At 40.3% G+C, this 60,948-nt stretch overlaps 1 protein-coding gene and 4 long non-coding RNA genes across 5 annotated transcripts; 4 read left to right on the top strand and 1 right to left on the bottom strand.

Moving 5' to 3' along the window:
- Positions 1–9,786: 9,786 nt before the first annotated feature.
- Positions 9,787–14,572, top strand: LOC124270102. The gene is made up of 3 exons (XM_046705121.1): positions 9,787–10,943; positions 12,255–12,339; positions 13,481–14,572. The coding sequence occupies exons 1-3, from the start codon at positions 10,719–10,721 to the stop codon at positions 14,296–14,298; spliced, it is 1,128 nt and encodes a 375-aa protein (XP_046561077.1). The 5' UTR covers positions 9,787–10,718; the 3' UTR covers positions 14,299–14,572.
- Positions 14,573–21,521: 6,949 nt separating this feature from the next.
- On the top strand, positions 21,522–27,798 carry LOC124270175. The gene is made up of 4 exons (XR_006896699.1): positions 21,522–21,610; positions 22,095–22,142; positions 23,877–24,015; positions 27,685–27,798. It is a non-coding gene; the product is annotated as an uncharacterized LOC124270175 (long non-coding RNA).
- A 2,672-nt stretch (positions 27,799–30,470) lies between these two features.
- LOC124270174 lies at positions 30,471–31,784 on the top strand. The gene is made up of 2 exons (XR_006896698.1): positions 30,471–31,031; positions 31,370–31,784. It is a non-coding gene; the product is annotated as an uncharacterized LOC124270174 (long non-coding RNA).
- A 1,861-nt stretch (positions 31,785–33,645) lies between these two features.
- LOC124270173 lies at positions 33,646–55,329 on the top strand. The gene is made up of 3 exons (XR_006896697.1): positions 33,646–33,751; positions 52,403–52,410; positions 55,319–55,329. It is a non-coding gene; the product is annotated as an uncharacterized LOC124270173 (long non-coding RNA).
- On the bottom strand, positions 36,500–48,089 carry LOC124270172. The gene is made up of 2 exons (XR_006896696.1): positions 47,883–48,089; positions 36,500–38,947 (listed from the first exon to the last, which is right to left on the bottom strand). It is a non-coding gene; the product is annotated as an uncharacterized LOC124270172 (long non-coding RNA).
- Positions 55,330–60,948: the final 5,619 nt, after the last annotated feature.

Below are 60,948 nucleotides of genomic sequence, written 5' to 3'. Positions count from 1 at the left end.
AAGACAGCGAGAACTTTCTCAGCCGAGATCGTTCCAGCAGCAGAATTGGGTCTCTCACGATGATCAGCCGATAATCATCCCCGACTTCGCGGCAGAAGAAGCTGACCGGGTGTCAGCGACTATGACTTCTGCAGAGATCACCATGCAGCCTGATGCCTCTACACCGACGTCAGGCGTTATTGATGTGAACCCCATCCAGCAGAGAAGACACCCGACAACTTCGTCACAGATCATCCCAGAAGACATGATGCGCAGATTATGAACATCATGGAGGACCACTACAAACTGCAGAAGCAGGGTCCGGAGCTTCGCTGAGGCTCCAAGCGTGACACCCCAGAGGCACCACCCGTCAAGCGTAGCAGCCAAGGCGATGTCACCTTCGCGAAGGAAGTCCCGGACCACCTTGGCGAAGGACCTAGATGTACAGCCTTTCGCGAAGGCCCAGCCAGCGGCGCGGGGATAGATCATCACCATCTTGATTTCATCTCTAGATATGGACTCGGACCATCAGACATCACGGGAGGCCTTGGCGTCATATCATCGATCCCCGGACGGACGCCAAATGAAGCTTCGAAGGCATTCGCGAAGGACATATGATTCAGATCCTCATCATCTAGAAGAACATCGAGGGACTATAGAAGAGCTTCGCGAAACTATCAGCGTTCACCTCCGCACAAGTCTCCGAGAAGATCATCCCATAGGGCGATCTCCACTTTCGCTTCATCACCAGATTCGATCACCCGTCAGATCTCCACATAGAAGCGGCACAAGTCAACTAGATCGCCACAAACCTCATCAGATATACAGACAGCTACATGCAGTCCCAAGAGCATCAACAATTTGTTAATGATGATGGTATTGGAGGATGATGGAGGAATCATATTTTCTGATGCAGAGATACGGTATTGGATGGTCAATAACCTAGATCTCACATCACCATCTAAAAGTGGCAATACAGCGCCAGGCGTATTTGATGAAGGAAGGCGATCCAGATGCAATCACTCTACCCCCGATCGACCGATTATGCGGCAGTGCCACAGAATCTAGATGCAGCTTTCCAGAAAGCTACGAAAGTTCAGACACCACATCTGCCCAACTTTCATGCCAAGAAGTTCTCCACGCATAACATGGACTCCTTCTACAAAGCCCAGGACATCGATAAGAACTATAAGATCATCAGCGATGTAAAGAACAAGATTTACAAGATGGATGATGTAGGAAGTTGGCTCATATAGAAACCATGACGAGGCGATATGTTCTTTGGGTTAAATAGATCTAGGACGATCAATGAGACTTATTACTAGATTCCGGGATTCCGCGACGGAAGATGATAGAATGATTTATTCTGCCTTACTTATGCAAAAGAAAGATCAGCAGTTTTAACGGATCATCTTACATCTGTTTCAGCAGCACTGACCTTAGCTCGTCGTCAAAGGCCTCCTCCTCGCTTCCTGTACTTGGGGAGAACTTTACAGCCCCACTTTATACAGCCCGTGCAATTGAGCCAACATCCATCTTTGGCGGAGAAATCGACAAAGTCGCCAAAGGAAGTCTCTAAGGATTCCAGGAAGTCCTTATGATTAAATCGATGGCCACACTAGCCAGCGTCATTCGTCAGACTTCACAAAGATACTCAGGCAGATCTAAGTTCACGGGCCTACAAAGAGCAAGAGACAGGAAGATAGCCAGCTCTAGAGGTAAAGATTCTTTTAAGTCGCCCATATGGCAACTATAGAGGAGGATCAGGAAGAGGCAGGACACCCAGAGGTTCCCGCAACTATAGACGCTGAAACACAGGTTCGAACGACTGGAGGTTTCCACCCCAGCCGTTCCAGTACAGCTTCAACAAGTGGGTGGACGCCTCCAACTACACTGGGAAAACTGGGGAATATTGCAAGACCCTTTTTACGTCTCAACATTCTTCAACCGCAGTTTAGTATCCCACTACAGGCCAAGCCTCCGCTGACAATCAAACCCCCCAAGTTCGATTTACAAAGCGCAACAACTACCAAAGATAAGAGGCTGTTTCATCACTCCTTTCCAAACAGGCCATAGAAGTAATAGATCAAGCAAACATCGAACCAGGTTTCTACTCCCCAGTTTTCCTAGTTCCCAAGAAAAACTCCACGGAGAAATACAGACTCATCTACAACATGAGCTTTTTCAACAAGAATTATCTACGCAAACCACCGAAGTTTCGCATGATACATTTACCTCAGTTACGCCAGATGATTCGTCCTATGGACTACATGGGCAGCATAGATCTACAGGATGCCTACCTGCACATCCCCATTCATCCCGATTCCAGGAAATACCTACGATTTACTCTAGAAGGGCTACATTACCAGTGGAAAGTACTCCCATTCGGAATATCATCAGCCCCTGGCTATTCACGAGGATAACGAAACCGATTATCATATTTCTACATCGTCAAGGGGCTACGCGAGTGCGTTTTACCTCGACGACGGGATACAAGTAGATCAAGATCCACAGCGTCTCAAACTACAGTTAAATTACATCATAAAGCTACTAACACAACTAGGTTGGTTAGTAAACTTACGCAAGTCGGACCTAGTACCATCGCAAGACCTGCAGTTCCTAGGTATTCGATTCATCACAAATCGCAACCGTATTATGGTACCAGAAGACCGTTGGCTCAAGATACAACAGACCATTCCACCAGCTCTACTCTCCGTTACCACTTCGACAATGGCAGAGCCTACTAGGTCTTCTCACATCAGCCCAAGACATGACTGTCACAGGCAGATTACAGTTACGTCCCCTACAGGTCCTCATCAACGCACATCTCAACGATGTACAACCATTCAGTCTACCGAAACATCTCAGACCTCATCTACTATGGTGGACCAAGAAATCGAATGTCTGCGAAGGGATTTGTTTAGCAGAGCAGGAATACAAAACCCATCTGTATGTAGGCCGCGTCACTCCAAGGTTGGGGAGCTCATCTCACCAACCACCGCGATATCAGGATTATGGAATCAGCAAGAATGCAAACTCCATATAAACAGTCTAGAAATGAAAGCTGTAATCAACGCCATTCTACATTGGAGCACATTTCTACAAAATGCGCATCTAATGATCCATACAGACAATTCGACAGTGGCGTTCTACATAAACAAGCAAGGCTCAACGAGATCGATGAACCTTTTGAACCTAAGCTTTCAACTGTTCGATTTAATACAAGATCTAAATCTACATGTCAGAGCAGTTCACATTCCCGGGCCAGAAATATACTAGCAGACTAGCTCTCTCTCGGCCTCATCTACCATCACGGACAGAGTGGATGATCAACAGGGAAATATTTGCACAGATAATCAAGCAATTAGGAGCACCGCTAATAGACCTATTCGCCACGCTGATTCTACAATCAGCTACCGACATTCGTGTCACCAGTCCCAGACCCCAAGCTTGGGAAGGCCTCAATCATGGGAAGGCCTCAATGCGTACGCGTTTCCGCCGCCAGCAATAATACCTCAAGTATTACAGAAAATCAGACAAACACAAGAGCCTACAAACTCACTTTGGTCAGCCCTACTGACCCGGCCAGAGCGTGGTTTCCACACACTAATTCAAGAAATCGGTCAACCAGCACTGGAGCTACCCAAGCCAGCGCAAAACCTGTTAATTCATCCTCACACCAAACAAGTGCACGGAAACCCAGCAATGTTCCAACTACACGTATGGACTGTATACAAATGTGTTTAAACAAGAGAGGATATTCTGCCAGGGCGGCAAAGCAGTCAAACACTTACGTTACTCAACTCGTAACTTGTACGACGACAAGTGGCACAGTTTCGAAAAATTATGCAGCAAAGAAGGTTTTACAGCAAGAGAGGCTTCACAACCTCAAGTGGCAGACTATTTGTGTTACCTGCGCCAAAACAAACATTTAAAAGGTTCAGCGATATCAACATATCTTGCAGCTTAGTTCTGTAATCACCATGAGAGCGGGTGTCAAATTAACAAGATCTCCAGAGTTACTGGCCTTACTACGAGCATTCGATTGGAGGACCAAAGCGGAAGTTCCACGCTTCCAGCTTGGGATCTGAATGTAGTGTTACAACACCTCACGGTGAGGTCTATGAACCGTTGGAATCAACAACCTTTGAATTTCTCTCACAGAAAACACTGTTTCTGCTATCTCTAGCCACGGCAGCAAGAATGTCTGAAATTCAGCTCTGGATTACGAGAGGATACAGTTTGATGACAATCATAACACAGCACCTCGGATTAAGATGGGATTTCATCGCAAAAAATCAACTGCCAGGTCAACCAGACAGATTATTCCACATCCCGGCGCTATCCTCTATTCTCGGATCACAAGATACACAAGACCTATCACTGTGTCCAGTAAGAGCGCTCAAAGTTTATTTACGACGATCCAAAACAAGGAGAAGATTTCTCAAACGTTTATTCATCCCCTTATCGCCTCTGAATCAAACAGAAGTGTCACGGACCACAATATCTATTTGGATAAGGACTGTCATTCTCCGTGCCTACAAGGCAGCAGGCTTGGACCCACCAACAGCATCAAATCCACATGAGATCAGGGCACTGGCCTCCACCCTCGCCCTACACGGTAACTGTTCCTTGAACACGATTATGGAAGGATGCTATTGGAAATCTAACATGGTATTTGCTAATCACTACCTGAGAGACATCACTACAGAAGATGTCTCTGGCATTCACCATTTCGGACCACTGGTCCTCGCTCAGCAACTGACAGTCCCTCGTAGGCGTTAAATATTATCCTCACAAGATTAATATGTATTTTATACATACTTATCTAGCTTATAACTCTACGGAGTTTTAGGGCTATGTATATATGTTCAGCTTAAGTTATTCAACCTTAAGCATATACTTTGATATATTCAATTTCAGTGCCTCTATCAGAGTCACATATATATATATATATATTATATGTATTGTTCAATATATTCATAATGTAATTCCCCTTTAATGGCTTTATATAACCTATGGTTTTTTATACAGGAAACATCCTAAATCTAAGCCTTCATGAAGTTCCCGTAGGGGATATTACAGTATATCTATACAAAATCACTAATTATAAATCCAAAGTATTCTGTTACTCCCACCTCCGTTCCGTAGGATGCTACAAGCAAAAGAGCATGAGTCAGGATAAGGAAAAATATGTAATTTTTGGAGTAAAATTGATATTTTATACTTATCCTGACTCATGAGGTTAGCCCTCCCATCCTCCCCACATAACACTTTGGATTTCCCTGTAAGTCCAAGTGTTGGGCTCGCAAAATCAGGAGAGAGTGAAGCACATGGGCAGAGGGTGGCGACACCTTTTCCCGCCAGGGGAGACAAAGGGAGGCAACTCGTGGTGAGTACCAATTAGTGATTTTATTTTGAAGGGAGCTTCAAATAAGGAGATACAAGTGTTCCACTATGTTCGCAAGAAGAAGAAGACAAGCAAAAGAGCATGAGTCAGGATAAGTATAAAATATCAATTTTACTCCAAAAATTACATATTTCAAAACAAAAGAGTTAATAACAAATGTTGAATATAATGCCTAACAGCCTTACACCAGATGTATTCCCACCAACACTATATATGCAGCCTGTTAAACTGACATAATGGTAACATAAACATGGGAAAGTTTGTTTTGGTTTTAATTGTTTAATGCCATAGCTGGCGGCAGTCTGTAAATAATCAAGTTTGGACCAGACAATCCAGTGATCAACAGTATGAGCATTGATCTACGCATTTGGGATACGATGACATGTGTCAACCAAGTCAGTAAACCTGACCACCTGCCTCTTATGACAAGCATGGGTTACTGAAGACCAATTCTAACACGGATCTTCACGGGTTTGGAACAAGTGTGTTGCATTTATTAATGACACTAGAAGTCCACGATCTCCCCCACAGGACCCTTCTAGTGGCACCACATTGGCTCCATGCACAACATCTTAAGTCAAGATCAATATCATTGACACCAAAACTATACTATATCTGGAAAAGAAGATTGTTTTCTTGATCTGAGGGAGTATTTGGGGACATCGTCTGTCTGGGAACCAGTGTCCAATGTGGTGTCACTTATGGTCCACTGTTTATCCCCCAGAACCACATCCATCTGCGCCACACAGTCCATCAGCTCCATACTGTCTCCCTGCTCCATGGTCATCTCAAAATCATTCAACATCACTAACTCATGTTCAATGTCGTACTGCGTACCTGCTTCACATTTACCTGATGTTGGGAATATTACAGGAGACATTGCAAAATCACATGTTATTGTACAATCAGTTTGAGTACAACTGTCACAGGTTTCCTTGTCATTAGTTCTAGGAAACATCTCTGACAAATCTGATGAGTGAGGTATCTGAATCAAACCAAGGTCTTAAGAATGACAAGCAAATGCTTTAACCAAGAGGCTACCCCACCACCTCAGTCAAAACAACACTGTATTTACACTAATGATCAAATTTGACAATTAAAGCTCACAAGGTTAAGAAATGATAGCAGCAAACTACAAGAATCTCAGAAATTGCCATAAATACGTGTGTGTATGTCAAAGACTTCACAATAATTGTTGAAAGAAATGGATTTACACTCAGCTGTGGATGTTACACGCCCAAATTACACACTTCACATTAAGTTGAGTTACTTTACAGGTTAACTAAAGTTATTCTAGATATTAAATGAAATTATTATTAATTGAAAAGGTGCAGCAGGTCATTTCAAGTTGTTTTACACTAAGAATTAATCTCTCTTCTGCAAACAGGCAGATACTAGACTCTTAGAATGTCTTTGTTCCTTAGCTCAAGGGGCAAGTGATGAAATTGGTTTCAAACCCTCCCTATTTGGAAATCTGAACTTAAGATGAACTTAATGTTGTTTTACCAACTAACTTTTGAAACTCTGACAAAATCTTCATCAAACGGATCCAAACTCTTTTTGTTGCTGTATGAAATCTTGTGTTGAGATGACATGTGGGAAAAAAGGTCTGTCATTTCCTTGCCATCTGACAGATGAGAGATGAGATCGCCCAGAAGAAGAGGAACTGCTGTCAACTTCTGAACCTGATGTGATCCTTGGACAGAAGGAACTTGCTTTGGAAGAGGAAGATGGTAATCTGTGAAGGCAAACATGCATATCTATGGAGAAATTTTCTGAGCATTTCAATATAACTGTTAGCAATATTCCACTACTATCAGGGCACACCATACATGGGCTTCACATATTGCATCCATGTGGGGAATCAAACCAAGGTCTTAAGAATGACAAGCACATGCTTTAACCAAGAAGCTACACCACAAATTCAATTAAAATAACATTGCAGGAATGTTGATGAAAACACCATATTACCTCAATCTTTCCTTCACTCACTCACTCCTGCAAACCCTCATGCACTTACTCACTCACTCTTAGTGCAGTAAAATGCTTCCAACTGACACTTTCCACACTTTCGAGGCAGTGGGTTAAGGGTGGTTGTTAAAGTGTTTGCTCATTGCATCAAGACCTCCAGTTCAAATCCCCACTTGGGGTACTATGTGTCAAGCCAGTGTTTGGTGTCCACTGATATGATATTGGTGGAATGTTGATGAAAACAGCATATTACCGCCCTCCCACCCTCACTGACTCTTAGAGCAGTCAAATACTTCAAACGTAGCTCAATGTATTCAGTACATAGTGTTTTTTGTTGTTGTTTGAATCACTGTTTGGACAGTATTTTACATGTAATGAGTGTAGCCATGGAATTTTCTAAAATGTTTATTCTTCACCGATTTCTTTCAAAATTGAAATATAAGTTAATCATAACATATATAAACAATATATGATTGCAAAAGTGTCGATTTTTATTTTTGAAAATTATTGTCCAAACAGTAATTTGGACCATTCTGTGAGAATTTGTGTTCTTGGAAGGCCAAACAATATGGGTTTTTTTGTCAGTTAAATGCCTCTGAGTACATACTAGTTCAATATTGTTTCAAGCTTTTTCCAGAGGTCATTCACACAGTGACAGTCAACATATACCTGGAAAATATCCTCATCTTCTGCCTGGCAGAAACTACAAGTCTTATTATCCACAAGGGTCATTCAAAGCAGCTCATGCTTTGTGTAAATAATTCTGTGAATAAATCTATACTGGAAATGCGCAAGCTTTGTTACATTTGTACATTTTCTAAAGTTAGTAAAACCATTTTCTAGTCACTCACTCACTCTGGAGCATTTTCCACACACTCTGGAGCATTTTCCACTCACTTACTCACTCTGGAGCATTCTCCAGTCAATATCAGAAGGTAATGTGCTCTGCCATTTTAAACACAGTAGCAAAGTTTTGTTCTGTAGTAATCAGCTTGTCATAGTAAACTCTAGAACCTTTTATATCCACTAGTAAGATTGACAGCTGTGAATTTATAGTAATTTCACCTCCAACTGACACTTTCCTTACTTCAGGGGCAGTTTGGTTAGCCCAGTGGTTCAAGTGTTTGCTGAGAGCACCAAAACCCGCAGTTTGAATCTCCATATGGGTACCATGTATGGGCCAGTTTCTGGTGTCAACTGCCATAATATGCAGGAATGTTGTTGAAAGTGGTATAAAACCACACTCACTCACTCACTCACTCACTCACTCTCAGAGTAGTAAAATACTTCACAAGTAGCTGTATGTATTCAGTACATAGTTTGTTTGTTTTTTAATCCTTTTATTGCTGCCTTATCATATACATTGATTATGAATATAGTACATATGAATATATTGGTAATAGTTGTACACATTCAAATAGCAATAATACTAAGGTGTGTCAAGTATGTGCACTATAGCAGAAAACTTGTTAAGAGTCTAGCATTTACAAGTACAGAGAGTGATTGTGGTATTTTCTCATTACATGACCACCCCCAATTCGAATCCCATATGGGTACTATATGTGGTACCAGTTTCTGGTGACAACTGCCCTAATATCCAGGAATGTTGATGAAAACGGCTTATTGCCTCCCTCCCTCCCTCACTCACTCACTCTTAGAGCAGTCAAATAATTGCAACTGGCACTCTCTACTTTCTTCACTTCATGGGGTAGGTAATACATTCGTACATCGATAAATTATTCAGTTAATGTGTGTGCGAAAGATGAACTTAAATTATGTATGAATCATCGAGTTTTATCACATGACAGGTTTGCAAATCAAGACATTTTGTTCAATCTGTTACATATTTATAATGGCACTCTTATAAACGAATGACAGTTTACATTAACGATCCATTTATATACTAAAATACATCTGGTAAATTTACGATCTATCTAAAATATTGAAAGTACCATTAAATGATCTACCTTGATCCATGTTTCCAGGACGCAAACAGGCAAGAATTTCACATGGTTTAAACATTTCATTATTTCCAAAGAAATCTGGATCGGTAAAAAAGCAAAACTTGCTTATGTAAATACCTCTCCAGGTAATGTGTTGAAACGGCTGGTTAATGCATACATATGTAGAGTGCTAAATATAATGTACAATTGCTGAAATGAAATATATATAGTCAGTAGTTTGAAGTCTGTGGAAAATGATAATTTTGCAGTTATCTTTTCTACATAAGTTTAAAATTGCACAAATCTTTTGCTTTTGGCGATAAAGTCATGAACTGATTGAAGGATGTCCATGTTTGAGGAACTGCTGACTGAACTATGGTAATGTATGTACAAGCATAGTCTTTCTGATAGTGTGGTATTTGTGTCAGGTGAAGAACAACTGAGTTGTATCCTGAAATTGATACCCACGTGTACCGCAGTCTGGGGCTTCTGATACATGGCGCCTAAACCTATCAGCGACAGTGGACAATTTGGAAGAATCTAGAACCATAATTCAAGTCCAGGTTATTAATAATTCTCTCAGAGCGCTTGATTAATGATTTAAATTCTTTTAATGAGCATGCATTAGTTACTTCGTCAGGTAGATCATTCCACAAGTTGATCGCGTCGGGAAGAAATGATTTGGACAAGAATTTCACATGTCATGATGTTGCTGATTGCTCGCTTGTTCGCGTCTCTCTGTCCCTGAATCACTGCCGTCACACAGTGACACGCCCACTCATCAGAAGTAGATTTACCTGAACATTAAAAAATAAATATAAAACAGAAATTAATAATAATTAATTAGTTATTAGACAGATGTTGGGATATACTGAGCCCTAAGCAGAATTGTTTCTGATTCAAATCAAAGGTCAAATCTGAAAGTACATATCTGTGACAGCCTCGGGAATTCTGAGCTGTAAAGACGTTTGGGAATATGAAAAGTGTGATTTCATACTTGATAACATTTGAATTGCTATTAATTAGACAATAAGTCGTTTCCTGATGACAAATGATAGGAGCTTGAAATGTTTCTGTCAAAGCGGATGTAAATGTCTACTGTCAATAGCCACTTAAACAAAGCCACGGACAGTCTAGAGTAGCATGGTTTTAGTTAATTCTTGTACTTATCAGTACATCAACCTTTCCATAACCCATCATATATTTAAATAATTGGTAAAAAAATGTCAATTTCAGATAGCAATATCCATTTTTTTTTTCCAAATAATTGACGAGTATTGTATTGACAGAAATTATTTGGGGTCATTTTCTCTGTGAACGCAGCCAAGCACTGGGCGTCTTTAGAAAACGTTGGCATTCGTGTTCATTTTGTGTTTAGTTAGTATCTCAACACAATTCTTTTTACAAGTTTCCAAATGGATCTGTGTGTTGTTTTAGCTCTAACATTAGTCACACAGTCGTACAGCCTCCCAGCACACGACCGACAGCCTCTTGGTCCAGAGATGTGTAGACACCTGTGTAGAACAATTGTTGGTTGTACAGCCCCATCCTTCCACCCTACCAGTCTTCTGTGTCGCGTAACCTACGTCATTACGATGTCGTCTACAAACAGCAGGATGTCACGGACGGAGCGTCAGAAGGTAAGCTGAACAGTGCCATACATGGACATCGCATTGGTTGGTTGGTTGTAGTTGTTAAACGCCACACTCAGCAGTATTCCGGCTATATGGCTGTCTGTACACCAAGTCAGCGAGCCTGACCACCCGATCCCGTTAGTCACCTCTTACGACAATATGGTTTCCAGTGTCTTGAGGGAAGGGTTTGTTTACAAACATGCGAAGCTGCATCCCTCCGTTGACTACACGGCATTGGCAGGATATGGCCCCTCAAAGTTTTGTTCTCTGACAGACAATAATATATATATATGAGTCCAGATATTTCTTCTTGCCAAATCTCCTTTATATCTGCACAAGATCTTTCGCCGTTCAACGGCTCTTCAGGAGTACAATGAAAGCTGAGTGTCGTCATATGACCATATGTGGTCATCATGCATGTTAGTGACAATAATGAACAGCCGTTGAACGGCGAAAGATCTTGTGCAGATATAAAGGAGATTTGGCAAGAAGAAATATCTGGACTCATATTTGATATATTATTGCTTATACACCTGCAGAAGTCACTTGTTTATATATACAGTAATATATATATAACTGTCTGTCAGATAACAAAACTTTATATATATATGACATGTGCCTGGTGTACAATAATTCAATAATTGCCGACAGTAGGTTGTTTCCAGTGATAACTTGATGTCGTAATCTCATACAGTGACTCAGATGACCAACTATAGGAGTCGCCTGTAGAAATTGGATTGTTATAAATTGGTCAGGTTCGCCATTGGTCGGGTAGCCCAGTGGTTAAAGCGTTCGTTCGTCATGCCTAAGACCCGGGTTTGATTCCCCACATGGGTAAAATGTGTAAAGCCCAATCATGGTGTCTCCCGCTGTGATATTTCTGGAATATTTCTAAAAGCGACGTAAAACCCAACTCACTCTCTCACTAATACGAGGAGATGATTCACTGAGATATGAAGTTGTAACAATTCTAGACAGGCTACAACACGAGCTGCAGTGTTCACCAGTCTGTCATGAGGATGATGTCTTTCGATAGTCAGTTGGTTTGTTTGTTTGTTTGTTGTTTTACGCCGCACTCAGCACTATTCCAGCTATAAGGCGGCGGTGTGTAAATAATCGAGTCTGGACCAGACAATCCAGTGATCGACAGCATTACAATCGATCTACGCCACTGGGATTCAATGACCTCTGTCAACCAAGCCAGCGAGCCTAACCACCCCGTACTGTTAGTCGCCTCTAAAGACAAGCATGGGTTGCTGGAGACCAATTCTAACCCGGATCTTCAGATATGAAGCAGGTCACATTGTTTCCCTACAGGGGGAAGAGCGAGACGTACCTGACGCTGCCCAGTGTTCAAGAGGCTCTAAGATGTTCTACAGCCGGGCGGGGGCATTGCATTGTGGTAAGACAACACATGGTCTACTCTCGGTTACAAAATCACATTTGTGAAAATATAGTTTAGTTCAACGTACAATTGTTATTTAGAACTTTAATGAATGTTAAAGCAGGCAGGATAGAAGTCCTTTAGTAAGTAGTTTTGGAAATCGATGCGCATGTTCATACAATTTTATGATTTTCAGGAATTTCTACTAGTTCTTTCATTGTGCATTTTGATTTACCTTGATAAGTTCATCACTATGAAATTTTGATACATATTTTATACTGATTACTATCTGTCGGTGTTTCGATACTGATTAATATCTGTCAGTTTTTCGATACTGATTAATATCTGTCGGTGTTTCGATACTGGTTAATATCTGTCGGTGTTTCGATACTGGGTTATATGTGTCACTTTTTCGATACTGATTAATATCTGTCGGTGTTTCGATACTGATTAATATCTGTCAGTTTTTCGATACTGATTAATATCTGTCGGTGTTTCGATACTGGTTAATATCTGTCACTTTTTCGATACTGATTAATATCTGTCGGTGTTTCGATACTGGTTAATATCTGTCGGTGTTTCGATACTGGGTAATATCTGTCGGTATTCGATACTGAGTAATATCTGTCGGTATTCGACACTATTTAATATATCGTTATTCGATACTAGTTAATATCTGTAGGTATTCGATACTGATTACTATCTGTCAGTGTTTTGATACTGATTAATATCTGTCAGTGTTTCGATACTGATTAATATCTGCCTGTGTTTCGATACTGATCAATATATGTCGGTATTCGATACTGGGTAATATATGTCGGTATTCGATACTGGTTAATATCTGTCAGTATTTCGATACTGATCAATATCTGCCAGTGTTTTGATGCTGATTAATATATGTCAGTCTTCGATACAGATCAATATCTGTCAGTGTTTTGATGCTGATTAATATATGTCAGTGTTTCGATACTGATCAATATCTGTCAGTGTTTGGGTACTGATTAATCTCTGCCGGTGTTTCGAATTGTAGTCACCGTTAACAAAGCTCAGATAAACAGTTTTGCAAAACTGCAATAAAAATGGCAGTTTGCATGTACACGCAGGTACCATTTGTCAATTCCCATGTTGATAATGTCTTCCTCTGTAATTTCCTCCACAGAAACACATCCCAGCTCTACAGTCTCAACCGTCTCCACAGTGCCCACAGTCGCGCATCCACAGGACAAACGCAGAGTGCTACTTGTGCCATTTATGGCGGATTATTGGAAGAGTCAGTTTTATCAAACCGCCTTTCCATCGTGGACCGTGATGACGTACCCTGTAGACATGGAAAATGTGACGGCCATTGGTTACATACCGTCATCATATGGTCTCCTTTTGTCAGTAAGTCACGGTGGAAAGCTACTAAGTTTCAAACTGGAAAGACAGAGCTCACAGACTATTTGGGAAAACCTTCTGGTTCGAGACATCGCCGTGGATGACGACAGACATGAAGCATACGTCGTTACAGCTGAAGCATCAAAACGAGTTATGAGGATTACAGTAGATGGTACGCCAATAAACGCATTCCAATCCATGGAGGATCTTCAGCTGATTACAGTTGACTCCAAGAGACGTGTGATGTATGTAAGCACCTCAAGAAAACTACTTCGGTGTAGCTATTCAGGAAAAGGATTTACGACATTAATCCAGTCAATACAAACAACGTCTTTGAGCTTTGATCGCTCTCAAGAAGTGATATATTTCAATAACGACCGTGATGTCATCAAATTGTATCCGTTAAGTGGAAAATACAATGTCTTGACGTCATTGAACACTACCCCGTCAAGCATGATTTCCGTTCAGAATACTTTAGTTTTAAGCACAAAAGATGGGGTATTTGTGTTACCCCCAAACAGTCCTAAAGCTAGTGATTTGTATGCAGTAAGTTGCCGTTTCGTGCTTTGTGCTGTCCCATGTATTAGATATTTGTGTTAGACCGCCCTCGCTATACCTTACTGTCTTAGGACCGGGTGGTCAGGCTCGCTGACTTGGTTGTAGGGCTGGGACGGGTAACCCAGATACCCGGGACGGGCGGGTGAAGAGTTGGACCCGGGTATCCATCACATTACCCGGACCCGCTTTGATCACGTGACTAATGAATGAAGACTTAATTGAATGTGTTTATAATTATTATATTTACAACGAGATTGTTGTCTTCTGTTTGAGATTGTGGACTAAACTAGCACTGAAAACTCACAATATATCAACTGTCGACAACCAAGAATGCCACGTGTACCATAGGTTGCAAGTAGGCCAAGTAGTTAATTGTTTACATGTAAAAGACTCAGGAACGCAGACGTCCGTCTCAATGTGACAGCTACACATATGAGTCTATGAACATGAAGTACGACTCAGCAGAAGTAAAGGAAGCCTCAAACGTATTGTTACCGATTAGGTAACTCGGTTCCAAAACTTTTACCAAACTGTACAATGCATTAGTTAGTTTGGCTAGCTATAACTTACGGCATTTCAATCTATTCATCAATCAAGTCAATGCAAAACCGTGCTATGAGATTTTACTTAGGTCTAGGCTAGTGAAGTCGAGGCTAACGAAGCAGTTATTGGTGACATAGGATGGAACCCGCAAGGGACAACTAAGTGTACGACAAGATATATATTTGATTCGTTACTGGAAGAGAGTGATGAATATGGACCAAGAACGTATGTTTTTAATTGGGAAAATAATCAAACACGGATCAGACACAAGCCTTGGCACTCAGGTTTTTATCGGCGAATGAACACATTGGTAATCACCAAAGAAGCGCCTTTAAACAACATAATCACTGTAAGAGACTACAATCAAGAACTATCGTTACACGCTTTTATAAGAACAAGGGGAAATTCCTTACAATTGGAGAAGGCAAAACGGGGATCGGGGAAAAACAGGCACTACAGAACACAGGCCCTCGTGTTTTTGCAAGGATTAAAAATTTAAACAATATTGTTTTTGAGATGACCCCCGACTCGAAATCCTTCACTGTACAATACATGTATTCTACCGCAGGGGTCCGAATCACTGTTTGGACAATAGTTTTTAAAAATAAAAATCTAGACTTTTGCAATCGTATATTGTTTTTATACGTTATGATATAACCTATATTTCAAATTTGAACGAGAGCGGTGAAGAAATGAATTTTTAAGAAACTTCCACCGCTACACTCATTACATAAAATGCACAAGGGATGACACTCGCGATGCTCAAACAGCCCGAATATTTTAACGAGCGGTTTAATCAAAAGATACGTTTTTCACAAAACGTTGTGTTGAGCTTGTATTCTTTTAACTTTCTGCTCGTCGTATTCAATTTGTCTAATTGCTTTTAATATTTGAACAATGACCCTCGCCTTAGCACTACCCTCATTTTTTGAACAAACGTCTGGCCTCTCTTCGATAAACATCGACCCGTGGATTTTTAGTGACGTGGAAACTTCAGAGGGTCTGCTGTGCTAACGCTCCGACACCGAAAAAGCCATTTATTATTTAATTCTTTTCTAATGTATAATGAGGAGAAAATTGATAAAGTTCAAACCACTGTTTTTTAACTGTGGAAGTGCTTGTAAATTTGTCGGCTCTCAATAAAATAATACAGAAAAATATATTCCTTTTCTCACTTTAGTACATATCAATTGTAAAAAAAATATTAAACAGATCCATCCATGTACATACTTGTTTTCACTTTGATCAAAACAAGATTATAGATTTTGCATGCTTGTTTTACGTTTTTCACTTTGATGAAAACAGGATTATAGATTTTGTTTTATGTCAAATAAGGTCATTGTCAGTATCCATAATCTCTTCTCTTTGTTGTTTGGATTAGTACAGCTGGGCTAGGCAATTAATTAACGAAGGTAACAGTGTAGTGAACCTCAGTGCAACCAACCATAACCTTTGTTGTTTTAACGCGTCTAACTTCTGGGACGTCTAACTTTTGGGAGGACACCGTTATAACGGGTACCCGGGTCGGGTCGGGTAACAGGGGTTCGAGTACCCGGGTAGGAAATTTGGACCCATCCCAGCCCAACTTGGTTGACACGTGTCATCGAATCCCAATTGTGTAGATGGATGTTATGATGTAGCTGGGATATTGCTGAGTGCGGCGTTAAACAACAAACAAACAAAGAGCTTACTATCTACAGCAGCTGTGGTATCTTCATGTTCACACCAAATACTTCGCTAGCCGTGAATCTGGGCTCATTCGCGATTACCACTGTTGCATGACTTCAGTCTGCTATTGCAAATACCTCGGACCCATTCGCAAATAAAAATTTGTTTTGATTTGAACACCCAGAAGTTAGAGATACAAAATAATGTACTTGGTAATCCAGGACTGAAATAGTCATGGGCATAAATAAACACACTGACTCTCCCTCTCTCTCTCACTCACTCACTCACTCATTGTTGTATTTTCTCACACACTCAGTCTCACACTCGCACGCATACACACTGACTCTTTCTCACACACACACACACACACACTCACACACACACACACACACGCACTGTCTCCCTCTCTCACACACACACTCTCTCTCACACACACTGACCCTCCCTCACACATATACACTCACTCTTTTCGCTCTCACACTCTTTCGCTCTCTCACAAACACATTGACTCTCTCTCTCTCACACACACACACACACTGACTCTCTTCACTCTCCTGACTCTCTCTCTCTCTCACACACACAAGCCCGGATTCTATTTCTTGAACACTCATTGTCGTACTTTCTCTCACACAAACTCTCTCTCATTCTCTCTCTAATTAACTCTCTCTCTCTCTCTCTCTCTCGCACACACACTGACTCTTTCTCTCTCTCGCACACACACTGACTCTTTCTCTCTCTCGCACACACTCACACTCAGTCTCTCACACCTACGCTCTCGGATGCTATATCACATACTCATTGTCGTTCTTTCTCTTACACACACTGACTCTCAAACACACACACTAACTCTCACAAACACATACTGACTCCCCTCTCTGTCACTCACTCACACACACACACTCGGTCTCTTTCTCACACACAGAGAAACACCCAATCTCTCTAACACACATATACTCTCTCTCTCTCTCACACTGACTCTCTCTCACACACTCTACTTCTATCTCTTGCACACTCATTGTCGTACTTTCTCTCACACACTCGGCCTCTCTCCCACAGACACCGAAGCGCGCTCTCTCTCCGCCTTTCTCTCTCTCTCTCACACACACACACACACACTCAGTCTCTCTCGTACACACACACACACTTTCAGTTCTAACTCTCATACTCATTGTCGTACTTTCTCTCTCACACAAACACACTCAGTCTCTCTCCCTCTCTCACACTTACTCTCCCACGCTCACAAACACACACTCTCGGACTGTTTCTCTCCTACACACACATATCTGCAGTGTATCCCTCATGCAGGGAAAACGAAAACATGCAGCTCAAAGTGTTTGGCCTGTTTGAAGTATTGTTTGCTTCACGGAGGGACATACAGAACGCGTCACTGTTGTACCGTCACTGTATACTGCAAAGCTGTGCAATAAATATTTAGCACCAGGTGTTATGTTGTTGATATTACACGGGACTGTGTTCAGACGTTCCGGAATACAGATTTATTAGTGTGGTACTTCTCGGGAGGTGCATCCGGTGAGGTGAGGTGAGATTGGGTTTAATTAACGTCACGCTGAAGAATATTTCGCTCATATGACGACGTGCATGCGTGTGTATGTGTAGGTGCGGCTGCTTGTACTACCCCAGACTGAAGCTGGTTTTATAGTGCTAGCTCACTGAGATACCATGCCGCAGTGAAGCATGAATAACCCACTCAGACACATTATACTGAATCCGAGCCGACCAGTCCTTGTTGTACCTATTAAAGCCGAGCGCCAGGCAGGGACCAACAAGTACCATATTTTAACGTCTTTTGGTCGGGTTCATCCGAGTTGGGTGGGTTCGTAAGAGGCGACTTACGGGATTGGATGGTTGGATTCGCTGACTTAAAGCATGATATCATATTACCAGTTTGTAGATGGATGTCCTTGACTGTCCGGACTCGCCATTGACTGTCTGCCGAAATATAACTGGAAACTTGCTGAGTGCGGCGTCGAACAATATATTAAACAAAAATAACATCGGGACAGCAAGGGCATGGAAATGAACACGATGATGTCTGCCAAGACCTTGGATAAGACAAGCAAAGTAACGTTATGTACAATCGAAATGGTAACATTTCATAAAAAGCTTCTATTCTATTCATTCTACATTCTACTCTCCGTATTGACGTCATGTGGTGAAGGTCTAAATTGTTGACGTCCAGCGATCGTAATGATTCAACACCTGACTCAGTGAGTGAGTGAGTATGAATTTACGCCGCTTTAACAATAGTCCAGCAAACATTTGCGATGCTCTTACTAGAATGAGGAAACAGCGTCATAACCTTACCCACTACAAAGTAACCTAAAACTATTCGTTTTATCCCAGAAAAAAGTACAGTTTTGAAATATATTCATATAGCCCTTGACAACGGCATTTCGTGGTATTTTGTTTAAATACTGACATTTGGCCGACAGTTCCGTGTGTCACAGAGCCCTCGCAGAGATATTTATCTCTGAATGTCTGATCTACATCCAGACAGCGTTGTATAGCTAGAAGATATTGCTTTCAAAACAAGCATCAGAGTGAGTGAGTATTTTTTTATGCTGTTTTGGGCAATATTCTACCAATATCACGGCGTGGGACAATGGTCTTCACACATTTTTCTTATGTGGGGACTCGAACCCGGGTCTTCGGCGTGACGAGCGAACGCTTTAACCAGCAGGCGACCCCACCGCCCGACAACGCATCAGAAGAAACCCGAACAAACGTTCTACGTATTTCATTATACTAGTTCATATGGTTGTGTCTTGGTAATTCTTGGTAAGTTATGTACCCGTAAAGGTCCGGGTTAGAATGAACCTTCAGTAACCCATGCTTGTCGTAAAAGGCGACTAACGGGATAGGGTGGTCAGGTTCGCTGGCTTGGTTAACATATGCCATCGGTTCCCATTTGCGCAGGTCGATGCTCATGCTGTTGATCACTGGATTGTCTGGTCCAGACTCGAATATTTACAGACCGCCGCCATATAGCTGGAATATTGCTGAGTGCGGCGTACAACTGAACTCACTCACTCGCTCACTCATTCTGAAGTTATGATACTATATAACGGAGACTATCACCTCACATCTCAAACAAGACCAGTGACTCTGTAAAGATCACTTTTCTCACTGGATATGTAGTCTAGTCCTGTATGGGGGGTCTAAGTACTGCTAAAATACTAATACTATATACAATTATATCTTGACTTCAGACATCAGATCAGGCATACACCATCTGAAAAGAAGAAAACCTAATGGTATCGCAAACGAGAACATATTCAACTGACAACCATGAGATCATTCGAAAAGGTATGACATGTTGTTTGTGACCGGAAGTACTAATCAACGTAAGGTCTCGCAAAGCTCCGTGACCTACTTACGGGCCCTACTGATGGGTACACTGTGTTCAGTGTTCTATGCAAGAGGACGAATGTGACATGTGTTCTTGTTAACCGTCCTGCTCTCAATGTAATTGGGGTATTTCTTTATTTTACTATGACAGTGAAGTTGTAACAGACTTTTACATTAATACACAAGTTAACAAGTTACTTCCGGTGACAAACAACGTTTCATACCTTTTCGAATGGTCTCATGGTTGTCAGTTCACAGTAAGGAACCGATGATCCTTGCATGTATAACAAATCCCAAATTAGCCAACTATTACGACTGCCAACAGATGTGCATACTTGTCCGGTCTAGTATGGTCATGTTTTGGCGGTCGCGCAATTTGGAAACAAAACTGGTTCTTAAATATACTCTTGCCACCGGAAATCTGGTACCGGAAGTAGCGCCTCGCGAGACTTCCGGCCCCTGTTCATTTCAGGACTAGTTCAAGCAGCAAAGGGCAGCAAACACAAACCAATAATGCTAACTACCTAACACTCAGTCTGACAAAATACATAAAATGTAGCACGAATCCTTGATAATGATCATCTGACATTCAAATTGTTATCATTCTTTAATTCAGCATATTATGTGTAAAATCAGTCTCAGCTATCTGACAACGCGGTGCAACAGGCAAGTAGCTTTTCATCCCAAGTCACCTCACTGTCTCATAGACAGACACACAGGCAAACAGACAGACAGAAGTATTTTATTAAAGTGTCACATGACAGTTACAATAGGTGTTCTGGAGGGACCGCAAAGAACTGATGTTCTCGGACACAGTGCTTGATAGCACAAATACACCTTAAGCGCGGCAAGGACATTAGCGTTTCATGCTGCTCGCGATTCATTGCGAAGGTCGACAGCGTACGGTTAACAGATGTTAGCCTTTCAGTTTTAGGCGCTGATGACGGGCTGTTGACGGGTAGCTGTCTCTTCCAAGTGATAGGTTTTCAACTAGAGTAGTAGTTAAATAGAAATAGAAATAGTAGAGAAAATTATCCATTAACATTTAACATTTGCTAGATAGACATTTTTTTCATGTTATGTTTAACTTCATTATTTATTAGTTTATTTCACATTTCTCGTTGCGTTATAAGGGGATTTCGCGTTTAGTTGGTTAAAAGGTGATTTCACGTTTAGTTGATTGAAAGGTAAGTCAAAATTTATGTAGTTTAGTTTAACTTCCACCGCAAAACATAGGTATTCTAGTTTAATTTCCACTGCGTACCAATAGGTATAATCAAGGCATTCAAAATAGTTCTATAATAAAACTGTCATCCAGCTATAACTCGGTTATGAGACACTAACAATTTAAAACTTATGAAATATAAAGAAGCATATTACAAAATAGAGTATTAAATGAACAATATAAATAAGAAACTTAGTGAGAATATACAACCATTGTGTAAAAAACATAAAACATTATATAAGAGCATTTCATAATATCATACGGTAAATTGTTCTTAAACTATTTTAGAAAGTATATAAAAGTTTAAGTAGGCGCATGTAAATTGCGTCTTTAAAACATTTTTGTTAAATTATTGGCTAACTTGTACAAAATAAATATGTATATGCTAATGCGAGTATTGGTATCAAATGTTTATTCTTGCACTGAACAAATGTTTATGATAATGAAGGAAGACGTTACAGGAACACCTTTTGAAATAATGCCATCAAACGCCGGAGGTAACGCCATCAAACGCTGGAGGTAGCGTCACATCTAGCATGTTTAAACAAGGTATGAATAATATTCTTTATATAAGAACAATCCCTTTCATGTATAACCAGTCGTTTTGTTTACATACATGTACAAAGTTTCATAATGTATATGTTAATCTAATTCACTTGTTATGCCAAAAACATGTGGTTAAATACTTCAAAGCCATACTTTCATTTTCAATAATATCTTTATTCTTTAGTTTGACTATCTGCGGTATCATTGGTATTGATACTTATCTGTAAAGTTTCATTTGGAGAAGTATTAAATGAACATATCAGTACCGATATTCAAATGCTTTCTGATTTATGATTATGAAACATAATGACAGAGCATCGAACATTTATGTACGCTTCATCAAAGTTATGTGTAACAACACAGCTGTGTCGTTGTATTAACATAGCTGTACGACTATTGTATATAATACTTCCTTTCAACATGAAACACAGCCACATACCCAGTCTGTATATAATTATAACATTACGGTTGTATAAATACCACCCAGGACAACTGCATTACATTCGAGGAAGATGGGAGCTCCTATTCAGACAAGGTATGTGTCGGTATATGTTTAAACCACCAGCTGCAACGATCCGGGTTAAGATTGGTCTTCAGCTACCCGTGCTTGTCGTAAGAGGCGACTAACGGGATCTGTGAGGTGAGGTGAAATTGGGTTTTACGTCGTGCTTGAGAATATTTCGCTCATATGACGACGTGCATGTGTGTGTATGTGTATGTGCGGCTGCTTGTACTAGCCCAGACTGAAGCTGGTTTTATAGTGCTAGCCCACTGAGATACCATGCCGCAGTGAAGCATGAATACCCACTCAGACACATTATACTGACTCCCAGCCGACCAGTCCTTGTTGTACCAATTAATGCCGAGCGCCAGGCAGGGACCAACAAAAGTACCATACTTTAACGTGTTTTGGTATGACGCGGTCGGGGATCGAACCCGCGACCTTCAGCTCTCCGGGCGGACGCTCTAACCACTACACCACAGAGGCGGTCCTAACGGGATCTGGTTATCAGGCTTGCTGACTTGGTTGACACATGTCATCGTATCAGTTACGTACATCGATGTTCATGGTATTGATCACTGTATTGTCTGGTCCAGACTCAATTCTTTAGACCTATAGCCATGCGTAAGAAATCTCTGCTAAAAGCAGTGATTGTACAACTCTGACTATATCATGAATATATATTTATTTTTAGCAGTGTTGCAGCTGTACTATGTTTGTAAACAATCGAGTCTGGGTAGCATTTCAATGCCAATCACTGGATTGTTTGGTCCGGACTCGATTTTTTACAGGCCACCTTCGTACAGTCGGAATACCTCTTAATGCTTAATGCTTAAGCATTACCTCAAAGTCAATAGGACATCTCCATTATCGTTGTCTTTGATATTGAAGAAAGCCAATCAGGTAGCATTTGTGAGAAAAAAGAACGTAGTATCCGCCTCAGTGTGTTGATGCTCTGGGGGATATGACTCTAATCAGCACACAAGTCCGTCTTGGGATCCACACGATTTATTCTGGTAGTTACAAGGGGTGGCTCTGAACTCTCGAGTTTCAGTCCAACCCGCCCAGCACTGCTGGTTCACAATTATTTATACCTTCTATTAATTGACATAGCTGACATTCCTGGCCCGTACCCGGCTTTTCCCCCATTCCATGTTTGGTGTAGGTCACTGTGGTCAGTTTATGTGTTTAGCCAGGGTTATGTCTCCCCCGATCGGATTCTTGACCAATGGGGGAGGGGTGACTCATGTCGCCAATTCGAGTTCCCTAATACCGAGACCGATCCGTGACTCTTACCACGGATCTCAGTGTAGTGTTGATTCTCAGCAACGAATTACATAGAGTAATTAATTGTCATGACTGTGAATACATAATTGTCATGTGAATGCATAATTAATGGTCAGAAGGAGAAAGAACAAGCCAAGAAACGTGGTGAAAAAAATAAATCAAGAAGTTGTTATCCATAAGATTTGTCTTGTATTACTACACTCTCTAAATGCCTTTGGGGCGGCGGGGTAGCCTAATGGTTAAAGCGTTGGCTCGTCACGCCAAAGACCCGGGTTCGAATTCCCACATGGGTACAATGTGTGAAGCCCATTTCTGGTGTACCCCGCCGTGATGTTGCTGGAATATTGCTAAAAGCGGCGTAAAACCAAACTCAGTCAGTCAGTCTAAATGCCTTTGAAGAATTTCAGTCTTCATATCTGTCTGTGCAATGAATTGCCAATACTTATTTCGTCATTCTGTGTCAAAGTTTCTTGTCTTCAGTAAAATTATCGCCATCCTAGCTGTCTTCATCCTCATCAGCGCCATCGATGTTACAGCCCAGGATGACCTTGTTGGTGGCCGGGCTGGTTTTGACGCCAAAAGACAGTTTAATTGCCAGTTCGGTGGAATTCTGAGCAAGGTAGTGTTTTTTCGTTTGCTCTCCACGGAGTATTAGTTTACTGGTCACGTAACTTGAGTAGCGTGTGACCCATGAACATCCAGGTCAGAATTGGTCTTCAGCAACCCATGCTTGTCGTTAGAGGCAACTAACGGGATCGGGTGGTCAGGCTCGCTGACCTAGTTGACACATGTCATCGTATCACAATTGCGTAGATCGATTCTCATGCTGTTGATCACTGTATTGTCTGGTCCAGACTTGATTATATACAGACCGCCACCTAGTCTGTCGTGCAGACCCTGAAGCAAATATATCCAAGAAAGCCCACGCAAGTCTAGATTTCCTCAGCTTCTGAAAAATGAAGAAAGTCTCAGGGCTTCTTTCCATTATATATTTTTTTTTTTATACTATGAACTTTTTTCAGTAAAGTATGTTCATTTCAGGGACAAGTTGTTAGTCTAACCGTCACAATAAAGCTGGAATATTGCTGAGTGCGGCGTAAAACTGAACTAACTCACTGAGTAGAGTGCAGCCAGTTCACACATCGACATGACCTGTCCTGGGTACCAGAATTGCGAGACAATGTAAAGGTTTTCATGATCATGAATCGTATTTCAGTCGTCTATACTCCTTATCATTCCATACAAGGGGCAGAGGTGTAGACTAGTGGTTTAGACGTTCGCTTCTCACGTCGAAGACCCGGGTTCGATTCCCCACATGGGTACAATGTGTGAGGCCCATTTCTGGTGTCCCCCGCCGTGATGTTGCGTGAATATTGCGTGAATATTGCAAATGCGGCCCCGCCGTGATGTTGCGTGAATATTGCAAATGCGGCGTAAAATTAAACTCCCTCACTTATTCCATACAACAACAAATGGACCTTATTTCAACAATATTTCCTTCCAGACATATAAGTGAAGGCAACATTACAATTGTCTTAAGTGGTAGGGCGTTTATTGTTGTTGTTTTTTTTTAAATCAAACCCACAAGGCACGATCATCATTGCATTAAAATACCTATTGTACGCTAATTCATGAAAAGTGCAGGTTTTCGTCTTTGGCGGCGTAAGTAACCAGCAGTTGGAGCGTTCTGTGTGCACTTGGACCTGACCAAACCAAACTGATGTAAAAGATTTGTGCTGAAATATTTTGATAGTTGTGGAGTATCTGGCGGATCCACGTGTTATTGTTGACTAAAGATACAGCTAACTGCCATCTTGCCTCTGTAGATACATGTATACTCAAAGGCAAAAATCATTGTGATTGACTAGAAGTTAGATATGAGAATTAACAACTGATTTTTTATGATGAGACATTTTTAATACTGCAAAAAAAAAATCCACAATAACATTGCAAATGGCACATTTTAACTTTTTTGGCGGACACATGCTCATCAGGTCACATCGAGAGAACGGTCAAAATTAAATTCAGTCAATAACGTGTATGTCCACCATGAGCATTGATGCATGCTTGACGCCTGCGCCCCATAGAGCCAATCAAACGTCGCAAGAAGTCTTGTGGAATGGCATTCCATACCCGTGGAAGCATCTGAAGGAGTTCCTGAAGCGTGACCAGGGGATTTGGCCAACGTCTCAATCCAGTTCATCCCAGACGTGTTCGATAGGGCACAGATCTGGGTTCGGCCATCACTAGACTAAGGCTTAGTCTCTGAATATATATAATTTTGATAGTAACAAACAAGCCCATTTAAATTGAAAAGGAGCCCTAGGGAGACCAGAGATTCAGAACCTGAGGAAATCTAGACTTGCTTTATTTAGGGCTTTAGCACTGCAGAGAGAGCTTGGCAGTAGGGAAAATAATGTGGTTCAGGGACTGTGAGACAGACTAGGCCATCACCACTGCAGGCGTAGACGCTGGTGACGTAATGTCAAAATTTGTCGTCTGGCAGGACGTCTATAGCACCTATTCTGTGTGCAGCCACACGCCGACGAATAGTCCTTGGTGATATCCTGTTGACACCAGGAACTATTCGGGCTGGCAGTGTGAGTGGTTGAAATCTTTGGCGCAGATATGTGGTTCGAATCCAACGATCGTTGCGTTGCGTGGCGTAGTTACAGGTGGACGGCCACTTCGAGGACGGTCTGCAACGACGGCGTTTTGTTGATCACGTCCCCACAAGCGGCATATGGCGTTCCTGTGCACGTTAAACTGCTGCGAAACTTTGCGCTGGGGTGTGCCGGTTTCAAGCATTCCAATGGCTTGCCACCTTTCATTTTCAATGAACAGTGGCATTGAGAAATGCAAGCAGATTCTTTCAAATTTGTGTTTTTCGGACCCGTCGACGCCTGAACAATGATTTGGGTGACAATGATTCGAGGTTTTGAGGCCACACTTTTTAAAGGGCACGTTTTATGCCTTTTTTTCACGGACTTCTTGAAGCACGAAAACTGCATGCAAAACAAAAACCTACCGACAGGACCTTGTTTGGGTTATGGATTACGTGTAGTATAAGTAATATTACAATGCGTTATAACACAATTCCTATTTATATAAACAAATGTGTTGATCACACTAACTTTTGCCTTTGAGTATATATAAACGAGGGGCGATCAAAAAAGTAGTTGGCCTCCACAGAATAAAAGAAGTTGTATATCCATAATAATTGTCATTATTCTTCATCAACTCAACTTCTAAAATGCCCATCAAAGAAGACACCTAACAGGGGTTACAACAAGGGAGTATTAATTGCTGTATTGCATGTGAAAACTTATGGTCCGACACTGTTTTGAGAATACAAACAGAACTTCATTGTTGCATAAGAAATACATATAGGCATTTTCTGTGTGCTAAAACTGTATGTACCTAAGTACATTTTCAGATTCTTCTAGCAATGGCAAAGTAGGGTTTAGTTTACGGATTCAAATAAATCAAATACATTTTAATATCATACGTAATAGACGTCATAGTTTTGCATGACATGATCAAAAATCGAGGTAAAAAAACACAGAAATGGGATCAATCATACCATCCAGGCATTAGAAAACCTGAAAAAGCTCTCTGCTTTGACACTTTATTACAATCAGACAAGAACTACCGGGGATATTTTCAAATAACTGCATCCGATGGGCATCCACCCTTCTTAATGTCACACTGACTGATGAGCGAGGCTGATCATCGTTTTCACAATCACTAGCGTCTGGCTCGAACAAATTAGGCCTAGCGACACCAAGCGATTTTGACAGAATCGTCTATGAAAACAAGTTGTAACTCGGAAACTAGGCAAAGCAGGAGACAAAATCAAATGACAGTAGATTGTGAGAACATATAGCTTTCATTTTTCACAACAGTTGTCACGATTTCAGGTTTATACAAACCTGTAAACAAGATAATTTACCCCCTGAAATGTACATGAATTCTGCATCGGCCATCATATCTATTCCTCATATGGCGACACAGAGACGCACCGCTCTGATTGGTTGAAATTTCGTTCGCGGTCGAGAATTGTGCACTGTTGTCGAAAAGGTCGATTTAAGTCAATTAAAGATCGAAATGAGTAGTTTTAATGACGGGGTTTCATTTATAACGATGCCAATTAGTGATTTGTGTATTTGTACGCCCCTAGAGTATATTTAACATTATGGTGTGCAGTACGTGTAGGCAGTGTTTTGGTGAGTATGTTTGCGTGATGGGACAAAACATAAGATCTTATATTTATAATTTACTGTTTCAGTTGTGCAGACCCCAAGGGGGATCGGAGTCCGGAAATGACGAGTAATTATCTCACAGATAACCAAACACATCGCTGGCTTGTTCTTGGTTCAACATTAAGTATCTCAATGAAATACAAATGTATATGTGAACTTTTGTTCTCTTTTCATGTTTCATATATATAACATATATAGTTAGTTCAGCCGTACGAGGGTAGCACATGTTAAAACGTATCACGACACATTTGATTTTTAAACCCATGTAGCTACCCACTGACTCCTTGTACAGGGATGATTGTATATACCCCAATCTGATTTATCTGTAATAGATTTTCACACTTAACTCCAAGATATGAGTAATTAGGATTTGATAGATAAATCTAAATAGAATAAACTACTGCACGGATGCTGATGTCAGAAGTCTGAAATGAAGCACTGAAATTTCTTCACCTAGCACTATCAAGTTACCTTTTCCCCAATAACTATAGTGAGTTGGTGAGTTGGGTTTTACGCCCCTTTTTCCCCCAATATTCTAGCAATATTACGCTGGAGGATACCAGAAATGTATCAAATATGTTCTATTTACCAAGATTTCAAATGGCGCCATACCACTCCTCTTCAGAAGTTGCTTGATCAAGGCTATAACACCAAAATGGTGTCCTATTTTGACTTGTACCAAAAGTTCCAGAATTTTTTCTCAGCTGGACTACTAATGTTGCTCCATTGGTTTGTTGTTTAACGCCGCACTCAGCAATATGGCTGTGGTCTGTCAATAATCGAATCTGGACCAGACAATCCAGTGATCAACATCGCCAGTGTCAATCTACGCAATTGGGACACGATGACATGTGTCAACCAAGTCAGCCTGACCACCGATCTTTTTTAGTCGCCACTTCCGACAAGCATGGGTTACTGAAGACCAATTCTAACCAGGATCTCCACGGGTCGCTGGACAACTGACTTGCCCATGCCTGTGTTTATGATGAATGCCACCGATGGGGCAGGATGCAGTTGCCATAAGATGAACACCTGGTGTCAACACTGTTTGATAGTGGTTCCTGAACACATACTTACGATAAAGTCAACTCATACAATCGACCTTGCTCTTGGCAGAGATTTCTTGTGGATGTGGAAAGGGATTTGTTGCTTTTATTGAAGACCCTTAATGGATTTGTTCACCTGGCTTTTAATGGGTGAAGAATAGTCACGTTTGTGCCCAAAGTTATGTTACTTGCATTAGATCGTTATTTGTGGAGTTATGTTTGCAACATGTCTCATGAATGTAAATAAAGTGCAAAAATTGTCCAAGAAGATTAATGTCACTCTGAAATATTAATGGCCCCAATAGCTGACTGGCACTTGGAGACCCTTGCATGGCGAGCATCTTAACTCGGCTGTGAATAGTGTACCGTTGAGTTTTAGCATCGGCATTATTTCAGCCATATGGCGATGAGACCAAGTCTGCATACATAATCATTTAAGTACAAAGTATAAATGAGTTTTTGTTTAAAAACATTTATTCATTACATCATTATTTACAAACAGGAAAAGTCATAGCACCAATTTTAATAACAAGCAATAGTGTACCAGCCCAATCTCATCTTCTGAACATGAGATACCAAACTATAAGTGCCTGTGGGTAATGCAGATGCCACATTGTTCTGGATGTAGGTGCCAGATGTGTTCCATCAACCGCTTATATACAGTGTTGTAGTCCGACATCCACACTCACCGCCCCCACATGTGACAAGCATCATCAGTTGCAAGATAATTCGTGACAAGTATAATTAGTTGTAAGATAAGAAGTATCATCAGCTGTACAATAACACGTGACAAGTATCATCAGTTGAAAGATAACACATGCATCTAGTTGAACATGCAACTACCCACATACTGAAAGAAGATTATATCGGGAATATTATCAGCGGACATGTCCTCGATGAAGTTTAGAGCCTGAAAGTCAATGTACAAACCACAAAGACACAACTTAAAGCAGTTACACAACAGTTGAACGTGAAAGAGACACTTCCAGAAAGAATCTGGGAAAACTAAGTGGCAAGTTGACCAAAGACATCCGTGCATTACAGCTGCAGCTCAGACGGTAGTTGATTTGCGATGGATGGTGAAATCTCAACTAAAGGCAAAAACAATCACTGGTCTTACAGAGGACTTAAATACACTGAATATCAGTTGCTGTGGGATGAGGAAAGAGATTAAAGAATGTGATGTTAATGAAAGTTTTCTGACACCATCATTGTCTCAGTAGGTGTCATTCAAGGGTTTGACCTTGACGTATCCTGGAACTACAGTTTTAGTAAAGATTAGTCGCTTAATTAATACACAATCTTGATATTGAAACATGTACCCTTCACAATCTGTGATTAATACACTGTAACTTCTAAGGCAAAAAACAGTCATCAGAAGATGACACATTCCCCGGCCCCCATAAGTTTTCAAGAACAAATCAACTGACGGTTACTTAAAGTCCAACTTGATTTTTTTTTTTACTAAGTCCAAATCTTTTCCATGTCAGAAGTGAAGCACTGAAATTTCTTCACCTAGCACTATTAAGTTACCTTTTCCCCAATAACTATAGTGAGTGGCAGGAGGATACCAGAAATGTATCAAATATGTTCTATTTACCAAGATTTCAAATGGCGCCATACCACTCCTCTTCAGAAGTTGCTTGATCAAGGCTATAACACCAAACACACACACACACCCCCCCAAAGTTAAGCATTCAGCAAGTTGTATAGTAGACCAGTGGATCAGCAAAATCAGGCGTAAGATAACACGTAATGAACATCATCAGGTGTCAGATAACACGTGACAAGCATCATCAGGTGAAAGATAACACGTGACAAGCATCATCAGGTGTCAGATAACACGTGACAAGCATCATCAGGTGTCAGATAACACGTGACAAGCATCATCAGGTGTCAGATAACACGTGACAAGCAAAATCAGGTGTCAGATAACACGTGACAAGCAAAATCAGGTGTCAGATAACACGTGACAAGCATCATCAGGTGTCAGATAACACGTGACAAGCAAAATCAGGTGTCAGATAACACGTGACAAGCATCATCAGGTGTCAGATAACACGTGACAAGCAAAATCAGGTGTCAGATAACACGTGACAAGCAAAATCAGGTGTCAGATAACACGTGACAAGCATCATCAGGTGTCAGATAACACGTGACAAGCATCATCAGGTGTCAGATAACACGTGACAAGCAAAATCAGGTGTCAGATAACACGTGACAAGCATCATCAGGTGTCAGATAACACGTGACAAGCAAAATCAGGTGTCAGATAACACGTGACAAGCATCATCAGGTGTCAGATAACACGTGACAAGCAAAATCAGGTGTCAGATAACACGTGACAAGCATCAGGTGTCAGATAACACGTGACAAGCATCATCAGGTGTCAGATAACACGTGACAAGCAAAATCAGGTGTCAGATAACACGTGACAAGCAAAATCAGGTGTCAGATAACACGTGACAAGCATCATCAGGTGTCAGATAACACGTGACAAGCAAAATCAGGTGTCAGATAACACGTGACAAGCAAAATCAGGTGTCAGATAACACGTGACAAGTATCATCAGGTGTCAGATAACACGTGACAAGCAAAATCAGGTGTCAGATAACACGTGACAAGCATCATCAGGTGTCAGATAACACGTGACAAGCAAAATCAGGTGTCAGATAACACGTGACAAGTATCACCAGGTGTACAATATCATGTGACAAGCATCATCAGTTGTAAGAAAACACCCAACATGTATAATCAGTTGTAAGATAACACTTCACAAGTATGTTGCCATATATCACATAAGTATCCCATAAATAACACCTACATGTGGCATGCACTCTGTAATGCAACACTGTTTCATCTCGAGGCAAAGGTGTTGGAGAACTTTAACCCTCCCTTGGACCCAACAAGACTACAGAACGACTGAGGCAGCTGCCATGAGAGTCATTGAGAGAGAATTTCCTGATGCCATCATCAAGGGCTGCTATTTCCACTACTCACAGGCCCTGTGGAGGAAGATTCTCCCCCTGATTTATCAGCGCATCGAGGAATTCAAAGACTACATGGTCCGCACGTGGGTCGACTACTAGGAAAGGTTTCCGTTACCCCTGTGGAACCACAGCGAGAAAGAAAGACCAAGACCTAACAAATTGGCTGGGTTTCACAGGAGACTGAACAGGACTTAGCACCACCGTCATCCAAACATCTTCGGTTCATTGAAATAGTGAAGACAATTGAACTGGCAAACAGGGCCAAGATTGCGCAGCTGGCCTCTGGAGCTGCTCCACTATGTAAGAAGAGAGTGTATCAGGAGATACAAAACAGGATAGACCGAAAGACCAAAGTGACATATTTTTTTCACTATCATATACTGATCAATTTTATGCAGACTATAATGGTTTTTATGTCTTTCTGACATCAAAAACTAAAATTATTATTTTGTTATTTTATCATTCTGCATGAATTATTCCATTATCTATGTAAGGTAACAGGTAATTCCTTAGCTGTGCATTCAGCAAAAACATGTGTTGTTTTTTGTCTAACAAATGGGAGGACACCAGCTGGCATTCTGCCAAACACTTATCGGTAGAGGCATTAGTCTTCCTAGAAGCGTGCTACACAGTTCACTTGCACAATACAGATGGTTATATTCCTCAGTCTTGTGTTGTTTGGTGTCAGCGACATACAAGCTGATGCCAGTTTGGCAGCTTTGACTGATGGAAGGGGAGATTAATGCATGGAAACTTACAGCTGGTAACACTAAGACTCAAATGATTAACGACTTTAAAGAGTTGAAAACTGACCGGAACACTCGTTCCTCCCCTAATAAAGCATCTAGTCGAACATGCAACTACCGACATCCTGAAAGAAGACTATATCGGGAATATTATCAGCGGACATGTGCTCGATGAAGTTCAAAGCCTGAAAGCCAATGTACAAACCACAAAGACAAAACTGAAAGCAATAATGCAAGAGCTGAGGCATGTTCAAAGTGAAAAAGACACTTTCAGAAAGAATCTTGGAAAACAAAGTGGCAAGTTGACCAAAGACATCCTTTATTTACAGCTGCAACTGAATCAGACAGTAGTTGATTTGCGACGGATGGTGAAATCTCAACTAAATCAGACTATTGATGATCTGTTTGATAAAGGCAAACAATCACTGGTCTTACAGAGGACTTAAATACACTGAATATCAGTTGCTGTGGGATGAGGAAAGAGATTAAAGAATGTGATGTTAATGAAAGTTTTCTGACACAGTCATTGTCTCAGTAGGTGTCATTCAAGGGTTTGACCTTGACGTATCCTGGAACTACAGTTTTAGTAAATATTAGTTGCTTAATTAATACACAATCTTGATAATGAAACATTCACCCTTCACAATCTGTGATTAATACACTGTGTAACTTCTAAGGAAAAATCAGAAGATGACAAATCCCCCTGGCCCCCAAGTTTTAAAGAACAAATCAACTGACAGTTACTTAAAGTCCAACTTGATTTTTGATACTTGAAGTCCAAATCGTTTCCATGGAAACCAATAAAAATAAAAATGCCAAAAATCTGCAAATAGCAAAAGGCACCACTTTAGCTTATGTCTGATAAATCTACCAAGTCTTGAAGAAAGATATTGATCGGTTATCGAGTTGTGTTCCGGAAAAAGCCCACCCCTCCCTTTTGAGACAAAGTGTGAATCGTTTCCATGGAAACCGGGAAAAATCTGCAAATAGCTAAAGGCAACACCTTAGGTTCTGTTTGATATATCTACCAGTTTTTGTTGAAAAATATTGAACGTTTTTTTAGTTATGCTGTTGAAACAAAATGATTATGGACAGACGGACGAGGCCGACTATATCCCCCTCGCATTACATGTGACTATATCCCAACATGCATTACATGCTGGGGAGAGGAGAGAGAGAGAGAGAGAGAGAGAGAGAGAGAGAGAGAGAGAGAGAGAGAGAGAGAGAGAAGGATAAAAAAAGAAAAGAAACTTGGATGAAGCTTCAATACTTTTACCTGTCCAACATGTCTATATGGTACAATAATATAGAGTTAAATCATATCTATTTCATCATTGCTTTGCAAAATGTATTCCTGCATTAATAAAGGTTTAATAATCCTACATATACCATGGCACAGTATTCATATTTCACAAAAGAAGGTCATGGATGAATTCCATTAATAAAGAGGGTTTAATAATCCTACATATACCATGGCACAGTATTCATATTTCACAAAAGAAGGTCATGGATGAGTTCCATTAATAAAGAGGGTTTAATAATCCTACACATGCCATGGCACAGTATTCATATTTCACAAAGAAGGTCATGGATGAGTTCCATTAATAAAGAGGGTTTAATAATCCTACACATGCCATGGCACAGTATTCATATTTCACAAAAGAAGGTCATGGATGAATTCCATTATTAAAGAGGGTTTAATAATCCTACATATACCATGGCACAGTATTCATATTTCACAAAAGAAGGTCATGGATGAATTCCATTAATAAAGAGGGTTTAATAATCCTACATATACCATGGCACAGTATTCATATTTCACAAAAGAAGGTCATGGATGAATTCCATTAATAAAGAAGGTTTAATAATCCTACATATACCATGGCACAGTATTCATATATCACAAAAGAAGAAGGTCATGGATGAGTTCCATCAATAAAGAGGGTTTCATAAACCTACATATATCATGGCACAGTATTCACATTTCACAAAAGAAGAAGTTCATGGATGAGTTCCATTAATAAAGAGGGTTTAATAATCCTACACATGCCATAGTGTATTTGGCTAAACTGAGAAGATAATTTATTTATATTTAACACTATAATATCATTTATATGTGAACTCAGAACCTTAATGTTACATTCCCCAAGGGTCAGTTGTTATTTACATCTATTCTGTTTCTGGGGTTAATGTACAGGGCTTAATTCATGTCTGGCAAACTGAAAAACTACACAGTGAGGCATTAAGAGAGCACTGCCAGAAATTTTTAATGGACGAATGTGACCAAGTGATCGAGTTTGATAGGGAGACACAGGACTGGGGGACTTGTCACGCCAACACTAGAGGAGGATGGGGGATCCAGACACCGTTGATGGCGGCGGCATGGTAGGGACACAGAGATGTGGTGGAGCTCCTAATGAGTAATAGGGCCTCTGTGGTGGACAAGTACAGTAACAACATCCTTCACTTCGGAGAACACCTGGGCCCCGTTCCACAAAGTGATCGTAGCGCTAAGATGATCGTAACTCCCATACTTTAACATAGACAGTCGTAGCGCTACGATCGCTTTGAGGAACGGGGCCCTGGAGATTGTTTAGTTGGTCATGCCAACATCAACAGTAGAGAATATCAGAGCAGGTCACCCTTCCTTCTGGGAACAGGTAACATCATCCTTCACTTGGCCTGTTGGGGACACCTGAAGACTGAAGTTGATCGTGTCCTTGAACATGGTGGACATCAACACCAGGAACGGGCTGAGAGCGTCCGACATGGCGAGATGCTGGGAACATCAGCAAGTGTTTGATCTCCTGGTGCCCGTGGTGCTCACTGAAGTCAGTGTAGTATTGGTGTACAAAGACGGAGCACATGTCGTTAAAGACACTGATGTGCTGTGTGCCGTTCACGTAGTCGTGTAATGGGATGAGAGCGGCCGATATGGCGAGATGCTGGGAACATCAGCGAGTGTTGGATTTCCTGGAGTCACGTAGTGCTCACTGAAGTCAGTGTAGTATTGGTGTACACAGACGGAGCACATGTCGTTACAGACACTGATGTGCTGTGTGCCGTTCACGTAGTCGTGTAATGGGATGAGAGCGGCCGACATGGCGTGATGCTGGGAACATCAGCGCGTGTTGGATTTCCTGGTGTCACGTAGTGCTCACTGGAGTCAATGTAGTATTGGTGTACAAAGACGGAGCACATGTCGTTACAGACACTGATGTGGTGTGTGCCGTTCACGTAGTCGTGTAAACATTCATGATTCAGGTGATTTCGTTTTTCTTTCTGAATATAGATAAAACTTGTTGAGGTCATTTTCAGACATTTTGTCATTTGTTGTTTGGAACCTTGCATGATCAGGTAAGAAAATAGTGAAGTGAGTGTAAACAAACCGTTAGTGATTGTACATTAACATCGCCATCTTAATATAATTATTTAATTAATTAATTTTGTTCTGAGTGTATCAAGAATTGTGAAACAGACAACAACAAACTGTTTACATATCGCTGGACTCAATGAGCTCAGACTTAGCCGAGGTCCACCAAGATGATGTGACACCATGTGTACAGCAACTGTGACATGACGTCATAAACATAAACTAAGGTGGCCGTCTGTCTTCTCATCCAGATAGGACATAGAGCAGCGCAAAGACATATAATAATTTGTGACATATGGAAAATAATGGTGTCTCCACAAGATTTTATACAAGCGAATTATATAGCCCATGAAATGCATTTCTAACTCTTCCAAAGATTTTCTGCCAAATTATGTGCTCCAGCATTTGAGAAACAGTTTCTTGATGTTTCCAATAAGTGTGGGACATAAGATGTGAAGAACAGTTTTTCTGGTGGGAAACAAATATGGGTTTAAAGCCCAAAAGGTATTTTGCAAATTTTCATCATGATGTAGTTTGAAGAAATTCCTGTTTGGGGTTGCCCCATCACACGTAATAAACAATGGCTTTAATCCGCATTCAATTGTTAGTATTCTCAGTTTCCCATATAGGAGGGAATAGCTGAAGTTATTCCATCAGTAACCAGACAGAAAAATGGACACTTCAAAGATGTAGCAGGGATTTACCTTGAGTCCTGTATTTGAGGGTCCCTGGGACACGTACTCTTCATTTTCAGGGGTCCTGGACAACAATAAAGGGGTCCCAGACATTTAAATAATATTATTAATACTGTTAGTGTATTGTGTATCATGATCATTATATTAATTGTTACAGTAATTAAATTGTAAATAATACCATAACCCAGCTAGTAGCTAATTCATGTTCACCGTGATCTGGAACTCCATGTTGGTACCCACAACATCCACACCACTGATGAAGTGAAGAACCTCGGTGTTTATTTAGACAAATTCCTTACTATGGAAAGACAAGTAAATGCTGTCTCTAGATCATGTTTCTACCAGATCAGAAACATCAGTAAGATAAGAAAATACATTGATGAAGAAACCTGTAAGAAGCTGGTCCATTCTCTGGTTACATCACGCCTGGACTATGGGAATGCACTAATTGCAGGAATACCCAAGTCTCTCATGCGCAGACTACAGAGAGTCCAGAATGCCTCTGTGAGACTAATCACCCGTTCCAGGACATGGGAACACGTGACGGAAGTTCGCCAAGCCCTGCACTGGCTACCAGTACACCTCCGTTGTCAGTATAAAATATTAACTTACACCTTCAAGGCCCTGCATGGAACTGCTCCAGCATACCTACAGGATCTCATCACACCGTATAATCCGACTCGATCTCTACAGTCTGAGTCAGCCTCTCTTCTCACAGTACCTAGAAAACACACAGCTAGGTATGGAGAGAGGTGCTTCCACAAGACAGCAAGTACCCTATGGAATAGTCTCCCAGTCGGTCTCAGAACAGAAACATCAATCACCAACTTCAAAAAGAACATTAAGACCTATCTGTTCAAGTGTGAATAAGCTCAATAGCCACCAATTTGACTGTTAAGCGCCTTGAGTGATGTAGCTGCACATCAAATAAGGCGCTATATATATTTTGTACATTATTATTATTATTATATGTTATTTTTACATGATTGGAATTTTAAACAAAAAGTATTTGGACTTTTTCTGCATGCCTGTGGATGCACTAATATATTTTGTTGCCTCCATTGTCCATTTTTATGCGTTTAGGACGCAGGAATTCGCGTCCTGTAAATCGCTGATGTTGTGACCTCTCGCCAGAACAACAACAAGAATGGATTTTGCACTGTCACTTAGCAGATTTTCTGATGTCATTCCCGGTTTTGTTCAGCTCCAACTAACTCACTACTTTTGTTGTCATAAACCAGTCCTTCTGACGATCCCATCATTTCCATTCTTCCTTGTACATTTCAGTTTTCTGCCTGTTCTATCAGATGTTCAGTAAATTTTTCCTGAAAGCCACAAGTACTCGGAAAGACATGTGAATAGTCAAATAGGGTACGAGTTATTGGAAGAGCAATGAATCCAGAATATCTGGCTACACTGTAACCTTTCTGACAAACACCACTTTACCATCATAGGGTGCCACATCATCGCTGATGTTTTTGAGTTTAGCATACTTTAGCTGTTGGTCCCAGAAGAGCCTTTGAGCAGAAGGTTCATCTGGATAACGTCTCTCGACATCATGTGTGTACTTTTCCACAAGTTCTAGGAGTTCTTCGTTGTCACTGCAGCTTAACAAGTCCTTTTGTTTTGATCAAGCACCCGTTTTAAGTCGGTCAACGTCTGCTTGAATTGATCACATTTCATTTTTTAACATTTTAATAGTTTTAACAAAACGAATGTTGTTCGTAGTATTGTGGCTGTTTTCTTCAGAGAAAATGTTGACACAGTGTAGGCTTTTAACGTAAATCCTTACTTCGTCAGAGTATTTCTGTACAGGTCACAGTGTTTGCATCTCCTCTTTGATTGAACCAGTCGACAGTAATTAGTTGAACATATTGTTGACTCGTATGCAATGTCTCCTCTGATGGCATGGATAGCTTCCCGGTACCCAACAGCAGAGACACAACTTGAACTCTTGAAAACACCCGAGGGCACCATGGATATGTACTGAGCCTCAAAGTGTCCCTTGCAATTGTCCTATCACTCCAGTTTGGACTGTAACTTCTGGATGTCTTTCACAGGACGATAGTGTGGAAAACCGGTCCAAATGATCAGAATTTATTTCTTTGCCATGGATGTATAAAGTTGGTTTCAAACATTGATTGATGATCAAATTCAATCTCATGGCTTGGCTAGGTTCATGATCAGATGGTTGAACAAATCTCTCAATCATCCTCTCAATGGCAAAGGTCATGATGCTGATAGCTGGAAGGTCGTAATATCCCAGGATAATAAGGAATATGATTGATAGGTGGAGCTAGTAGGTGGACCTGGTGTGCTGCTAGTTGAATTGGAGTGGTCTGCAGCAACATGATCAACTTGTTTAACTGCAAAACTGTGACTTTTCTTTCTATGACCATTTGCCTTTCTCTTTGCCACAGGCCAAGGAGTCTGGAGCATCTAAAGAGACAACAGACATAATAAATATAAACAAATATTGCACACAAACACTTCCTATTATGATCTCAATAATTAGGATAGTATACACATTTTCTGTTGTATACTTCTCCTGAGGGTAATAATGTCTGATGTACGCATCTTTGTAGCATTGTCACCCGAGCCTGTAAGTACTACCACTGCTACACAAAGACGTACATCAGACCGTATTACCCGACGGTGAGGTTTACAACATACTTATCTTACAGCCATGTTCGATGTACAAAATATCATTTTATTTTATTTGGAAGATCAATAAGCACACTACCAACTATACGACATGTAAACAAAATGGCGTCTGCCTCTCGACTGGGTTTTTCAAATCAATTAAACATATTCTGTGATAAAAAAGGTTAATTATGTTTAAGTTGAATGTGCAAACAATGCAATGTATAAAATAGTTTAAATAAAGCAATGAAAGTCAGTAAAATAAATGTGTACATAGTGAACTCAAAAACTACTAATCAAACGGTTTTCAAACTCTGTGCACTGGATGCTTCATATTATGATTGTTAGCAATACAGCATCTCCGCTAAGAGTCTGGTGGTTACCCTCCTGGGAGGGTGACACGGAAAGTTGTTAAAGCATCACTGACCAATGAAATTAAGCATTTTACATGAAGGTAAGATAAATATTTTTATTTATTGTTTTCTTAAACTCAATGTATCCAAATAAGACAAATATTTTTTTGAAAATACGAAAATGACAGGACTACTGATACATCGGGGAATGGTGTTAAGAACAAATTTACGTTTTTGTTTGTAAGTTTTAAGCGCAAAAGTTTTAAACAAAAAAATCTTTATCACTACAACAAACAAACGGAAATTTTAAAATTAATTATTTCTGAAAAATATGGTTCAGTGGATGTGTTGGAAATTGTGATAAAAACTAGGACTGTAATGATGCATCGAACTATACATGGATTGCAATTGTTGAGTCGCCGATAGCAATTAATCGATGGTAGAAACGAAAACCTATCTATGCATCGATAGTATGTGTGACTATCAGTTGTTTAGTAATTGACTTCTGCTGATAAATGCGCTGGGCAAAATACAAGATGTTTGGGTGCAGACTTGCAGCTTCATTGAGTATATGTGTTCACTGTTTACTTGATCTGGGTTTCAAGTTTCTTGTCAGTCATTAGAAGAGACTGAAACTATTTCAACTTGATTACATTTCATATAAACTATACATTTAGTTAGGAAATGACTTCAAATGAGACAATTCAAGGAGAAAAAGCTCTTGCAATATTGCAAAGGTTGGTGGAAATAGACTATTGCTATCGTAAAAGTATGTTGCAATAGACTATCGCTATCGCAAAAGTATGTTGCAATAGGCTATCGCTACCGCAAAAGTATGTTTCTCCCTCAATAGTCACCCCTAATAAAAGCCCAAAATGAATATGGATGTTGCTACTGAATATTTTTATTTGACACAAAATGTCATGACTATCGCAAGTGAAACTATCTAAATACATCAATATTCCACACAAATTTGTAAGCAAATACAAAATAAATAGATCCTTCATCTGACCAAAGTAACTAAGGACTTGGTAGTAGTGCACTTTACCAGGCGCACTTTTTCAGATTAATTAGCGCTGCTGGGGCTCGAACACGCTTTTGCTGGATTACTGACTTTGTTAATTAGTGACGTAATTATGGGTTCATTCCCATTATGACTACTCCCAGTTCGACTACCCGTCCAAAACACAACCTGTTCCAGTAGAGAGTTTTTTTAATTACTAGCTCTCTCTCCCCTCCATCAGGTAGACTGTTCCACCAACATTTATAAACAATTATAGCTGTACTATGTGCATACAATATTTATTCAGCTAATTACATAGGTCATTGTTGTGGAGGAGTTTAAGTATATTTACAAAAACTGATGAAAACTTTCAAGATGGTCATTTGTTTTGGGCCGTCTGTCTCAGAATGGTTCCACACATCGATGGTGGAAACATGCGTCATCCACCCACACTCAGACCCTCCTGGATTCCAAGCTGAATTTTTAAGAATTCCGCAGCAAATTTAAGTAAATTCTGTATCCCATTATTCAAAATTCTGCAAAACATTCCTCAGTAAACAACTTGAAAAAACAAACAAATGAATTAATTTCAATCTTTAAAAAGATTGATTTTGTGAACATAATTGCAGTGTCAAATTCATATAATATTATTGAAAGGTGCTCAAAATACCTTATGAATAATAATCTTTATTCGTGAATATTTTGAATATATCATTATAACAAATGTCTGTTTGTTTTTGTGAAATTGATCATACTTTTTTACTTTTACCCCTATTTTTCATTTGGTTGATAGTCAATCTTGATTCAACTTTCAAAATAAGTAAATTCCGCAGCAGAAAAATGGCAAATTCTGCATGAAAATGCGTTTTCCGGGAACCAGACGTTTTTATGCATCAAAGGGTAATTTCTGTGATTTATTCTGCAACCGCGGAATTGCAGAATCCAGGAGGGACTGAACGTAGTCCTTAAAGGTCACATAAACCCTAGGGGGTAAAAATACATAAACCACTAACTGGCATCGTTATAAATGAAACCCCGTCATTAAAACTACTCATTTCGACCTTTAATTGACTTAAATCGACCTTTTTGACAACAGTGCACAATTCTCACCCCCGAACGAAATTTCAACCAATCAGAGCGGCGCGACTCTGTGACATCATATGAGGAATAGCTTTGAAGGCCGATGCAGAATTCATCTACATTTTAGGGGGTAAATTATCTTGTTTACAGGCTTGTATAAACCTGAAATCGTGACAATTGTTGTGGAAAATGAAAGCTATATGTTCTCACAATCTACTGGCATTTAATTTTGTCTCCTGCTTTGCCTTGTTTCCGAAGTTACAACTTGTTTTCATAGACGCTTCTGTCACAATTGATTGGTGTCGTTAGGCCCTATTTGTATAATGACTGATCCAAATTGATCCCATTTCTGTGTTTTTACCTCGATATTTAATCATGTCATGTAAAAATCTGTTTGTATTCTCAAAACAGTGTCGGCCCATAAGTTTTCACATGCAATACAGCAATTAATACTCCCTTGTTGTAACCCGTGTTAGGTGGTATAAACTACACATGTTATTTGTCATCATTCACTTGATGGTCAGTTAATGAATTTATAACAGGTATAATTAGTGGTAACACACTTAGATTACCCGACAAAGGTTCCCATTTGGCATTTCTTGTGTCTGGAGTAAATATTCAACATTATAAACATCGATCAAAGGATTAACCGATAACATGCTGATTGATTAATTACTTTTATCTTACACAGCGAATTTGTCAAAAGGTAGTGTTTATGTATGTAGATTTACTAATCTATACTGAATACACTCTGCCGTGTCAGTGTCTGCGTAAAAACAACGTCCTTCTTTCAAAGGATTAACCGCCAATACATTGATTGATTGCCCATTATTGGCTAACTAAATTACTGTTTTTAATGAAAGGCGGACATTATGCAATTAGTTGCCAGGTGTGCTATCTTGGGTGACCAATGAGACTACACACCAATACCTGAAAAGATTTATCACTTTTTCGTATATTAAACTGTTAAAAGACACATCATTTGGAACAGTTTTGTGGATATTGATGGATACATTCCTCAAACAAGGTAATGGCCTGATATTGTTCCTATAACTTTAATCTGTTTTAATTTTAATATTTGCATTTTGTTTTTATTCATTTGTCGTAGCATTCAACAGAATCATTGTTTTCGCTGCGTGAAGTGTAATGAGACAGACAACATACACTAGGGTGTGTGTGCGAATTATGATTCACATTGGCAAACTATAAAATGTCTAGATATTACAGTTGTTATTAATTCACTATAAGTATCAGCAGATCGTCCAGCTTTTTATTTAGTTTCAAAATGCATAAAAGTATGATAATAAACTAATTAGGATTATAAGACCAAATATAAAGACGCACATTGACTAGTATCTACATACTGGTGAGTGGACATTAACCATGTGAATGTAGCAAGAAATTTATGGCGCTAGTATTGTGACTTCGACCCCCACCTCGCCTCGCGGAAGAAATCGTTATGTTATAAGTTGTGTCATGCAAAATCCTTTTGGTTATGATTCCAATACATATTTAACTCACGAGTAGAAAGTAGTTTTGATTTTCTAACTTGATGAAAACAAACTATAATCTCATTAATTCTAACAGACTTTACGATTTTCAAAATGGCGGCACTCTGTCGGGAACATTCGCCAGTCTGAGGATAAATGCTATTTAGGTTTGTTTTCACCGAAGAGCAAAATCAAAACTACTTTTCTACTGGTAGTAAAATATATCTATTTTATTGATGGCCAATAGGATTTTGCATGACATAGCGATAACATAACAATTTCTCTCCTGGCAGCGAGGTGGGTGTCAATATAATACTATTTACAATATTATTGTTACTTCGACCACAACCTCACTTCCGAGGAAGAAATCGTTATGTTACAAGTTGTGTTATGGAAAATCTTTATGGTCATCAATCATATACATATTTTACTATAACTAGTAAGTAGTTTTGATTCTTTAACTTCCGTGAAGCCATCTGAACACAAGTAAGATATCGCTTCAGGCTTCCACAACGCCGCTTCAGCACTCACTCAAACATAACCCATTTAGCACGAACTGCGGGTCCTGTGGAAATCTGTGCATGGTGACACCATCACCCGACCCTAGGAGAGCAATTGACGACAAAGCAACGATTCGGCATGTCGCCGTTCATGTCGAAAATCATCAAAATGATGAGCGTGCTGCACACTTTCTATACAACTAACTGAAAATCGTTCCTCATATGACGTCACTGCAGTGCTCTGGCGACAGAGCTACGTAACCTGTCTGTGGTTTCGTTGGCGGGCGAGAGGGAAGCAGGCGACTTTTTGGCCACTTTTAATCGCTCGGTATTAATTAACCACAAGTTTTTAAAGAATAAATTTGGTGTTCCGCATAAGACTAACCACAAATCTTTCATATGTAATGGTTAAAAGAGTAACAAAAAACAAAGTTTAGTGGTTCTTTAAATGCCTCACAGCCTCGGATGTCTGTTGCTTGGTTCATGGCCTCCAACCAGGTGTCTTCGACAAAATCAGGAGGTGAGAAAGGAAGGGCTACAGCAGACCGAAACAGGTCAGAAAAGTCCTCATTCTCTTTGGACGCTGTCACAAACCCTAGTAATGAATCACGTACAACTGATGCCAAAGTTTTGGGCACGAATAGAAAGTTCCACCCATGAAGAGGACATCAGCTTGCTGCAAGTACTGTAACGAGAGTGTTTCCTCCGCAGACAACACTAGCAACTTGTTACCGTCTCTGTCTTCAACACCAAGAAAGCGACGCCCATCAGATGTAGTAGTCCATCTTCCTTCTAGTGTGACATCTCTATGATGTTCAGGCAATGCAGGAGTCAGAGGCCCAGATTAGCTGCGTATCCGGGTAAAATACGCATAGAAAATTTCCAATTACGCATTGAAAAATAATTGTTGCGTACCAATTACACATTTAAAATGAAACTCAGAGTAAATACTTCGAGTTTCCCCAAAAGCACCTAAGACAAGTAATATACGTTACGATGAAAGCAATACTCCTCCATTACATTGATTAGTATGAAATAGAAGTATTACAGACACATTCTCTTCTTCCTTACTGTAGAAAATATTCTGGTGATAAAAAAACCCCAAATAACTGTCATGAATATCAAAGAAAAGATCCAGTCGAGATCTTCAAAAGTCACCTATCTTTTTTGCCCAGAACCATGTATGTCTAATTTCAAATACATCATTTAGTTTGTGTGATGTTCCCTAAATACCAATGTTTAGAGACAAGAACATTTTTAAAAGTCGACAATTAAACTCTTTTCTACACAATTATTTCAAAATGAAGTGTTCGTTTCTTAAATGGGTTCCATGAAATATAATTTCTTTCGTTTGAGGAACGAATAAGATTGAAATTATTTTCTCCTTGCGTAGGAAAGTACTACTTGTTGATGTAAGAATGTCCGCTAGATGGCTCTGTTATGGGTTTATAAGGAAAGGCGGGAGTTTGAAGTGCATTCTCAGTTGCGGTGCGCTCGAGTCTAGTATTATCCTATCAGTTATAACATGGATCAAAACAAACCTATCTCTGACAAACTAGACGAGATTTGGTTGAAGTTGGACCAATCTAAAGCAGAAATTGCTAAGTCTGTGGAAAATAGATTGGAGAGTTTTCGTGGCTTAATTTCTAAAGACGCCTAAAGAACTCAATGGTTGAAGGCTGCTAAGGACATAGTTTGGAAAAAGAAGGTAATAAAATTCAACATAGTTTCAATTCTGAGACTTTGGATAGCTTGGAGCAGATTAAGTTTGCTCTTGAATACAATAAGTTGGATTACCTCAGATCTGGTAGATACAGAAGTACTACGTGATTCAGCAGCAGCGTAATAAACTGATAAGGATTGCCGACACTTCTGATGGTGGATGGGAAACTGTGAAAAATTATGTTTCCCGAGGTCTCGCATCTGACTCAGACGACGACAAGCGAATTTCAAGGGCTGAGAGTAAAGCTTTTCGGAAATTCAAGGCAAGGAATGCGCGCGTTTCACACGGAGTCCCTACAGCAGGCCTCGAGGTGGTCGTGCAGCTTCTGCTACTGTTACTTCTGCTGAATCTGTACCTAGCGTCAATCAGCCCTTCGAGGAGTTCTTCCAGCGGGGCATGTTTCTCGTGTGGAAGCTTTGAACACTGGCGACGTCATTGTCCCTTTACAAGCGGACAGCAGCAATCATCCACAGCGGGGCGCACTTCAGGGAGTGGATGACAATACTAGTGAGCACACCAAAGTTAAGTATGGTGTTTTTGATGAAGTAGGTCAGATCGCTACTGACTCATGATTATTTTGAATACGAGCAGGGCCATGCCCGAAATCATAGTGAAGAATAGATTAAAGGACAGTGTACAATTTTGGAGAAATATAGGTTGCTCCAACTTTGTGCTTGACATTCTAGAAAATGGTTACAAGATTCCCTTTATTCTACTCCACCTGATATGGATTTAAACAATAAGTCAGCAATAATGCATAAAGATTTTGTAGCGGGGCTATAGCTGATTTGGTACGAAAAAGGTTTGGTTGTTGAATGCTCTCAAAACCTACAGTCGTAAACCCCTCTGTTTCGCTCAGTCTTCAGGTAAAAAGAGATTGATCCTGGATCTCTCGGTGGTGAATACACATATATGGAAGGAATCGGTCAAATATGAAGACTGGAGGACAGCTTTGTTATATATACAGAAAAATGATTGGATTGTTAAATTCGATATTCATTCTGCCTACCATCATTTAGATATACTTGAAGATCATACTCAGTTTTTGGGATTTGCATGGAAGGAAGGCACGGTTAGAAAGTTTTATAAGTTTCTTGTACTACCTTTTGGGTTGTCCTCAGCACCATATGTATTTACAAAGGTAATTCGGCAGTTAGTAAAGCATTGGAGGAGTACAAAAAGAGTACAAAACAAAGTTGATTTGTTCTTTAAATTTTAAAGAGGTGTAATCAGAACCACAACATTCTTTTTATTTGGTCTAAGGGTACCTAACCCTAACCCAAAGGATTGTAAAGGGTGCCATACCCTAAACCTAAGGATCGTAAAGGGTACCTAACCTAAGGATTGTAAAGGGTGCCATACCCTCAACCGTAAGGGTCGTATAACTACAAGGGTACCTAACTCTAACCCAAAGGATCGTAAAGGGTACCTAACCCTAAACCTAAGGATCGTAAAGGGTACCTAACCCTAAGGATCGCAAAGGGTGCCATACCCTAAACCCTAAGGATAGTAAAGGTACCTAACCTCAGGGATTAACAGGACCCATAAAAATTGACGATGGACACAACAAAATTTATTAGCACGTCCACAGGGACTCAGAAAAAGTCCAACTAGTTTAAAAAATAAATCCAATCAAGTGACAATAAGTTACCACTGAGTTTGCTCCTAGCTGGGTTATGGCATAATTAGCAATTTAATTACTGTAACAATGTGATGATCATGATACACAATATACAATAACAGTATTAATAATAATATTTAAGTGTCTGGGACCCCATTTTGTTGTCCAGGACACCTGAAAATTAAGAATATCAGTCCCAGGGCCCCTCAAATATAAGACTCCATGTAAATCCCAATAACCCAAAGGATCATAAAGGGTACCTAACTCTAACCCAAGTGATCGTAAAGGGTGCCATACCCTTACCCTAAGGATCCCTTAGGCACTTATTTACCTTATTAATACTTGTCGTTGGAATAGTTCACTCAATTAAAATTCAATTTGTAGCAGTGATATGAATAAAGTTCACTTAGTTTATCTTGTGAAATATGTTCACCAGTGGTCATGTGACTGCTCTGCTTGATCCTGATTGGAGTGCTGGGTGACCTTATGTCACAACCAAAGCAGGGGTAACAATTTCCTTAGGAATCACTGACCCGTAACAGTTAATATCTTTTAACCCACCCAGTAAGTTGGGTAAGTGGAAATGAGCCATTTAGAGGAGAGCACTGGAGCGTGAAGCGGGCAGCGATACATAATAGCGAGACAGTGTGCCTATTTTTTTAGTGGGATAATTGCTCCGCGGAGGGCAGTTAATGCACCGGTAAACTGCACTCTAGCCATGGACTTTTTTTCCCTTTCTTTATCCTCAACTTCGTGAATTGAAGCTCAAATAAGCCATACTGTGTGTCTACAATTTTGCTGACTGGGCGGGTCAACCATATTGTTTTCGAGGTCGCCACCACGAGTCACAAATGGCCAGCATTTCAAAAGGAATTTTAGCAAAAGATATAAGTTAAACCACTGAAACAAGATACTGGTGACTTGCACATATACTAGTCGTCTAAGTAATGATGATTCTTACCCTTGATTCATGAAATGCTACCTGCACGCTGTAATCTGTAGAGTATCACCACAATGGTGTCTTCCCTCTGCTGGCCCACGAATTACCCAACATGCCCAGCGCGCAGCAATCAGCAGATACATGCTGTGGCGCGTCCCACGCCAGAGAGAGAGAGACTAGGGGTTGCTTCCAAACCTGTATATATACGTCTTTGAGGTGCAGAATGCTGGCTTATTGCCATACGCAAATAGCATATGTTAAATACCATGCGGTCGGTGTCGTGTATCAAAGGAAGAATGGACATGCGTAGCTGAATACTACTGAGATTTAACCATATATAGTGCCAGAAGGTAATGTACCCTTTCTGCAGTGACTAAACACAGAGTAGGCCTATACAAAATCAAACGTATAACAAGCATCACTCAAATCACCTCAGCTTTATTAATCCAATGGATACCAGAAGGACAAATATGTCCCCTCTCCCACAAAAAAAATGATACAAAAGTGATGCCAATATTATTAGGCCTAGATCTATATGGTTCGGGAATTTGGGGTTTCACTTACAGAGGAGATATTGAGAAAGTTCAAAGTTTATTCTTTAAAACGTGTTTGAATATTTCTAAATGTACTCCAACTCGTGTTGTATTGGGAGATATCCAGTTTGTGTAAGTGCATGGTCTCCGAAATCTCCGCCAGGGAAGCATACAGCATACAACCACGACTACACTGTAACAACTAGTCTCTGAAATGAACATATCTTGCAGAAAAAAGAAGTTAAAATATAAAAAATGAAAAGGAGCCCAGAGGCTTGAAAGTGTGGAAATCTAGACTTGTCACATATTCTAGACTTGTCACATATTCTAGACTTGCATGGTATTTCTTGGCTATAATTGTTTCAGGGTCTGTATCACAGACTACGTAAGCCACGACGGCACTATCTTCGAAAGAGTCGGCGTTATGGACAATGCACGGAACAAGTGGACCCATACTGATGCCAACAGTTAACTTCAAAACATTCATGGGGCGGTGGGGTAGCCTAGTGGTTAAAGCGTTCGCTCGTCACGCCCAAGGCCCGGGTTCGATTCCCCACATGGGTACAATTTGTGAAGCCCATGCATTTCTGGTGTCCCCCGTCGTGATATTGCTGGAATATTGCTAAAAGCGGCGTAAAACCATACTCAGTCAGTCAGTCAGTCAAAACATTCATGACACCATGTAACAAATCAGAATAACAATCGTGCAACATTTTGAAACTGGCATACACACATGTCAATCAGTTACAGAATGATCTCGTAAATGAGTGGACAGATGCGCGTTCCAGTATGAATCTGATACCCGAAACGTCTGCGAGAAAACGTCTAAGGCGTAAGAGAGTTGGTTCAATATTTTAGGATCAGCAGCTAAAACTGCATTTGGCCTAGCTACAGAAAACGATCTACAAAATCCACGAGCATGCCGCAGCAATTTTACAACAAAACCGAGAGTTAATAACTAACTTCAAAAGGCCGACTAAGACATGGCATCACATCGCGCTATATCTTCCAAACGCTTCCATGCGTTAGCGACCGCAGCCATTGAAAACCACAAACTAATAGGTCAAGTAGAAAACCATACCCACACGGACATTGTTAGGATAGCTAGTAGGTCGACACTCGGTAGTCAACTAATGCTGCATTACACGAGCTTGCCTTTTGAAGCAAAAATGTGTCTCAATGATTTCTATGTAGGAATCCACGATCTAATATCTCAACGTTTGTCCCCATTTTTAATTCCAGCCGAAGTTCTACAACAAAACATCAGACTTTCCAGGTTTTCATCTAGCACAAATCTATTGCGATATCAAACCATGCATTATTGTATACAAGAAAGAAAGATACCATATTCCTTATAATTTCAATATCTGTGACGTCACACACATTTTTATTCAACCTTTACAAAGTCTACACCTTTCCTTTACCATCGTCGGTTCACTCTTCTAATTTAATTAACGTTCAAGGTACCTCGCCATAACTCCACAACGTGACACTCTCTTTGAAATGTATGAAGCAGATAACGAGGCCATGGACTCAAACGCAAACATTGCCCAGCAATGGTCGCCTAGCAACTAATATCTCGTCCTACTTGTTTGTCGGCTCTATTCATTCCTTGAAAAGCTGGACAGTGTCTATAGTCCGTTTGGCTCAAAAGCGGACCGATGAATTGCAATCTAACTCGAAAACTAATAAACATAAAATACTCAATGTAACGCTGATCATAATCAAAACATCATACCCACTCTGTGAGTGGGTATGATGTTGACACAGTTCACTATTTGTTACGAGGGAGGAGTGCAGAGAAAGGGACAGCCAGGTGCTCGCGAACGGATGGAGACGGCACAGCACAGGTTAATGAAGAAATGACTTTGTCTGTGAACGTGCTTCTCGAGCACCTGGCTGTCCCTTTCTCTGCACTCCTCCCTCGTAACAAATAGTGAACTGTGTCAATATTTTAATGATAGATTGTTAAACAACTTGTTTATTTTTTAGGACAAAAATTCTGCAAAAACCTCACAGAGTTGGTATGATGTTTTGATTATGATCAGCGTTTCATTGAGTATGTTATGTTTATTAGTTCGAGTTAGATTGCAATTCATCGGTCCTTGAAACAAGCTGCTGAACTAGCCAAGCACGCAATAAATTCCGACAATAGAACTCTTGAAGATTACGACAATGATGACTCATCTGTATATCTGCATTGGGCCATGGCTCCGGCATTATTGCATGCGTATACACATCTCTGACTGTTGCCCTCTGTTTCACCCTACCAGCATTCCTGAAACTCCGATCTATTTTGGTTACTCCCAGCTCCCAGGTCACAGACCGGTCAAGGCGCAAATAATTAATTTGGAATGTAGACCTCCTACCACTGTTCAGCATAGACTAACGCTTAGTCTCTGAATATGTATAATTTTGATTGTAACAAACAAACCCATTTAAATTGAAAAGGAGCCCAAGGGAGACCAGAGATGGGATAATCTAGACTTGCTTAATTAGCATTGCAGGGAGTGCTAGGCTGTATAGGGAAAATAATATGGCCCAGGGACTGTGAGACAGACTATTCAGCCCGGAACTGAGGTCCACTCTGCAAATATTCTTAATGACTTTAGACTTTAGTTTATCTAGCGTTATTACTTTCGACAACGGTCTTCGAATTATTGCCATTACTTTAACTGTAATCATGCTGTTTTTCAAATGTCGAAAACGAATTTCAATTGGTACACAACTGGGAATTATAACTTGCCACAAGAAATAATTGTTGCCACATTGCTTTGACTAACTCAGCAACGTGTCCGCCCCAAAAGCTGTGAGAAAGGTTCATCTTTCAAAAGGTTACGTTTCCGCTATATGATAACATAACGTTTGATTGGCAAGTTAGCCAGTCCTGATGTTGAACTTTTGATTCCTACCCATTTTGTTCTGGGGAGGTGGTGTGTGTGTGTGTGTGTGTGTGTGTGTGTGTGTGTGTGTGTGTGTGTGTGTGAGATATCAGGTTTGTAAAATGAACTGGGGTGGGTGGGTGGGGTTGGATGCGGGTGGGGTTGTTCAGGAATTTTGTACATTTAGATAGTAAAAGTTTGTGCTTCAAGATAATGGGAAGGGGTGGGGTGGGGAAAAGAGGTGTCATTGATTTTGTACATAACAAGCCGGGGAGGGGAGAGCACTTGATTTGTACATAATTTTTTTATTTTATTTTTAAATTTTTTTTTTTTTCGTCATTCACATTTTACATGCTGCTCCATAAAAACTTCATCACAAGTCAATTAATTGTTTCACATGAATGTAAGTGTGCTTTATATAAATGTTGGAGATGAAATATAAATATTGTATAGTGTAGCAAAGGGAACGTATAGGATCGGCGGCCAGGGATATAACTGACCCGTATTGGTATGTATGAGTGCCGCCCGCTGGCGCTTGCCATTGTTAGCGAAGGGGCACCAGGTTGTCCGCGATCAAGTGCAGTGCGACTTGATCCACCAACGTGAATGTCATGAGCAAGGCGTGTGGAGCTACGCGCGGAATCAATTTCATCGTCATGCAATACATGTGCACTAGCCTACATCTGCTCCACCTTTCACAAACCAAATGGGTTTGCTCATTGCCGTGCACCGCCTACTTCTCGTAAACGCGTTCTCTGCGCCGTCCACCTTATCTTTGTTTGCCAGTAATTCAAGACTAAAGTCGTAATAAATGTTTGAAAGTAGGTAATCTTGCTAAGAGCAAACCTCACTCACAACGGACATAGTGAGTGAGTTTAGTGTTACGCCGCACTCAGCAATATTCCAGCTATATGGCGGCGGTCTGTAAATAATCGAGTCTGGACCAGACAATCCAGTGATTAACATCATGAGCATCGACCTGCGCATTTGGGAACCGATGACATGTGTCAACCAAGCCAGCGAGCCTGACCACCCGATCACGTTAGTCACCTCTTACGACAAGCATGGGTTACTGAAGCTTCATTCTAATCCGGACCTTCACGGGTCACAATTGGCATAGACACAGGAGCTGTTGTTTCCATTGCCCCAGAAGCATTTTACAAAGAAAATTTTAGTTTTTTACCACTGCACAGTTTTGAGCGGACATCGTGTTCATACTCTGAAGACAGGTAAATGTGGATGTGACAGAGGTTTACAGAGGCAAGAACTACCTCTTGTGATCGTCCGAGGAGACAAGAGGGTGGTGGGGCGGCCTAGTGGTTAAAGCGTTCGCTCGTCACGCCGAAGACCCGGGTTCGATTTCGCTTACCAACAGCTGGAGTTAGACGCTGAAATGCAAGTGTTCCTAACTATCAATACACCACGTGGGTTGTACAAAGTCAAGATATATGCATGGAGTGGCCACTGCACCAGCCATTTTCCAAAAGACAATGGCCCAAATTTTACAGGGTATTGAGAGTGTGATGTGTTACCTGGACCATACCCTGATAAGGGGCATTGGTGAGGCTGACCATGATCGTATTCTACATGAAGTCATGACTCTCCTTGAGAGCTATGGTGTTCAACTCAAGAGGTCAAAATGCGAGTTAAAGGTGCCTAGTGTTACTTACCTGGGATTCGAGGTGGATAAGGATGGCATCCACCGAAGATTAGATCTCGGCCACCAGGGATGCCCCTCCTCCAAGTAATGTTAGCGAACTCAGATCATGGTTAGGTCTAGTCAACTACTATGGTAGTATCTTGGAAAACGTTTCAACAAAACTGGCACGTCTGTACAAATTACTGAAAGAGGAAAAGAACCAAGGTTATGGTCGAACACATGCCAGTCGGCATTTGAAGCCTGCAAGAAACAGCTGATGAGTGGCATATTGTTGACATATTATGATCTTCAGAAACGTGCCCGTTTAGAGTGTGATGCTCCATCTTGTGGAGTATAGGTGCATCTCTGTCTCATGAGATGCAGGATGAAACCCAACACCCGATTGCATTTGCATCAAAGACTATGTCAGCAAGTGAAATGAATTATGCACAAATTGAACGAGAGGCATTGGCTATAATCTTTGGAATTAAGTAGTTTCACAAGTATCTGTTTGGGAGGACGTTTACTCTGGTGACTAATCACAAGCCCCTTACCACAATATTAGGTAAAAAAACCCAGTTGTTCCGGCAATCAGATATGTATCAGTTCTCAGTGTTTGAGGATTTGCCAGTTACTGCATTAGATGTAGCAGAAGTTACAAGGAATGATCCAGTAATGTCAAGAGTTCTGGATTTTGTTTGTTCAGGTTGGCCTCTCACCAATCAGGACGAAGAAATTAAGCCATTCGTTACTGGAATATTTGAACAATCAGTTGAAAGTAGCTGTATCTTGTGGGGAAACATCGATGGTGATCCGCCTTCACTACGGGAGAGACTGTTATCTGAATTACAACATGCTGAACACCTGGGAATGTCGCGCACCAAGACTTATGCAAGAGGCTATCTAAGGCGGCCTTGTCTAGATTCAGACATTGAAAGACTGGTTGGAAACTGTACTACCTGTCTGAGCCTAAAGAATCAAGCTCCTGTAGCTCCACTGCATCATTATCTTTGGCCTACGTGAGTGTGGGCAGAGAAGGAAGGACAGCACTACCTTGCTGTAGTCGATTCCCACAGTAAATGTGTTTATCACATGGCATCATCAACTACTGCACGGAAAACTATTAATGTATACACTATGTACACTGTTTGCAGCATATGGGTTTCCATAAGAAATTATCTCGGACAACGGTCTGCAGTTCTTGCAACATATTTTACAGAGTTTCTGCGTCAGAACGGCGTGAACATACGAGAGTCCCTGCTTATCATCAGGCTTCAAATGGTGCGGCAGAGCGCACTGCTCAGATTTTGAAGCGGATCTTATCTTCTCAAGATGAGAGGGGAGAGCATCTGACAACCAAACATATCGACTTGCTACGTTCTTGACGAGTTAGTCCTAGGCCAAATGTTAGAAAAGTCCCTATCTTTTAGGATCTCTCAGCAGCAGTAAAAGCGTTATCCAGTAATTGGTATGACAACTCCCACCCTCCAGAGATTCTTGTCAATCTGGAACTAGACACAGAATGTATCAGGTTACTAAAAACAAACAAGGTTTACCCCGCTGTTGAAACAGTGTCCACATGTTCATAGACTAACTGCATGAGTATTAACTGCATGGTTTAATGGACGGTGACAAGCACTGGTGTTCAACATGATCAGGATATGCAGTATGGATGATAAGGCCTGATGTATCAAATTACCTGATAATGATGTTATCTCTACATTTGGCCTAGGAGTAGAGTTACAAGAACACGCTGCACACCAAGTGCACACCAGCGGAGTTATTCTTAGAGAGCAAACCTAGAACACGTCTGTCAGTGTTGAAACCTCAGAGACTGTAGAGCAAAAAACAGGACACACAGGTGGCAAAGCAACAAGGTAGACATCTAGGAGAATGTCAGGTCAATCAGTTTGTTCAAGCTCGCTGTGTAAGACTTGGAAAGAATAAATGGACCCAGGAGTAGTGATTCGCAGACTAGGACGACTTACTTACCTGGTAGGCTGTGGAGGAAATCAAGAGATATGTACATGTTCATCATCTCGTGTCGGGAGTTACCCAGTGTCAAGCTGAACCGAAAGAGTCTGCTACACCCCCACCAGTGCAGATATTGGAATCTCCCACAGCAAATGAGCCCACTATATATAGTGAGTGAACAAGCAGCTTTGTCACATCCAACAGCGGCTAAAGGATACAGCAAGTCAGACAACAGTGACTCAGCTAGACTAAGGCTTAGTCTCTGAATATATATAATTTTGATAGTAACAAACAAGCCCATTTATATTGAAAAGGAGCCCTAGGGAGACCAGAGATTCAGAACCTGAACCTGAGGAAATCTAGACTTGCTTTATTTAGGGCTTTAGCACTGCAGAGAGGGCTTGGCAGAGGGAAATTAATGTGGTTCAGGGACTGTGAGACAGACTATGACTCGGCTAATTGTAGGCCATATCCAAGACGTGACTGCAGACCGGTAGTCTGTCTCACAGTCCCAGAACCACATTAATTTCCCTACTGCCAATCCCTCACTGCAGTGCTAAAGCCCTAAATAAAGCAAATCTAGATTTCCTCAGGTTCAGGTTCTGAATCTCTGGTCTCCCTAGGGCTCCTTTTCAATATAAATGGGCTTGTTTGTTACTATCAAAATTATATATATTCAGAGACTAAGCCTTAGTCTAGCAGACCGGTTGTAAAATTAGATCTTGGCGACCTTGTTTGTTGACAAAAATTAGCATACCTAGCAATGATGTTATTACATCTGACACTGAGTTTATCATCTACTGGAGATTTTAGGTGTGGTCTTGCAACCAGGGTTCAGGTTATAGGACTGGTTTTCGTTGGACTTTAAATGTGTTTAATACACATTCTTGAGTTTGACGGTTTTCAGAAAGGTCGATAAATTACTGTATACCATTAATTTTGACAATCATCTTGCATCACGCAGTTGTTAGTGTTTCTTTCTTGCTGTTGTTTTAGTTTGAAAATGCATACCACCATCAGTCACACAGCAATCACTTTTCAAGAGCGATTACTGTACAAACAACTGTGGTTTGTCAACAGGAAGTGCAAGTGGGGATGCACTCTCAAAACATTCATTATTATCATATCGACATTGATTGACTCCGATATATCTCCCAATTTTTTCAATCGTAAAGTAACAATGAAGAAATAACAGTGGATGGACTGTAATTGTAAGGGTAACATTTTACAGTGTGGGAATGCACTCTTATACCAGTTACCCGTGGCAACATCTGTCCCTCATCAGAATGACAGTTCGCAACTGATTTCTTTATGTCATCCCACATGGGTACAATGTGTGAAGCTCATTTCTGGTGTCCGCCGTCGTGATATTGCTGGAATATTGCGTAAAACCAAACTCCCTCACTTTGTCATGGTGGTCACGTTGTCGCCACGTGTTATTTTAGCTGAAGGGGTCGTTGTCGGCACGGGTAGCCTACTACAGATATGTACCCCAGGTATACAGAAACATACCTTGGCCATAATATAATGAGAATACAGAAACGTACCCTAGGACGATTCCATTCCCATTGTGTCGTATTCTTGATCGGAACTGTCATGCTGTTGTATTAGATACATTTGATTGCGTTATCTAAGTAATGAGAATACACAATAACGGATATTTCGCGATGCATATGAATACCAATCGCAATCAGTTGAACGCGAACACCTACATGCGGTTTCGGTTTGGGATTGCGGAATATGGACTCGTCCGCCTTTTACTGTACCGGGTACGTTTCTGTATTGTGACTTTGTTTAGGGTACATGTTATCTAAAAACTGATGATGCTTGTCACATGTTATTTTACAACAGGTAATACTTGTCACATGATATTTTACAACTGAAGATACTTGTCACATGTTATCTAACAACACATGGTACTTGTCACATGTTCTTTTACAACTGAAGATACTTGTCACATGTTATCTAAAAACTGATGATGCTTGTCACGTGTTATTTTACAACTGAAGAGACTTGTCACATGTTATCTAACAACTGACGATGCTTGTCACATGTTATTTTACAACTGAAGATACTTGTCACGTGTTACTCTACAACTAATGATACTTGTTACATGTTATTTTTCAACTGATGATACTTGCCACGTGTAATTTTACAACTGTAATACTTGTCACGTGTTATTTTACAACTGGTCATACTTGTCACATGTTCTTTTAGAACTGATGATACTTGTCACATGTTATTTTACAACTGATGATACTTGTCACGTGTTATTTTACAACTGACGATGCTTGTCACATGTTATCTAACAACTGATGATACTTGTCACGTGTTATTTTACAACTGATGATACTTGTCACGTGTTACTCTACAACTGATGATTCTTCTCACATGTTATTTTACACAAGATGATACTTGTCACATGTTATCTTACAACTGACGATACTTGTCACATGTTATTTTACAACAGATGATACGTTATTTTACAACTGGTGATACTTGTCACGTGTTATTCTACAACTGATGATACTTGTCACATGATATTTTACAACTGACGATACTTGTCATATGTTATCTAACAACTGCCGAAGCTTGTCACGTGTTATTTTACGACTGAAAATATATTGACGGCGGAAGATTACATGTTAACTAACAACTGCCGAAGCTTGTCACGTGTTATTTTACAACTGAAGATACTTGTCACATGTTATCTAACAACTGAAGATACTTGTCACATGATATTTTACAACTGAAGATACTTGTCACATGTTATCTAAAAACTGGCGATGCTTGTCACGTGTAATTTTACAACTGAAGATACTTGTCACATGTTAACTAACAATTGACGATGCTTGTCACGTGTTATTCTACAACTGATGATACTTGTCACGTGTTATTTTACAACTGGTGATACTTGTCACGTGTTATCTAACAACTGATGATGCTTTTCACATGTTATCTAACAATTGACGATGCTTGTCACGTGTTATTCTACAACTGATGATACTGATCACGTGTTATTCTACAACTGACGATACTTGCCACGTGTAATTTTACAACTGTAATACTTGTCACGTGTTATTTTACAACTGGTCAAACTTGTCACATGTTCTTTTACAACTGATGATACTTGTCATATGTTATTTTACAACTGATGATACTTGTCACGTGTTATTTTACACCAGATGATACTTGTCACATGTAATTTTACAACTGTAATACTTGTCACATGTTATCTAACAACTGGTGATACTAGTCACGTGTTATTTCATAACTGGTGATACTTCTCACATGTTCTTTTACAACTGATGATACTTGTCACGTGTTATTTTACAACTGATGATACTTGTCACGTGTTACTCTACAACTGATGATACTTGTTACATGTTCTTTTACAAGTGGTGGTACTTGTCACATGTTCTTTTACAACTGACGATACTTGTCACGTGTTATTTCACAACTGATGATACTTGTCACGTGTTATTCTACAACTGATGATACTTGTCACGTGTTATTCTACAACTCACGATACTTGCCACGTGTAATTTTACAACTGGTCATGCCTGTCACATGTTACTTCACAACTGATCATACTTGTCACGTGTTACTCTACAACTGATGATACTTGCCACGTGTAATTTTACAAGTGTAATACTTGTCATGTGTTATTTTACAACTGGTCATACTTGTCACATGTTATCTAACAACTGGTGATACTAGTCAAGTGTTATTTCACAACTGGTCATACTTGTCACATGTTATTTCACAACTGATGATACTTGTCACGTGTTATTCTACAACTCACGATACTTGCCACGTGTAATTTTACAACTTAAGATACTTGTCACATGTTATCTAACAACTGACAATGCTTGTCACATGTTATTTTACAACTGAAGATACTTGTCACATGTTAACTAACAACTGACGATGCTTGTCACGTGTTATTTTACAACTGAAGATACTTGTCACGTGTTGTTTTACAACTGAAGATACTTGTCACATGTTATCTAACAACTGACGATGCTTGTCACGTGTTATTTTACAACTGATGATACTTACAAATTCCTGTTTACCAATGTTGACTTACCCATACCACTGATATAGCGACTCTGACAGAAAGTTGTAGGATGACAGGCGGACGTTGTGGTCGCAAATACCCACTGTACAGATTTCACATTGCCTGGGAATGCACTCTTATATCAGTTAACCGTGGCAACATCTATCCCTTATCAGAATGACAGTTCACAACTGATGCTATCTTTTAAAGTTCCTTGGAGTCCCAAATGAATGGTGCAGTCACTAGGCAAAGTGCTTTTGGATGTGCAATACTTGTCGATAGCAGACTTTACATTCAACACTATCCATGCACCAGAAAAACTGTAACAAGAGCCTGAAATATTGCCTGAATAATAAACCAAATATACTTGAATAAAGACGCTTCGTTTTCCTCAGCATCATGTCAATGGACTTGTCTTCCCCTTGCTCTTCTCGGACCTATTCCACCCTCAGAACTGTCTCTTCCATCAAACGTTCGACTGAACTTTGCTGCCCTGAGCATAGCAAAGCACAAGAGTGAGTGAGTGTGGTTTTATGCCGCTTTTAACAATATTCCAGCAATATCACGGCAGGGGACACCAGAAATGAGCTTCACACACTGTGCCCATGTGGGGAATCAAACCCGGGTCTTTGGCGTGATGAGTGAATGCTTAGACCACTCGGTTAACCCACTGTCCCCAAAGAAAAGACAAAGACTACTATTATTGTTATTATAAACAGTGACACCGAGATGATGTAGGACGGTTTTATTGCTGGAGGGGATCAAGCAAGTGCACATTATATACAATCACGACAATGGAACAGAGTTGTCTCCCTTGCTTTACTCTTCACATTAATCAACAGAGAAGCAGGGATAGGTGTTACTGAGGGTATTAGTATCTTAAGCTTAGTTATTTTCCATACATGACTGAAATTATATTGATATACATTGACCCTTTAATAATACATACTCATATGTTGAATGTACAATACAGTTGACTTAACAATTGACTAATACTTGTTCAGGTCAGCACAGGGTATTGTCTCTCCATGTACACCCTAGAACTTTTGTCCTGTACAGTTAGCACTATAAATACTTGGTCATTGGCATTGTTGGTCCGACACAACTGTCCATGGCTGATGAAAGATGGTTTGGAGTATCAGGAATAACTGGTCAGTATTTCACGGGTTTGTCTCCTCACATTCCTGCATTACCCAAGTATACATGTCTGATGTTTCCAACCAATAAAATATCAATTATAACCTTTCACAAACTTAACTTATTGATTTCTAAATAAATTAAACTATCATCTTGTCAAAAACATTTTGTTATCCAGTCTGTCACTCCATTTAGATAGTGCACAGGTTTACTGTCCAGAGTTGTGTCCCTTTGCCACTCCAGGAACCAGTGATTATGGGCTCCAATCTCAGATCCAGCATGACTGTGTTTCTAGGTTAGTCAGCACCATGCCCCTGTCCATGGGTTCTCAAAGAAGTGATGAACATCTTACACCTGCGCAGTGATATAACTGGAATATTGTCAGTCGCCAACTGCCTCACACAGCAGGGTAGGTGATACGGTATATGATATCATGGGTATATCTCCCTAGCTTATGATGTTGTGTACATGGTTTGATCCCATTTATCTCAGTTCCCTTATAAATGTTAGTAGCTAGCGCCGATATTGTGTTCAATATTTGTGACATAAGTCCACAACCATGATGAGGACGACATTACTTCATACAACTATGTCGACATTAATACACTACATATGTACTCACACACACTGGTTTGAAACTAGTTGTCAGGAAATCATTGTCATTTCTTACACATAATGGCAGCTGGGGAGAAGCAGGAAGACAAAGATATAAAGGGATATAGAAGTTAGGCATTTGTAAATAGTTCTTGGATTACAGATACAGATTTTTAAAAAAGGAAATGTAACTGAAATTCTATTTCCATTTTTCATGAGATCTCTTAAATATTTTTCTTTAAATTATTCTTTTGAAATGATTGTGCTT

This window comes from Haliotis rubra, unplaced genomic scaffold (genome assembly GCF_003918875.1).
Source record: "Haliotis rubra isolate DU_JTF1 unplaced genomic scaffold, ASM391887v1 Scf15, whole genome shotgun sequence".
Classification (NCBI taxonomy): Eukaryota; Metazoa; Mollusca; class Gastropoda; order Lepetellida; family Haliotidae; genus Haliotis; species Haliotis rubra.
This window is presented reverse-complemented; position numbering and strand designations above follow the sequence as displayed.

What these genes read in the sequence shown, in the direction of transcription:
- LOC124270102 (XM_046705121.1), top strand. Translation starts at nt 10,719, where the DNA reads ATGGATCTGTGTGTTGTTTTAGCTCTAACATTAGTCACACAGTCGTAC. An exon ending in CACGGACGGAGCGTCAGAAG is followed by an intron (nt 10,944 to 12,254) that starts GTAAGCTGAACA and finishes GTTTCCCTACAG; the next exon opens with GGGGAAGAGCGAGACGTACC. An exon ending in GGCGGGGGCATTGCATTGTG is followed by an intron (nt 12,340 to 13,480) that starts GTAAGACAACAC and finishes TTTCCTCCACAG; the next exon opens with AAACACATCCCAGCTCTACA.